Raw genomic sequence first — 70,920 nt, forward strand, 5'->3', positions numbered from 1 at the left:
CACAGTGCCACGCAGGTGCTTGTAACTCCTTCGCAATAATACTCCATACAGGCGTCATGTCGGGCAAGGAATCGTGTTAACATATGTAATATAGCGTGGCAGAAGAGTACAATAACAGCCAGTCATCACACAATGCTAAAGCGCAAAGAGTGTGTTGCTTGTTGCTTCCCACCAGTGTTGCATGGAGGCGAAAATGTTTGAGGCCCGTGTACTTAGCTTTAGGTGCACGTTAAAGAACCCCAGGTGGTCGAAATTTCCGGAGCCCTCCACTACGGCGTCTCTCATATTCATATCGTGGTTTTGGGACGTTAAACCCCAGATATTATTATTATCCCACCAGTGTTGCGGAGCATGCCACTCCAGAATTGGAATGACTCCGGAATCATTCCATATTTTCGCGACCCTGGAAAGGAATGGGGACAACGCTTAGAGGAATGGAATGGAAATGCAATTACGTCTTTTTCCGAAAATAGAGCACGTTTTCGTCTGCGTGCTGTTTTTCGAACTTCAAACATTAGTAAGTCACAGCCTCGAATTTAACAATGAAGCTGTATTTTTAAAATGGCTTGGCTGATTACAAGCACGGCACTACATACCGAGGCTTAAGTTTGTGTACAAAAAAATGCATTATCCCAGCAGATACTGAAGGGTGAAACAAATTGCCCATGCGCATTGGTTCCCATTGATACCCCCACACGAAAGTGGCGAATACTCTATGCACAGTCTGATCTTTATCTCTCGAGCAGTTTAGTACCTGACACACGTAAGTAACCTTTGTGACTAGGAATATATCGTATACCTGCGCACAGGCGAACGCAGAAACTTCTCCTCACCCCATCCATGCTTGCGAGGCGCGCTTGACAAGCGGGAGTGCTGACGAGCAGTGCGGCCCAGTGTTCCGTATTCGATGCAAAGGCACCAGGTGCCTGAGCGGTGCACTGTTCCAACTAATACCAGCAGATCTAGAGGATTTTGTTCCCCATTAACCAAATCTTAGTTTTCTCCATATTCACAATGGTGTAATAGTTGCGCAAGAAAGACGAAAACAAGAAAGTGAACACCACAAGCGCCCCTTACCCACAACTGAAAGCTTCATTGCTTGTGAAAGCTTTATTGCTTGTGGCTTGTGGTGTTCACTTGTCTTCGTCTTTTAGATGCGAAGCATCTCTTGCTCGGGTCTGTGTCCTGCGGCGTCGGCGTCCGCACTCACACTACGCATGCGCAGCTCTCCTCCTTCCCTCTCTCCAACAGCTGCGCGTTACTCTCTCCACTTCTCTCCTACCACCTGCTTGCGCTTCTCCTGCGTTCTCGCTTCTGTTCTCGCGGCGCATGCGCTACTCTTCTCCTCTAGTCTCCTCTCCTTCAAGTGTGAATATAAAGCAGGTAGAGCGCTGCGCGCGTTCAGTTCAGCGCTGCTTCGGTTCACTCCGCTTGACTCCGTTGATGCTTTCGATGACGTGTGATGGTCCGATGAAGTGTGATGCGGGCTCGACATGCCGAAATTATCTCCTGCGCAACGCCGCGATGAGCGCCAGCGCATGCGCGTACCCTCCCCCTCTCTCTCCTCTCCTACGTTGCCCCCCTCTCGCGCGCCTGTCGACCGCGTTCCCCGCTCGCCCTGTGAGAATTAACGGTCAGGCTAGAGGGAAGACACGACGCGCGTAGCGTTCCTCTTCGCGGTCCACGACGCGAGGTCGGTAGCATGCCCGAGGCCTGTAGCATGCCCAACGAACGTCAACGGAACGCGATCGTGCAAGTGCTCCGGCTTCGCATTGCCTCATGGTCCCCTTTAGCGGGATATGGTGTAATTTTTTTGCGCAACTATTACACCATTATGAATCAGTACCAACTAGCTCGCCTTTCCGTTTTGCTTCACTCCATATTCACGACCGCTCCAGACGCGTGGCAAAACTGCTTAGTCTTCTTGAATACTACATTTGTCAGCATAAAAATGCGCTATGTCGTCATTTCAGCAGTAACACATGTAAGCTGAAACAATATTAAAACATCACCATTCGTTGAAATATGCTGACCATGCAAATACTATAGGTAGCGGGAGAACTGCCCCTATGGGAATTAGTAGGGCGGTTGTACTGCACGAGATACGTCACCAAGCTACTATCCCTCGACATTGGTAACGTGTTTTGCGTACTTTTGCACTTCTTAATGCATCTGATGACATTAGCTTTATGGGGCGTTCATTCTTAACTCCATAAAACTATCAAGATGCCGCTCCTACGTTGAGGAATTACAGGACTGGAATTGAACTGCCCGGCCATTCCCGGAGTGGGAATGTGCTAAGTTTTCTCATTCCGAGGAATTGAAAGTAATGGAATTGTGGCAAGTTGTAATTCCCCGGAATGGAATTGCAATGGAATGCAGGCGCCCATTCCGCAACACTGCTTCCTACCCACTGCAAAGTGTTCAGCCATAATTCTTCATCATCAGCCACAGCACAAAGTGCACATAATGCCTTACAGATGTGTAGCCGGTACCACGATTTTCCGAAGAATAACGGAAAATGTCATAGTGGGAAATTCGCTACTTCAGGAAAACTACGATTTATGGCGTAGTGGATACCTTGCATGTGTACTTGTATTACTTGCCCCAAGGGACTCTACAACATGCTCTACAAAGTCCTCTCTTCCAGCTTTCGCTGTGACTGTGCTGCGTGTTCCGCGCAGGATTGGCGATCATTTTATCAGAACTGCTGTCTCGCACATCAGAGAGTACACTCAATGACGTGCTGCTTCTGAGGTCGCGCTCACTCCCCTGACACAAAGCATTGAGCCCACTAAAAAAATTCGCATTCGTCTTTTGAGAAAAGAAATACTATGACTTTGAAATTAATACTGGTTTGTGTTAGTTGGTAGGAATCCGTGGTACAGTTTGTGGAGATAGGTTTGCGAGACGCTTACCCTACGAGGCGACCGGCAAGGGACGCGACGTTCTCCACTGCCGCAGCGAACAAAGACGCTACGGCCGGGTTCGTCGACTCTCCAGCACGGCGCAGAAAAGGCACTCGAGGCAGGATGTCAACAAACAACACGGATTTATTCACCCAAGATGCAGCACAGTACGACAGTCACGGGCTTGCAGGCCGTAAGGGGAACTCCGCAAGACCGATCGGGTACGCTTGCCAGCGGCGCTACGACTATCACACAAAGGGCAGCGGTCGAGCACACGAACGAGAAGCCGCCTGCTAGAGCAGCGCGTCAACCTCTCGTGCGGGCCTGAGAGCATCTGCTGCGGGCAAGCCAGCGCCAGACAGAAGCGAGCTCAAGGGGGAAGGGGGTTGTCACTGGTGGCCAATGAGGACAGGCGCAGCGCAGTTACGTAGGCTAGCGGGGTGGCGTGAGCATGTCGAGACATGTGCGGACGCATGCCCGCGCGCCGGGAAGCCGACACATGGCTCGCACCAGACAAAAAGGCAAAGAGGCGGCGGTTCCCGGCGCTCGAGCCGCGCGGGGCCAACACACGCGCTAGCTGGGGAACGAGGTGCCAAAGGGGAGGGTGCGCTCGATTTCCACATTCCCCCCTCCTAAAGACCGAGGCCAAGTGGCAAGGTCAGCTTAGCCGCAAGGGGGCTGGCCAACATGGCAAAGTCACCAAGGGGGGTGTCGTCTTCCCAAAGGTACAAGTCCATAAGTCGGCCAAGGTCACACAAAATGTTCCACCACAAGTTCCACCACTAGGGAGAGCCCACTGCCGGGAAGAAGGTCCGCAGCCCAGGAGGAAGGGGAAAGGCTGCGCAAAGGGCCAGCCCGCTTGAAGTTCACCGGACTGGAGAGGTTGGTAGCCGGGAACGTACGAGGCATGGCTGCCAGTTGCGTGCGGCAGCCAACCGCCGAAAGTCGCTGGGACGGGGACCACACAGGAACAGCAGGCAGCCAGGAACGGAAGCCAGAGCGACCATGGTCGGGCCTGGGCCGAAGCTTGAGTGGGCGGACCAGCCGCCGAGGCGGCTGCCGAAGCTGCCAGGTGGGTAAGGCAGGGTGGAGGTGGCTGCAGGGCAGAGGGCAGGAACGAGACCACAGCAGGAAGGACCAGGGAACAGCAGGCCAGCTGGTCAGGAACAGCCTGGTGGCACGGTTGAGCCAAGCGCAGGGGAACGACCGGGCGATGCCGGAGTGGACAGGAGTGCCCCCGGCATAGCCGGCTTGCCAAAAAGGGGTGCCTACCTAACAGTGCTGCCCAACAAAAGGGGGCGCTTGCCAGGATATGGCTTGGACAACACGTCAGAGGGTATTTTCGGCCAAGAGGGCCTTCTAGCACTTCCTGACGTGTGCCGCCGCACTTTAGCGGTTATTCTCCATTCACTGTCATGGCATGGAATAAAGTCCAGCTACCTGTCAGTGGGAGAAATGTTGCTTAGGTGCGTTTCCGCAGGTTGTACCGATGGCGTGGCTTGGAGCCAGCCTTCTCACGGTTTTCCTGCGGTTCGGTGACCGCCTCCCCCTCTCCCAAGTTGCTGCTGCGGGCAACGAAAGGGTTTGGGGGCGGCTGCATGAGCCCGGGGGTTTGCCCGCACGAGACTTCACGCATTGCCACACGTGGAGTGAAGAGCGTCACGTTTAATGCCTGGCCAGGTAGCAGAGCGGCACAACTTTTGGAAAGTCTTACGGCCCCTCGCATGTCTGGCCAACCGCGAGTCGTGGAAATAGCCGAGGGTGGCTTTCCTTAGACTGCGGGGTACCCCCACCTTGAAAGACTCCTGGGGAGCTTCCGGTGGGATGAGAAGCGCAGGAGAACTCCGCCGGCGACAAACAGATGCAAATCCAACGTGCCCGCAGCAATACCAGACTGCGTAAACGGCACACGGCGCCGACAGCAATACCAGACTGTCAATACGCGCCCGCTCCTTGGGAGCACGGCTCTTGGAGCCCAAAACGGATCGCACTGCTGTGCCTTTGGTAGCTCTTCCATGCTTAAGAGGATACCGGCTGAAGTGACGTGCTCACCCGAGGCGATCGACTCGAAAGTCATTTCACCGTCGGGGTTCGCGCCTTTCGACTCATTGGAGCCAGGGGCACCGGAGTCTACTCGGTGCAATTGCTCTCGGGAGTGGCGGACACAAGTGTCACACACCGAAACGGGGGCACGCGACAAGGCGTGAGCCACGACGTTTAAACTCCCTTTCCGGTAGCGCACAACAAAGTTGTATCGCTGCAAAGTCAACGTCCAGCGCGCGAGGCGGCCCGAGGGCTCGCGCAAGCGCTTAAGCCAGACGAGCGCCATGGCGGGTCCGTTTCCTACACCAATGGCACTATGTTGACATAATAGTCAAGCTAGCGGCGAGCGAAATCTCGAGTGGCGTCCCGAACTTAAAGGCAGCGGTAGCCACTACGAGGGTTTTAAATGGTTGTAGGGCGCCGAAAGGGACGACCCCGAAGCCACCGCTTGGGAAGTCATTCACGATACCCATGCGCGCGAGAAAGACGCGACGGAGAATCACGGGCAGCGAAAGACCAGGGAGATGCACAAAGCGCTTGCGGCGCGCGCGATTCTCCCAGCGCACAACCAACCGCGAAGCGCCGCACGACACAGCGGTGCTGCTCGCGAGATTAAAGGCAATATTTTGCCTGGAGCTGTGCCGCAGTTGTGTGCAGCGGCTCCGAGGCAGGCGCCGCCGTTGGAGGGTCGCGCGCCTGTTCTCCGCCGTGCACGCCAGACCCAAAGGGGCCAATAAACGGCACATAGAAGAGAAGGGTTTCCGCACCGACAGATGCACGATGCCTCACGCGACGGGCAAACGAATCGACGACGGAGCGCGGTTACTCACATTTGCCGAAAACGTCGCCCAAGCGCGCATGAGGAAAATGATCGTCGGAAGACGCGGCGACGGTGTCGCCTATGCGAGCTGGCTCGCGGACGACACTGTCAACCCTTTACGCTCGTGACAACGATGGGCCAGCGAGCGTGTGAATGCCAGCACCATGTGTCCTAGGTAGGGGCGCTCTGGTGCGGCGGTTTGGTCACTCAGCTGTGCTGCTAACAAAGGCCAGCGAGCGGAGACGACGCATTGGAGGGGCCCGAAAGCACGTGCTCCGCGTGTGTCTCGAACAGCTGAGAAAACCCGAAACTGGCTAGGCTAGGACTATAATCCACATTCGAGCGGTTATCACCAAAGGTCCGTAACGGTTTTTGCGTGCGCTCTTATGTTATGCAGAACCCAAACAAACGTGTCGCATTCAAACAAAACCTTCACGTATTCTTAAGAACCTGAGCTCCGAAGATTCACTGCAGCCTCTTTTCTTCCCTTGTCTTAGTAACTTGAATTGGAAAATTGTTACCTGAAGCTAGAATTAACTGAAAGAAAAAAGACATATTGAGCCCTTCTTCGCGGCCGGCACTTAATTGCGCTGCTGGAAAATGAGTTGTCGAAGATTACCAGTTTAACGAGATTTATTTAAACGCTTCAAGAGAGCTTCGCTCCGCGCGGATAGTGACAGGTGCTTGGATCTGCGCAATTCTCTTCGCTCATATTTTTCGTCTTCACTTTAGCTCTTTGTTTACAAAGCTTAGGGGAAGCAGGTCGCTATATTCCTTGCCTTATGTAAGGCAAATACCGAAGCCGTATTTCCTACTGATTCATTTCATTCAAGAGTTCTGACCCATTCATGACTGGTGCGCAACACAAACACACAATGTCTGTTTATTTCTTGTCCTTGTTTGTGTTGCGGAGCAGTCCAGAATCTGTAGCAAAAGGTTCCTGACCTCCGTCATTGGCACAACGAATCTCGGCCTCATTCCCTGCTGTTATTGCTGTGATCGGCCTCGTGGTGCGATGATGAGGACAGTAAGAGAAACAGAACACTACAAAATATGCCAAGAGATGTATCTCATCGCATGTCTTGACAGTGATCACTGCAGGAGTGCGGATTCACATGTTGACCAGACAAATCCCACCTCAAGAACTTACGACGCGCCCAAACGACTGCGTTCGGTTGTAGCGTCGCCGTCATCGCTGCGCATCATTTATCATGTTCCATGACCGAATAGCTCGCGCAGCTGCATTTGCGATTTTCACGAGCATCATCAAGACACGCGCTCTGCATTTTTATCTGTTTCCGAGTCAAAGGACTCTGTGGGTACTATTTAATTTCATAAATGTTTCTCTCTCTCAGCCAGACTTGCAAATCTCCGTTTCCTTTCATTTAAACGGAGGTAAAGGGAGTACGCGTCTCCTGCTGCCAACATGCATGACGTCCGGGCTCGAAGCATCGTCGACTGCTTTCAAACTGAGCCACGGTGGGCGTGGTCGAAGAGCTCTCCGTGGCCAACTGGCAGTCGAACTGTGCTCTCCGGTATCAGCAGCGCGTCGTCGTCTGAAGACTGACGCTGATGCTTTCACAGCCACTGCCGCCGCATTCGGATGTCCGCAACCCACGGGCGCTCAGCGGAACACGTCTCCTTCTGCTGCGCCCTTATGTAATGGCGGCGTGTCATCTTCGTCTAGCAACCTTCTTGAGACTCCGTGTACAATGGCTCCTACGCCATGTTCTCCTAGTTCCTACGAAGGAGCTGAAACCATCCGATGCGGCCCACGGATTATGAAGACTAGCTGGACTCCGTGTCTGACGGCGGTGCAAGCTGCAGCACGTTCGTCATCGTGCAAGCATCCAGGAGCAGTGGTCCCTATGTGTCCAGCGCCGAGGCGAATGAACGGGGTCGAGGAGGGGCAGCGTCAGATGGGTCATTCAACTTTACCATGGTCCAGGGCGGCGTGTCCATCCACCAGCTGCCTCAGCCCAGCATGTCCACGTGAGACCGGTCCTCAAGAACGGCCCGACACCGAAGGCAAGACAGTCGATGTCTTGCCACGCCTGCCGTCACTGCATGCAGCCTCCACCGCCCAGCCAACTGGGATCACTCCACCATGTCCAGCTGAGAACCGAGCCGCACTGAGCCGCACGTAAAGCATAAAGTGTAACTCCAAGCAATTGTGTTTTATACATATATCTATGTATTTTATTATTTTATGCGAAGAGCTGTATACTAAAAATATTGTACTTAATATGTTTTGTGCCCTCTATGACTTGTATGAAGTCCAGTTTGTTTTGAGTTCTCTTCCTCTGTTGTGTTTTTGTTAATTTTAATTTTAGCTTCCTCCCATCATTGTGTTGTACGCCTCTTTTCAGTGAACATTGGTCATGAAATATTTTCTCTTGCGTGCTTTCTACTTTCTGTAACGCTGTTGGGTTTTTGTTCTAAGCATTTGCTGAACCATGCCTCATTTCAACCCCGTAACTCCCCCCCCCCATTTATGTAATACCCTGTTTAGAGTCCTTAAGGGTTAATGAATGATGATGATGATTCTGATTGAAACAAAGGCACTTTGGTCGTTTCTATCTATCTATCTATCTATCTATCTATCTATCTATCTATCTATCTATCTATCTATCTATCTATCTATCTATCTATCTATCTATCTATCTATCTATCTATCTATCTATCTATCTATCTATCTATCTATCTATCTATCTATCTATCTAGCTAGCTAGCTAGCTAGCTAGCCGCCCACGTCTGGGAGCTTTCGTGGTCGTCTCCATACCCCGGCATATACCAAAATTAGCATATATGAGGATATATGAGTGCATGACGAGCACTGTTAACTGTTTATGAAACATGACAAAAATTCGGCAGATCCCACACGTTGTGGGAATCGGTTTCGTGCGAAGCAGTCAGCGAGTACTTCTATGCTGCATTTTATGGCTTTGAGCAAAGCGTTACGAGGTGGATCGACGTGTTTTTGTAAGTGTAGTAGCTGTGTACACATCGTGGGCTTACCAGGTACGTCGACAACACGAGCGTTTAAAGGGTAACTTATGGTACGATGTAACGTCAGCCTTCACGTTAGAGTAGATACGTCAGTATTATCGAAATTAAGTGCACTTTATGGTGCAATCATGGGAATATCGTACGTAACTTTCGTTAACGTATTCCTTCGGGGTCGAGCAATGCTTCAACATAGCCTGCTGAATCACAGGAATACAAATGTAATGTTTATTAGACTGCTGTAAAAGCGGAGCCAACACTGGAACCACAGACGTTAATCTGATATGACGCCTGTATCGTAGGAGTATGTACATATGTAGTAGTGTCGATTGTTTTCACGTAAAATTATATTGCCAGCACCACAACCACAATTGACTTTGCACCGACATTACGCCTGCAAAGGCTGTTTTTCCAAACCAGTTGATAGACCTGGCGTGGCTCTGTGGTAGAAAACCTGATTGCCACGTAGAAAGCTTGGGTTAGATTTCTGCTGGGATCCTAATTTTTATTCTTTCCAATCGTCGAGTCAACGCTGCCGATGCCGGTTTTCCTTAACGCTGTCGCATTTAAATTACCAATGTCTGTTCTCGCCGTTCCTGATAGATATAAACTGTCAATCACCTGTGGCGCATACCCCTACACCGCGGCCCGTGGTATACGGGTATGTGCCACACGTGTCGGGAGGCAAGGGTTTGACGACGTACGCGACAGGATTTTCCCGTTATTTATGTCATGACCCGGCAGTCATATTCGTCAAGATCATGAGAGCGCCCAGATGTAGGCGGCTAGATAGATAGATAGATAGATAGATAGATAGATAGATAGATAGATAGATAGATAGATAGATAGATAGATAGATAGATAGATAGATAGATAGATAGATAGATAGATAGATAGATAGATAGATAGATAGATAGATAGATAGATAGATAGATAGATAGATAGATAGATAGATAGATAGATAGATAGACGCTCAAAGTGCCAAATGTTCGCTAAGAACTTTCGCATTTAAAACGTGACATGCCTGTCGCGTACGTCGTGAAACTTTCTCTATCAGTTATGTGTGGCGCATACCCGCATGACGCGCGGCCTGTGTAATGCGGGTATGCGCCACGCACGATTCGCAGTCTATATCAATCGAGGAACGGTGAGAATAGCCCCATTCAGCGGCGGTGGCTACGTTTGTGTACGCAACTTGTTTATGCTAGTTGTGCCAACTTGTGGTCAAAAGAGAGCAACATTGTAAATTGCTCATCAGACGAATTGAACCTTCTGCATAGTGAATATGTCTTGACTTAACCTCAGTGCGCTGTGTATGACTGTAGCCGATCACTTTGGTGAAGGCACTAACGATGCTCGACGGGTCGTTCGACGTGCAGTGTTCCAGAACCAACGTCAAAAGTGTTGCTTTTCTTTTCTCAAAATGAATGCATTCAATTAATTGTGCACACATTGGGAGCCTATGATTTCATTTTTTATGTCAAAAGAGAACATGGCTGACTGCATAATAATGAGTACCTAATTACATGCTAATTACAATTAATTACTGAAACTCGCACAAAAAAACGCATTACTTTATTTTTTTCATGAAATGTAATATTAAGTGCCTTGGAACTATGGCGTGTGAATTTGACGCATTCGTAGACAGTGCATATAATTCGCGCCTGAAGGGGATAGACGTTAGAGATATTAACACGATGGCGTGAAGGAGCTCTTGTAGAAGCAAATCTGGCGCCGGTGTCGGCGCGTTGACGGTGAGCGAAAAATGAGATGGCCGCAACGAATAAAAATCCCGGCTAATGAGGGAATGGAACCGAGAATGCTGCGTGGATGTGAAGTATTCTACCACAGAACAGTGCCAGTGCTTGAGTCTGCTTCACAAAAATACCTTGTAAAGATATCAGAGCAATACTTGTTGCTGGATGACAGTTGGCAGATGCTTACTGGAATACAGAAACCCGCTTAACCACCATAGCAATTAAAAGGGTGGTGCCATCAAATTTCGAGGCTATAACAAGCCTGTTGTGGGTTTCCTCTGTATGCAAAGACACTCCACACGAAGGGTCGGACACAGCAAACGTTTAGAATATATTTTAATTCACTTCCAAAGTGTTCCTAAATGCCCATTCTCCCGATCGAAACCCATCGCTAGCGCGCCAACTCTGACGTAGCTGTATAGGAGGGGCAACGAAAGTTGTAGTGACGTCACACCATATCTGCTGAAGCGATGTGAGCGACCTACGGACCTCCGCCAGCTCCGCAACGTACGTACAGGCTGTAGTGAACTAGAATATATTCTAGTTCACTATAGTACCGGCACAGCATCGGTTGCTACATCACTCGCCGAGTTTCGATCGCTTCCTGGCTAAGTGCGTCACAGCCTTGTGTGATCACGTGACCAAGCCTCCTACACTTCTACGTCACTACACTCCTACGTCAAAAGGCGATATTAAATTATTTAGCGAGAATACATGAATCTTGGTGCGTGCATCATGCTTCCTGGAGCTACAGGAAACGCTTACAGCAAAAAACGCGCAAGCAACGAACATGGTAGCACCACCAATTTAAGGACACGAAGCAGAACAGAAAAGGGCATCTTTTCTGTCCCGTTTCTCATGCTTCGTATGATAGTTACGCGCGTCTCTTTTTATTCAGTGCAGGAATGTTGAGACACCGTCAATGTGGTTGCAGTGTTTGTTATCCGCTCTTATAGCAATGTAGCGTACAGGGTGCCCGCGCTTACTCTAGCTAGAGTTTAAAAGTTTGCCGACATCCTTTATGACGACGCGACCAAACGCATGTTGCTGGCTGTTGCATGGAGAGAGTCGCACTATTTTGTGCGTGCTTAATTGCTGAACAATGTAGGAATAATTAACTTTTAAATCAACCCAGCTGGGCGAAAAAATCTAATTATAAAGTTGTAGATTGGTTTGCAAAACGTCTGATTAGAATGGCTCTACCTTCCTATCTATTAAGTATTGGTGTTTTTCTGCGTCGTGTAGATGCCTGCGAAATACAAATATATGTATATGCAGTAGATGTGCTTCGCGTAATGCCGTTCCTCTTTTTTTAAATCGTGCTGCGTGATAGCTGGGACACCCTGTATGTATGTATATATATATATATATATATATATATATATATATATATATATATATATATATATATATATATATATGTATATATATATATATATATATATATATATATATATATATATATATATATATATATATATATAGACACACACACACAGGGTGTCCCAACTATCACGCAGCACGATTTTAAAAAAGAGAAACGGCGTTACGCGAAGCACACCTACTGCATGTTGTTCCTTGTACACTGCAGTAGCCACTGCTGCCATTTATTCCGTTAATGAGGTTTAATTACTTAACCATAATTCTATTTGTAACTCGACAACTACTCACCTAATTGTCAAAATGCCGATGAGGCGTATCTAGGCATGCTCAAATGGCATCTAACTGCGCTATTTTCAGCAACGCATTAATTACGTGCTCATTTTTTCCAGCTGATAAAGCCAGCGAAATATGAAAACACGTGACTACGCTCCCACCCGCAAAGGAAACCAGCGCCCTCAAATAAGCTTACTGCAAACAACCGATTTGCCTGTTGTCTGTGGCCAGAGACAGCGTTCCGCATTTTGGCAAGGGTACAGGCCGGGAGCCAACAATATGCGTCGCAGTTTCGCTAGAATTCATTCTGTTTGATAGTACGCCACTATCATTATCCATATCTCACGACCGACTGTACTCATTGATAACGCGGCAGGAGCGCTGTTCTGATTACGGCCTGACTCTGTAAAACAAAGCGATGCGTTTCTTCGGCCAGGGAGTGTTAAATAGGGCAATCCAAATATTTTTTCTTCCTGCATATTTTTTCCTTGATATTGGCTACCTCATAGCGAGCTTGTTTGGGGGTGTTGGTTCCCGATGCGCGCCAGAGTATCGCATCTGTTTTCCGCGCGCCGCCGGCGACGCGATTGGCTTACTCGCATCACGTGACCTCTCGCCGCCATATCCCTTCCAAGCGCTTTGGGTGCAGGCGCGTTGAATGCAGAGCGCGGCCAGACATTTAGCAGTACCACGGTCCCTAGAAGTACTTCGTCGCTTTTTCAAACGCGTCTTGCAGATGCCAGAGAGTAACTCACCAGTAACCGAACGTTGCTGGTGAGCTACTCCGGGAATTTCGTATACTTTTGCATTCCGTGTGGGAAATATTAACGTCAAAGAGCGTCGTTGTACGTGGCTGCATAGTTGGCCGCGGAATGAATTCGCCCACCTCGAAGAACGCTCCTTTCTGCAGTGAACTACACAAACTTTGCTGGAAAAGCTCTCATGCAACAGGATACTTCACCTTTTCGGTTCGCTATGTTCAGCGCTATTGAAAACTACATACATACCTTTCTGTTTGCTCGGCTGTTTGTATCTCGATCTGTTGAATAGATTGTGCATGCATTTCGAGTTATAAACGTGTCACGCACGAGAGCGAAATCGAAGACTTATTAAAATAATAACTGTTTACTGTATACCTTGAAGGCAATTATCGCATGATCATTTGCCACTGCGCAAAACTGAAGTGTGGAACTCTGTTGATAAACTTGGTATAAGGCAATGTTATTAAGCGTATTTTATTTTTTTTCAAAAAAGAATGTTGCTAATGCTGCATTGCGCCTAGCGTACCCTTACAATACTGTTTAGTGGGTGAGAAATGGTCACAGCAAAAAAAAAAAAAAAAATTGGCTTATCCTCTCACGCATTGAGGGAATCGATTTCATGCGAGCCCTAGATCTATATACATACTGTGTTGCAGTAGCATGCGCGTTAAAGCTTTTCGGGATGTGCCATTTCTGATCAAAATAACATAAAGCACTGTACCGAGGAAGTTTTAACAAGAGTGCATTACGAAAAAAAAAAGTTGAAATTAAAAGCAGTGCAGAAACCGAACCCCAGCCGTTTACGCGCTGGAAACGCCAAAAACAAAAAAAAGAAAGAAAAAACTTTGTCGGAACACAGCAAAATATTTGCAAATGAACTGCAACGTTGGGAATATTAAGGAGACAAAAAATACAAAATGGAACAACTGAGTAGTGACGTCAATCATTTTTGATGGCCTATTTTCTACGTATCTATTCGGAAATGACAACGTATTCGCAAAATAAGATGCACCTTACCAACCGCACGCCGATTCACCCATGCGTTCGGCTGCTGGCGTTCCGAACCGAGACAAATACTTCACGCACAAATTACACTTACCGTACACACACCACTTCTATTACAGATAACACCCAGCTGAACAGCAAGCATGGTGCGCAAGTAAGGTATGCGTCAGCGATCAGTCGAAGGACGCAATGCTGAATGTTCTCGATGTTCGATAATGTTCTCGAATCCGCTATGAAGTGAACCTGAATACCGACTGCAAAGCTAGCGCATACAGTCAACATTCACCAAGTATCGAAGTAAATGGCATCTCGCACGGTCATTACGCTAATGCAACTATGTCTACAGCTCAGGACGTTGCGAACACACCCGGTCGTGAAACGAAAAGAGACCGATGAAGCCACGAAGAGAGTTCGCGAGCACATGGCAACATTCGCCGCACGTTTCAATAACTACACCGCTTACCGCGCAGTCAATTCAGACTGTCGATGACTCGAATCACTTCTGATATCCTTTTGAAGAAACACACACACACACATATTGCAGTTATGCCGAGCGTAACACGGCATCGAGGCGAAAAGATCGGTCACTTCTCAACACACGCTACCAACGCACCGGACGCTCCGGAAGGGATATGGCTGCCGCCGCTCAATGTTGCCCGCGTGCAGCCTACCTTTGCGGTACTCTGAAATTTTCCAGTGACTCTAATGCGCGCAGCTATCTAGTCACGCGTCACTGTTCATATTTCGCGGGCTTTCTTGATCAACCGGAAAAAATGAGCCCGCAATTAGCACGTTGCTGAAAATAGCGCAGTTCGATGCCATTTGAACATGCCTACATACACCTCATTGACATTTTGACAATTAGGTGAGTACTCGTCGAGTTATAAATATAATTATGACTAATTAATTAAACCGCATTAACGAAAAAAAATAGCAGTGGCTACTCCAGTTTACTAGGAAGAATATGCAGTAGGTTCGCTTCGCGTAACGCCGTTCCTCTTTTTTTAAATCGTGCTGCGCGATAGCTGGGACACCCTGTAAAATGTATATATATGGTCCATATACAAGACCATCGCCTTAACCACTCGGCCACGACTGTTTTTCTTTATTTATTGCCACCTTTGCACATAACGGAAATTTACAAGCACTTCGTAACCAGTCTAAAAACACCAGCCTGGCTGCGACTGGTTTTATTTAAAAACGTTTCATCGCAGCCAACTCGTTTATTAACGACACCCATTCGTGTTGTTCTTCCCTAGAATTGTGCACATCTCTCATGTCTACAATGCTTTCTGTGAAATATTCATGCGCAGATCGGGAATCTTTACCTACATGGCGCACAGCCATTCTTGTTCGCCACACGCTGTGAAGCACAAGCAACATAAGGATGTCATAAGGCACACCATCTTGATTTTCCGCAGCCAAAAATTTGATACCGTATGGCGTGATTGACAAGTCCTTTTTCAAGGTGCGCTGCAAAATGTTCCACAGAAACACAGCGTCCCAACAGTCAAGAAAAATGTGGTTGATAGTCTCGGGTTTTTTGCAGATAAGGCAATCTATCGACCACCGGGACGAAGAAACCCTTCTCTTGTAGCCACGGTTTTGTCGACAATGTTTCGCTGTGCAGCTGGAAGAAGAATGTCCTTGCGCTTGCACGTACGGTGAAAGAAAAGAAGAAAAACGCAGTCGGCAGGATTCGAACCTACGCGAGAAGAAACCAATGATTTTCAAGACCATCGCCTTAACCACTCGGCCACGACTGCTTTTTTTAACACGAAAGTGTTTTATGCCGGGGTCCACCAAGATTTCAGTGACGTATTTCCGTCACGGAAATGACGTCGAAAAAATATACACGATCAGATGACAAAGAAAAAAGGTACCGTCAACGGGCATCGAACCCACGACCGCTCGGTCCGCAACAACAGATGCCGGGCACGCTATCCACTGCGCCACGGTCACAGACTGTGGATGCTTTACGAACGCGCCTTTTATATTTACCACCCTCCCGGTCGGCTGGGTGGTGTTGACCTCTGGGAATGGTAAGGTAAAGTAATTCATCATTACTGTGGCCTCCGCGACTAGCACCTGCAACGCGTTACGCGTCCGCTCCTTTCGGCGCGTTTTCAATAGAAGTTGAATTTTGTCAATGCCTCAACACACCGCGAGGTGGCGACCTTTGCCCAAGCGTTGTAAAAGCGTCCGCCTCCCTCATAGCATCACGCTAATCCAAACCAAAAATAGCTCTGCGACGCGTGCCTGCCTCACCTGGCTGTAACACCCACTGGTAACACCGCGTTCCATGCTCACGCGCTCGCCCAGCGCTCGCCCCGAGAAAAATCGGGGCCGGGCTACCGGGGCGGCACGACGCGCTTTGCGTTTCCCTCTAGTCCGGCCGTGGTGTTCAATCACATTTTAACATGCCGCGGGATGGTGACCAAGTTTTGTGTCCAATATGCGACGCTCTTCTGGCTATCACACCTCGTTCTCTGATTACGCTTTCACCGTTAACTACTACAGCTACCACAAGGGTTTGTTTAATCATTTAACATGGACGTTAGTCGTCGGAATGGAGATGTACCACCAATCATCAAAGTGGGCGCATACACATTAAACGGTGCCATTAGCTGCCAGACATCAAATACATTGTGCAGTGTACACTAAGCATTCAGTTGCTTCTGTAAGGGCACGCTTTACTTTCGTGTTATTCCGATTCCTATGACGGAGGGATCAACCGTGGTTTTTTTCTTTGTTGCTTTTTACAACCACAACCAAAATGATCACATACAGAATATATACATTTTATAAAAACACTAGCTTACGAGGGTGGTCTGAAAAGTTCTCGGCCTGATGTAGAAAAAAGCGTTTTGGACCTTCAAAATTATTTTTATTTTTCAACATTGTCTCCTCTCAACTCTACACACTTGGTCCATCGATATTCCAGAGCCAGGATTCCGTCCTTAAAATGACTTTGTGGAAGTCCTGAAAAGTACTCATCCACAGCAGCAATCGCTTCTTCATTTGATGAAAAACGTTACCCACTTAGAAAGATTTTGAGTTTTTGGAACAGGTGGTAGTCCGACGGGGCCAAGTCAGGAGAATAGGGTAGGTGCTCCAACAATTCGTACTTCAAATCATAATGTTTAGCCATTGCGAGATGTCTTTTGTGCACCGGTGCATTGTCCTGATGAAAGATGATTTTCTTCTTCTGCGAACCTGGTCTTTCCTCACGAATTTTCTGATTCAATTGAGTCAAAAGGTCAGAATACTCCCCAGCTATGGTTTTAGCCTTTTCAAGATAATCCACTAGCAGAATGCCTTTAGCGTCCCAAAAAACAGAGGCCATCACCTTTCCTGCGGAGGGAACTGACTTGGCTTTCTTTGGTGCAGAGGACCCTGCTTCAGTCCACTGCTTTGATTGTTGTTTCGATTCCGGTGTGTAATGGTGAATCCAAGTTTCATCCATTGTTGTTAATCTGCGCAAAAAGTCCGCTGGAGTTTTGTTATAACAGCTCCAAAGCACGCTGTGACATCGTCATGCGGTTGCGTTTTTGCTCAGGAGTAAGGATGCGCGGCACCCACCTTGCACATAGCTTTTTCATGTGTTGTTCGTTATGCAAAATGTGACATACACATTCTACTGAGATGCCAACAGCCTCGGCAATTTCACGCAGCTTCACTCTCCTGTCTTCCAAAACCATATCGTGCACACGGTCAATCAATTCAGGAGTTGTTGCACTTTTTGGGCGCCCTTCGCGCGGGTCATCTTCAATGCTCTCTCTCCCCCGCTTAAACTCAGCAGCCCATTTCTTGACTGTGGAGTATGAAGGTGAATCTTGCTTGTAAACTTTAACGAACCTTAGGTGAATTTCATTCGGAGATAATCCTTCCTTTACAGAGAACTTTATCACTGCACGGTACTCAAGCTTCTCCATGCCTTCCGGTGCTTCACACTACACCCACTGTGATCGACTGTCAAAGCCAAACTGCTAATCGGCACTAGATGACGTTTCATCTGAGACTTGCAGAGACTTGTATGAACGTGCACATGAGTGCTATAACTTCTCGCTCGCGTGATTCTTATTGAGGCCGAGAATTTTTCAGACCACCCTCGTAGCTTAGCCAGCGCGTATGCTTTAAAAAGGCTTCACAGAAGCCAATTGATCAAGTACAGGTAGCCACTCTGGAGGTTCAGGCTGTGCATTGAACAAGTCTCGTGTGTACAACATACTCTCAACAAAATAGTCCCTTGCTGAGTGAGCCTCTATATGAGCATGTCGGATATCCATTCTTGTCTTCCATACGCTATGCATGCAAAGCAACATTAGCATGTCACTCGGCACTTCCCCTGTACCTGCACATGGAAGAAAGCGAATACCGAAAGCGCTAATAGGTAATTCTTTTTTTAGTGTCCGTTGTAGCACATCCCACAAGAATACAGCATCGTGGCAATCGAGGAAAATATGCTCTATCGTTTCTGGTTTCCCGCATATTAAACAGTTCACTGACCAGGATACAAAGAGCCCTTTACTTTGTAACCATGGCCAGGGGCGTAGGCAGAAATTTCTTTCGGGGGGGGGGCACCTCCTTGATCTGTAGTGGGGACGAGCAGGCAGATGTGGTCGAGTGTCATTTTCTGCTCTGTATGCTATGGCAAAAAAAAAAATTTCGGGGGGGGGGGGGGGGGGGCACGGGCCCGGGTGTGCCCTAACGTGGCTACGCCCCTGACCATGGCAATACAGGGAGAGTGCCGGTATGCACCTGAAAAAAGAAAGTTTTCACTGAGGGTCCTTACCGGCATTCTTTTAACACGCTTTAACACATCTCACTCAGGACCCAGCCTGTACGGAGCTCGATATAATGGTACTGGCAAAAACACATCCCGAAGATCACGATACAGTTTCTTTTTGGTGACATCAGACAAGTATTCATAAGAAAATCTTTCCTTGAGCAGGCGTGTAGACGAAACAACCTCACGCAAATAAGGACTCAGCGGTCCAGCTTCAAAAGAAAAGGACGACACAACAAAATCGGGTAGGGGATTCTGCAATCGCGCTTGGATCACAGTTCTAAAAAAAATATCAGTTTGATCCCGAACAAAAACGAATCTGCTCACCAGCTGTTTAAGGAACAGATGCAATAGCCCTAGGCCACCATTTTTCACCTTATGAAATAAATTGCACCGGCTCGTGCGCTCCCACTGCGATCCCCATATAAAGGTCGCGAATACTCGGTGCATTTTCTGAACCGAAGTTCGGGTCATGGTTAACACTTGCAAAACATAAAAAACTTTGGCAATCAAAAATATATTGCGAACAGACGCTCTTGCAAACATCGAGAAATTGCGGCCACCCTACTTGTCGGTACAATTTTTGATGCGTTTGTTTTCCTCGGACCAGTACTCCGTAGCATTCCGGTAATGATCTAAAGGAACGCCAAGGTACTTTCCCGGCGTGATTTTCCAATTCATATTACAATAAACCTCAGGTGTGCTCTGCCAATTACCATGCCAAAAGCCAAGGCACTTTGGCCAACTGATTGCACTACCGGTCGTTGCGCAGAAATCTGTAGCTATTCTTACAACTTCTTGCACACTTTCTTTGTCAGTGCAGAACACGGCAATATCGTCAGCATAGGCTAATATTCTGGTTTCACTACTCAAAAACGAATACCCTCTTACACTAGGGGTTGCAAGCATACGTAAGCAAAATGGCTCCAAGTATAGCGCGAAAAGGAGAGGCGACAGAGCACATCCTTGTTTCACGCTCGAGCACACTGGAATAGAAGCAGTAAATTCTTTATTGATTACTAACATAGCCGTACACTCATGGTACACCATTTTAACACCTTCGGTAATAACAGATCCAACATTCACATGCTCCAGCAATAAAAACAAAACTTCATGTACAACTTTGTCAAACGCTTTATGCAGATCTAGCTGAATCATGGCCACGCGGTCATGCATTGCGTCACAGCATTCCAGGATACTTCTGGCTATGTGTATGTTCGTGAAGATGGTTCTGCCTTTAATACCACATGTCTGATGTGGGCCGACTAGGGACGTGATAACACTTTGGAGCCGTGTAGCTAACACCTTCATGTATATTTTATAGTCGGTGTTGGTCAGACTAATGGGCCGATAGGACTCTACTGAAATTAACTTTGCAGGATCATCAGTTTTGGGTATCAATACTACGTGAGCAGTCCTAAATGAGTGAGGTGCCTGTTTCTTCTCATAGCATTCTGTGATAACTCGATGTAATGCTACTGCCACTTCTGTCTTAAAATGTTTGTATATGGCAGCACCCAGGCCGTCCGGCCCCGGTGACTTGCCGTTACTTAGACCGTCTATAGCTGCTTCAATTTCCGCCACCGTAATTTCTGCTTCTATTAACTCCCTCTCAGAGTCTTCCAATCTTGGCATAAGGGCCAGAAAGTCCTCTTTGAAGCGCTTGGGGTCGTTAATTTTATTGCTGAGAAGTTCCGTGTAAAACTCAAACGCAAGATTTATCTCTTCACGGTCACGGGTAGTGTGATTGCGATACCGTATTTCAGTTATCTTTTTGTTTGCTGCATGTTTCTTTTCTTCACTGAGCACTGGCTTAGTGGGCGTTTCGCCCATCCACAATCGTTCAGTGCGTGCTCTTATCATTGCTCCGCGGTACTTATCTTCGTCGATGAAATCGAGCTTTGCTTTCACCTCCTTTATTTCTTTTTTGAACTTTCCCGGCGCTTTGTTTTCTACGCTTAACATGTAGTCCAGCTCACTCTGTAACTGCTTCTCTTGTTGCCTTTCCTTGCGACGTAATACACAGGCTCTTTCGATGGCAACCATCTTTACGTCACACTTAAACTGCTCCCACACCGACATGAAGTTGTTGGTTTCTAAACGAAGGGCATTTGTAAGACATTCTTTGGTTTTCGTGACAAATACTTCATCTTGCAGTAGCTTTTCATTAAATTTCCGTAGAAACCAATTAAACGTCGCAGCCTTTCGTTTTTCGCCAATATTAACCGTGACCATACAATGATCGCATACGCTGCATACGCGCAAACGCATACACTGTACCTAGGGCGAAAAACTTGAACCATTTGCTCCGTTTGTTCTTCACTTTCCATTTTAGTTTCTTGTACAGCCAAAAGGTCTACGTCCTTTTCCAAAAGAATGCGACTAATCTGGCATTGCCTGCTATGTGAACACAGTCCCCTTGCATTCAACGTCGCAACGCGCATGCTAGTTTTAAAGTTAGTCGCCATTTCATGATGGTTGCTTGGCCGGGTGTCCTACTCACGTCGCAGCAGTGGGTACTTGTGCTCCTCTGGAACGTCTCCTCCGCTAAGGCGGAGGCGGCGTTGAGGTCTCACCACGGTCAGGCGGCAGGTTTGGCCTTGGTTTCAAGCAGTGCTGGGCAGTATCGAAGATACATGTATCTTAGATACTATCTTAGATACTCTATGGGTATCTTGTATCTGTATCGCGATACGTCTCGAAAAACGAGTATCTGTATCTGTATTTCCGATACATTCGATAATGTATCGTGTATCTTAAGATACAAGATACTTCTATCGCAACACAACCGTGCGAAACAATAATCGCTGGCCAAGCTCCGCTTCTCAAGCTGGTGCTGGTGCCACTAAGACATCTTAATAAGTCTAAGGGCAGTGACGATATTTTATTTTTACGCCAGAGTCATCCGGTGAGGACAGAATATGAGAAAGACAAGCGCGCGGACGTGTACGCCGAGCCCACGTACCTTTTGTTTTTCTCGATTGTTTTTTTTTTCTTTTTGGTTACGCCGATGCCGCGACACTTTCTCTTAGTCACTGTCCTGCGCCGCGTACTCCACAGCGTGCGGCGCCTATATGTTGAGCTGTAGCACTACAGTGTCGTTAATGAATATTCCCCTGTGTCTCGATTCATAACGAAATGTGATGCGTGTGAGAATGGGGTTGCTTTGCGTTTCGTGGATTTTACATATCAGCGATTTGAAGAATCTCGTGGATGTAAGTTTGACTGCATGCAATGAATTAACTTATATGCAAATAAGATTCTAACAACTTTGGCACCACCGATACTGATACTAGATCTAATAGAGCAAGCGTTTACCTAACAGAAAATATCTTGGCGTACCGTATTTTTCAATTCCTGTTACATTTATTCAAAGAATTTATGAAATCATAAGTTGATTATTAGCACAGGTGCTTTCTTAGCTGTCATTTTGCATCCCATGCATTACCTAGGTCTCTGTACTGTTTGTCGGTCTGCTCACTGAAGTATGTCTTTTGTAACGCGCTACCGAAATAAGATCTCTGCTTTATTCTTCTTACTGTCTGCTTTATTTGTACTACTGCTTACACATTTTCACGTTGCCAAGGCGATTTTGAAAACAAATATATAGTTATATGGGCGTGCCTTGAGTATACAGTACAAAACATTCTGCTTACCGCTTAGGAAAATAGCGAAATTGAGTTTGCATTATAACAATGGAAAGTATTAGCAGCCATCTTAAAAATGTTAGGAAGGGTATTCAAGAAACCTTGTTTTACTGAGTGCTCCGTTTTACTCGTGAGCGTCCCAACGAGCCGTTTCAGGCAATTTTCCATAGGCACTGAATTTTCTATTGTCTCAACAGGTAAGTTGACGATACTTCATGCTCATAGCTAATAAAGGCGCCGTCTGTATTGTGTTTCTGCACTCATTCAATGTTATGGGGGCGCTTGGCGGCTGTGAGCGCGTAGAAGACGACGACGATCGCGTGTGCGCTCGTGTCACGCGGCAGCCGCTGGCAGCGGGCAGTTGCGGTCGAGGCTTGGACCAGTAAATATGTGTCTCTTCGGGTCTCGGCCTCATCTCTTAAGGGTTCAGGGCTAGATGCAGCCGCAAAACCCTACAATCTGAATGGTTGATACAGAACCACCTCTCTATTTTACTTATATTTGTTTTCCTGTTTTAGGCCTTCTTAAATATTTTTTGTATCACTAATCGCCACGTAATGGGAGCTATAAGCGGCAATAGCGCGAATAGCGGCAGTGTCCCACGACGCTTTGTGCAACTATACAAAGACTTCTGAGACGTTTCTGTGTTGCACATGTTCTCTCGTTGAAGAAAAATTGCTAAAAATTGCACGTTAGTCAGTATATCAACAAAGAATCCTTTACACCAGCGGATAAGTAGAATATGAAAATTCATTGCAGTTTTACGTCATCTACGCATACACCAGGGGTCTCAAACTCAGCTTATAGCCAGCGGGCCGCAGTCGCGAAATTTAGTTCCAAAGGGCCGGGACAGTGAAGATGGTGAGATCGGGGTTCTGTGAGAGCTTGAACAAAATGATGTCGCCATTTGAAAGGCGGTCTTTCCCATATCTCGTAGGTCGTTTCTGAAGGGTATTTGGAGTCAAGATTCGAGAAACATCGACACCGATGTACGCAACAAGTGAAATCTGGACGTGGATTCTGAAATATAGAGTTTTTGTTCCACGGTTATGTTTCAGCACATGGTGACCACCGTTCCTAACGAAAGGAATGCTTAAAACCAGTCATGTTTGTGTAGCTCACGAACATACTTATTAAGAAAATGAAAACAAATGGCACGAAGACGGTCATGTGTGCGGGCCGGGCCGCTAGCAAAAGGTCTCAAACCCTTAGAATACTCCATGCCCCCCCCCCCCCTCAAAAATAAAATGTTGCTACCAGCGTTATTGCTGATGTACACCTGTCCGGATATACGGTATTGCGCAAACTGTCTTTTACGGACAAGGTAAAAGTCCACACCGGTATTTGCGCCGTCGTGCAAAGGCCCGTTATTGAATTTATTGTGATTATATGGCAACCCGCTAATTGGTCGGCAAGCTGAGCAGCGACTCCCACCAATTGCAAAAATGGCAAGCAAGAACCACTGTCAGTGAAGTGTATAAAGAGTTGTCCTGTGAAGAAGCTAAAACAAACCGCAATAAGTTGTTTTGGAGAAGGAAACTAATGTACTTTGAGCAAGAAGGGCAGAACTTTTGAGATACTAACAGACATTTCATTCAAATGAAACAAAATAGTTCAGAGTTAAGAAATTTTCAAGCAGACATTTTCATGCATATAGACGTTTGCTGCTACATTATATGGATCTATAATAACAAATTTGATAATGTATCGAAGTATCTTAAGATACAATTCCCGAGTATCGTATCGGATACAATTATTGCGGCAGTATCTTGTATCTGTATCTCCAATACTTCTTGCCTGAGTATCTTGTATCGTATCGCGATACAATTTTAAAGTATCTTTGCCCAGCCCTGGTTTCAAGGTAGGCCGCCGACCAGTCGCTGTCTTTTTTGGAGGTTCTCCGGTGCCTGACGTGCCCACGTTTCCAGTGCTGTCAGGTGCTTCACGAGCCCGCTTTGAAGCGATGCCTCCTGCCGCGGTCATCTCGACGTCCGTTGCTCCCGGGCTGACCTCTCGCGCAGCTGCCGATGACTTGCTCGCGGCTTTCGCCTCGTCGTCTCCTGCTTTATTCTCTGCCTTCGTTCCTGGCGCAACACGGGGCTTATCGCCTTCACTGGTCCCTTCCTGTGCGGCTCCTGAACAAAGTTCAAGGGGCGTTACAGGCGTTTCCACATTGTCGTCTTCCCTGCTCGCCTCTTCGGCGTCCGCGGCGTCCATCAAGTGCTCAGACACTTCGTCCGTTCGGCTTGGCCCTGTAATGCTGGCGTATGACCGCACGCAGTGAGAGTCATCGTGGCCATAGCGACGACAAACCCCACAACGCGGCACGCGGCAGTCCCGTCGAATGTGCCCGATGCCACGGCATCGGAGGCAGAGCGGTGCTCTGCCAGGAATGACGACGAGCGCCATGTCTTCCGCAACACGCAGTTGGTGTGGCAGGTCGTCCACAGTAACGCCCACATGCAGTTTCATTGTAACCGAGCGGGTGGTTGAACCTTTGTCACTGCAACCCTGGACCTTCCACTTGTCTCTGCTTATTTCGGTTACTTTTCCGAAAGGCGACAAGGCAACTCGCACATCTTCGTCCGGCACGCCATGAAGCAGCCAGTATAGCTTTAGCCGCACACCACGGTCACGGGGGTCAATCACCATACAGCGGGTCCTTGACGTCGAATGACTCCGCCGCCAATATCTTCTTTTTGCCTTCATCATCCTTGAACGTGCTCCACTCGATACGATCTCAGACATGCTCCACTCGATACGGTCTGGCTTTTAAATTGCCATGCAAAAACGCCGTGTGCAAAACAGAATCACCTGAAGGCAAATGAGGCAGAACAACCTGGAAATCTTCGCCTGGCTTTTCGGTACACGTGATACCGCGGCCCACACGAGCCGCTGAAACCACCCCTACACGGGAACACATCATAGCACGTCCGTTCACTGTCGTGCCCGGAAGTGGAATCGTCGGCCACGACTGCGGCGACGACCGCATCTCCCGCTATGCTGTCAACTTAGTGTATTATGTCGAGAAGAGAAAGAGGAAAAGAAAAACGCAGTCGGCAGGATTCGAACCTACGCGGGAAGAACCCAATGGTTTTCAAGACCATCGCCTTAACCACTCGGCCACGACTGCGACGACGACCCCGTCTCCCGCTTTGCTGTCAACTTAGTATAATATGTCGAGAAGAGAAAGAGGAAAAGAAAAACGCAGTCGGCAGGAGTCGAACCTACGCGGGAAGAACTCAGTGGTTTTCAAGACCATCGCCTTAACCATTCGGCCACGACTGCTTTTTTTTCTTTATTGCCACCTTTGCACATTACAGAAATTTACAAGCACTTCGTAACCAGTCTAAAACACCAGCCTGGCCGCGACTGGTTGCAAAGCGCTTCATTGCAGTCAACTGATCTAATAACGACACCCATTCGGGTTGTTCGTCCCTAGAATTGTACACATCTCTCATGTATACAATGCTTTCTGTGAAATATTCATGTGCAGATCGGCCATCTTTATCTACATGGCGCACAGCCATTCTTGTTCGACACACGCTGTGAAGCACAAGCAACATAAATATGTCATAAGGCACACCATCTTGATTTTAATAATAACAATAATATCTGGGGTTTAACGTCCCAAAACCACGATATGATTATGAGAGACGCCGTAGTGGAGGGCTCCGGAAATTTCGACCACCTGGGGTTCTTTAACGTGCACCTAAATCTAAGTACACGGGCCTCAGACATTTTCGCCTCCATCGAAAATGCAGCCGCCGCGGCCGGGATTCGATCCCGCGACCTCCGGGTCAGCAGTCGAGCGCCATAACCACTAGACCACCGTGGCGGGGCCATCTTGATTTTCCGTAGCCAAAAATCTAATACCGTATGGCGTGATTGGCAAGTCCTTTTTTCAAGGTGCGCTGCAAAATGTCCCACAGAAACACAGCGTCCCAACAGTCAAGAAAAATGTGGTTGATAGTCTCGGGTTTTCTGCGGATAAGGCACTCTATCGACCACGGGACGAAGAAACCCTTCTCTTGATGATGAGATAAGGGCCATTGAAAGATCGAGCACACTCGATCTTTCAATGGCCCTCATCTTTGTTATTTCCTTAAATCGCTCCCAGGCTTCGATTGCACTTACTTGGGGCTCAGCTAACATTTTGTTAATGCTGTCTTGTACACCTTCTACAAACAATTCGTCTTTTAAAATTTTATCATTTAATTTCCATACGTCCCAGTTAAAGCTCGTCTTCTTTTGTTTATGCCCTATAGGGAACATCACTAAGCTATGGTCACTGAAGGAAACACTTTTTACTTCATAATTAGAACATATTCAGATTAAGTCTATTGACACATAGCCTCTGTCAAGCCTTGCATGGCTTTCGTGGTGAAAGTGTGTATAGTGCTCCCCTGCAGATAGTACGACACCTACATCTTCAAGATTACAATCTTGTACAATTGTGCTGAGTAGCATTGCACTTTGATGTTTTACAGTTGTTTTTTTTTACTCTGTCTTGAGGGTTACAAACACAATTAAAATCTCCAAGCATAATGACAGTCCTGTCGCATCTAACAAAAGATTTCAGACTCTCGAAAAAAACTCTACGTTCACCCTCTTTGTTGGGCGCGTACACACAGACAACACGCCAGTTTTTCTTATTATATGTAAAATCACATACTATAAATCTCCCAGTACTAGACACAATTACAGTTTCTTCTACTATACCAAGAGAATTTCTAAGTAGTAGTGCACAACCAGCAGACATTCCAACAGCATGAGACACACACACATTGTACCTCGCTCTAAATGGAGAGACCATGCGGTCGGTCTGATCTTGACTTTCTACTTTCGTTTCCTGAATGGCAACAACATTGAGATCATGCTCAAGCATCAATCGACTTAATTGATACTGCCGTCGTCTAGCAGCAAGGCCCCTAACGTTGAGAGTAGCAACTCTTAATTGTGTCTCGACGTTAATAGCCATTAGGTCATAACTGGCCATCCCGGGCGCATGATCCTCACCTCTGGTACTCTTTCATCACCATCAGGTCCACGGTTCCATGTAGCCTCACAGGCCCCCGCTCTTTTGGTCGTCAAAGTAAAGCGCCGCGTATCATTCCCGCAGCACTTAAGGCACACGTCATTAATGTGCTCCATTTGTTGAGGTACGATGCCGGGTCAATAACTTGTATCTATTGGTCCAAACCCCCGCCTTACGGGGGCTGTTGATTTGAAGGCGACCCCGTCCCCGTTGAAGGCATCTGCTGCTGTTGTAACTGCTGCTGCTGATGATGACATGTCTGTCTCTGCTGAAGAGTCTGCTGCTTCGGCAGTGGTTGGCCCCGCCACGGTGGTCTAGTGGTTATGGCACTCGACTGCTGACCCGAAGGTCGCGGGATCAAATCCCGGCCGCGGCGGCTGCATTTTCGGTGGAGGTGAAAATGTTTGAGGCCCGTGTACTTAGATTTAGGTGCACGTTGAAGAACCCCAGGTGGTCGAAATTTCCGGAGCCCTCCACTACGGCGTCTCTCATAATCATATGGTGGTTTTGGGACGTTAAACCCCAGATATTATTATTATTATCGGCAGTGGTTGCTGTTGCTGTGTCTGTACTTGATGAACTGTCTGCTGTTGCTGAGCCTGTTCTTGCTGCTGTTGGAGTTGGGTCGGCGGCTGGGTCTCGGCTATACGACGTTCACTTAGGACGTTAGGTGCCGGTCTTCGGCACACACTAATCGCCTTAGCCGGCGGTTCCTCGGAAGCTTTCATTACATTCACCTTCTTCCCTTCCGCCTCCTCCCTTGGCCTCTTGTTGGTGCTAGACGTGTCCATGTTTTCTGGCATTTCTTCCTTCGTTTCAGGCGTCGTTGCACCTTCAGTACTCCTCGTAGGTTGGGCTTCATTCGCAAGTCCTTTGTCTTTGCTACCAGTTGAAGCAGCACTCAGGGGACGTGAAGAAAGGGACGTTAACCTGGGTGTTGATTCCTCCCGACGTCCTCCAGTGAGCTCTTCTGCCTCGACCTCGTCCATGTGGTGCTCAGATAGTTCTTCGCTCCCCACGGGCCCGGCTACACTTGCGTATGTCCTCGAACACCCGCTCTCGTCATGCCCAAAACGCCGACACACTGCGCAACGCGGGGCCCGGCACTCCCTCCTAATATGGCCTGTGCCTCGGCAACGCAGGTATAGCGGTGCTCTTCCCGCTACGACAACGAGCGTGAGGTCTCCTGCAATCCGTAACTGATGTGGGAGGTCGTCTACCGTGAGGCCCGGTTTTAGTTTGAGGCTCACCGCACGCGTCGATGAACCTTTGTCCGTGCAGCCATACACGCGCCAGCGTTCTCGCACAATTTCATTAACCTTGCCATAAGGTGCCAACGCTGCTCGCACGTCGTCATCAGGAACGTTATACAGTAGCCAATGAATCTTTAGTCTCGTATCCTGGTGGGTTGGGTCTATAGCGATACAGCGCTGGTTCTTCACCGCCATGTCACCAGCAGCAAGCATTTTCTTCTTGACCTCAGCGTTCTTGAATGTGATGGCCCAAACATGATTCATTTGGTACGCCCCCAAGGCAGCCACCTCGGGGAGCAAAGCCAAACGAATAAGTGCGTCCCTGAAATCCTCGGCGCGGTACGGCCGCGCCCTGATATCGGCGTGCAAAAAAACAGTATGCAGGTACATCACCTGATGGCAGCCGGGGCAAAATAATCTGATATTCCTGTGACGATTCGTCCATGTTCCTGGTACCGCGGCCCTGCTGGGCCGCTGATGCCGCTCCGATATCGTCGGAGGTCATTCCGCCCACGTCCGTACACTACGGTGACCGGAAGTAGAATACTCGGCCACGACTGCGACGACGACCCCATCTCCCGCTTTGCTGTCAACTTAGTATAATATGTCGAGAAGAGAAAGAGGAAAAGAAAAACGCAGTCGGCAGGATTCGAACCTACGCGGGAAGAACCCAATGGTTTTCAAGACCATCGCCTTTACCACTCGGACACGACTGCGACGACGACCCCATCTCCCGCTTTGCTGTCAACTTAGTATAATATGTCGAGAAGAAAAAGAGGAAAAGAAAAACGCAGTCGGCAGGATTCGAAACTACGCGGGAAGAAACCAATGGTTTTCAAGACCATCGCCTTAACCACTCGGCCACGACTGCGACGACGACCCCATCTCCCGCTTTGCTGTCAACTTAGTATAATATGTCGAGAAGAGAAAGAGGAAAAGAAAAACGCAGTCGGGAGGATTCGAACCTACGCGGGAAGAACCCAATGGTTTTCAGGACCATCGCCTTAACCACTCGGCCACGACTGCGACGACGACCCCATCTCCCGCTTTGCTGTCAACTTAGTATAATATGTCGAGAAGAGAAAGAGGAAAAGAAAAACGCAGTCGGCAGGATTCGAACCTACGCGGGAGGAACCCAATGGTTTTCAAGACCATCGCCTTAACCACTCGGCCACGACTGCGACGACGACCCCCATCTCCCACTTTGCTGTCAACTTAGTATATTATGTCGAGAAGAGAAAGAGGAAAAGAAAAACGCAGTCGGCAGGATTCGAACCTACGCGGGAAGAACTCAATGGTTTTCAAGACCATCGCCTTAACCACTCGGCCACGACTGTGGCGACGACGACGACGTCTCCCGTTTTGCTGTCAATTTTGTCGATTATGTCGAGAAGAGAAAGAGGAAAAAGTCACAGTTTCGCCGCAAGGGCGAAGCAATGAATGCGATAGCAAGAAACTAATGCTATACGAAGTGAGGCTCGCCAGTGGATACTCTCAGTTTGAACAGCACTCCCGTTGCAAAGGCGGCCGAAGCAGCGAAGGAAACTAGCGTGCTTCAATTGTGGAGCTGTGACACTTGATAGTTCGCGCTCATCTTCTGTTTGTTTGTTTAGCGGCGTCCCTTGAGCTCGAGTGACTTTCGTACGCTCCGTAACATGAGCGCTGACCTCACGGTGAAAGCTTGAAACATCCCTCTTCCCCTCACCACGAGAAAACCGCTCGAGCAGACAGCGGAAGTGCAAGGTTCTCCCTGCGCAAATATAAGAAGCGAGCGAGCTCGCCGACGCGCTCCTCGCGCCATATCGCTGGTAATGAAGAAACGCTTATAAGCGCCTGCCGTCTCTGAGTCCTGCCATCGTTAAAGGGTGTGTATATAACGCTCGCCGTTAGCTGCCTGAAGGATCTGCGCTTTCCGGCGTAGTGGTTAGCGCCACGCGCTGCGGAATGATAGGTCGCTGGTTCGATTCCGCGCTTCGGAAGCATTTTTCTGAATTCTTTTTCTTTGGGACTTTGATATATATATACATACTTATACATATACGGTGCATGACGGCGGCGGCGGCGGCAAAATTCAGCTGAGACTGTCCATATAATTGCTACCACAATAAAAGAAAAACGCAGTCGGCAGGATTCGAACCTACGCGGGAAGAACCCAATGGTTTTCAAGACCAGCGCCTTAACCACTCGGCCACGACTGCTTTTTTTTCTTTATTGCCCGTCTTTGGCCCACATAAACAATATACATATTTACAGATATTTACACAACACAATCAAAAACATCGTTAAAAACGACCGCTCAAATGTTGTGGCCGCACATGCGTTAAAATGTTTCCATCGTCGATAATAATTCGACGCGTGGCAACCACTCTGGAGTAAATTCCTGTAACTTTTGTTCCTCAACAAAATCCCTTATGCATTCTTTGAAGTACTGGGTAGGCGATCATGCATCTACATCAACGTGACTGACTGCCATTCTGGATTTCCAGATGCTATATGAAGAGCCATGAGCATTATCAGGTCGAATGGGGCACCGTCGTCACTTTGTATTGGCAAATAGCGGATCCCATGTGCATCAAGGGGAAAATCTTTTTTGATTGTGCGCTGGAGCGCACATCCCAAAGAAAGACAGCATCCCAACAGTCCAGGAATACATGCTCAATTGTCTCCTCCTTTCTGCATATAATGCAATGCGTGCCCCAAGGCATATAAAACCCCTTTTCAGCCATCCATGATTTGACAGTCAGCGTACCGGTGTGTAATTTAAAAAAGAAATTCTTAACACCTGGCGGTATTAGCATCGTCTTTACGCGCTTTAGTACGGTGTGCCCATGGCCTACATTGTAAAGGGACCGATATAAAGGCACTGGTAGAAACACATCACATAGGTCCTTGTACAGTTTTTTACGCTTGACTTCACTCAAGTACTCAAGTGAAAACCGCGCTGACAGAAACCTACAGGAAAGCACAACTTCGCGAAGAAAACCTTAAACACCACCGGGCACACTGCCGGTTGAGACAACCATGTTAGGCAAGTGTTGCCCCAGGCGAAGTTGAACTCGGCCACGACTGCGGCGACGACCCCATCTCCCGCTTTGCTGTCAACTTTGTCGATTATGTAGAGAATAGAAAGAGGAAAAGAAAAACGCAGTCGGCACCTTTTTGTACGGTGTCAGTGCTACACGCACGTCTTCATCCAGCACTTTGAACTAAAGCCAGTCATCTAAAGCTAACATTTATCATGTAAAGCTGCCATTTGAAACAACGCATTCCCCATATCTCACATATGGATCACTTCTGAAGGGAATTGGCGTCAGGATTGGAGAAACATAATGATACTGATCTCCCGGAATGACCCAAATCTGTACGCCGATTGTGAAATATAGAGATTTTGTTCCGCGGTTATGCTTCAACACACATTGACCGGATGGGGTGCCTCACGAAAAAAATATGCTTGAGACCAGACCCGCGACTCTGTAGCTTACCCGAACAACGCGTTATTAATCGCAATATGCGAGTAAATAATGGGAGTATCATTTAGCAGTGTCACAAACATTTTATCCCTTGTGAAGCCGCGGGCCGCTATCAAAACGGCCGCGGACTACGTGTTTGAGAACCCTGACTTAGTGCCTTCAACACATCTCGCATATAAATCACCACTTCCAGGAAGTAACTATTTGCAGGATGTACCTTCAAATGCGCTTGTCTGACGTCCGTTATTGTCCCACAGACAATATGCATGCACGTGAGCATAGACATTGTCACACGGCCTTTCATATTTTACCGCACATGGCAAATAGCGAATCCCAAAGGGGCTCAAAGGGGAGTGTTTTTTCAACATTCGTTGACGCACATCTGAGAGGCATATCGCGTCATGATAGTCTAAAAACATGTGATCGGTGGTTTCCGGCTTTCTAAAAATAGGACAGTTAACCGACTATATGCTACAAAGAGACTTTTGCTCTGTAGTCATGGCTTGGTAGGGAGGTTGCCAGTGTACAGTTCCAAAAAGAAAGGTTTCATTGACGCTCTCACTGGCGTTCGTTTTACCCGCTTGAGCATATCACGTTCAGGGCCTAAGCAGGGTTTAAAGTCAGGGGGTTCCAGGGGTGGGGGGGGCCTCCATTTTTTACGTAGGGGCTCGCTGCCTTCTCGGTAGGTCGACTGTAGCACTGCGACACCCATTTGACAAGAGCTGGAGTTAATTTTTTTTTCGCTGTTTCTAAAGGTACGTCGGACGTACCCGAATTTCAAAAGCTAAAGGTACGTCCGACGTACGCGGAACCGAGAGTCTAGAAATACGTCGGACGTACCCGAATCCCAAAAGCTAAAGGTACGTCGGACGTAGCGGAATCCCAAAAGCTGAAGGTACGTCGGCTGTACCCGCAACCGGGAGTCTAAAGATACGTCGGCCGTCGCGCTTTATCGCTACCTTGCACTTATACTTCAGTTCGAGCTGTCCATCCGTCGATGTCCAGATCGCACAACTGACCTCATGGAGCCACGGAAGCGCGGATCTGGGAGTCTAAAGATACGTCGGACGTCACACGTTCTCGCCAGCTAGATATTCCACCAACTCACGCTTGGTTTATACATAGCTACTATAGCACTTTATTAAGAAAGAAAAAAAGTTTCTACAGTCTCGGGTTTGTTGGTTGCAACGTTGTACAAATCAATCCATTCCAATTCAGTTCTTGTAGCCCTCACTATCATGGTGCTACACCCGCTACACCCGTCTCGTCAGTCACCGTCACGCAGTGTTCCCGTTCCGCAGCACGTGTGGCGTCTGTCAGAAAAATGAAAGTTGGGCAAGTTTCCAACGTTCAGTGAACTGGAAGCTGCTGTGAAAGAATACAGCGATGAGAAGTTCGTGCAGTTTTATAAACGCGACTGTCGGACTGTCACAGCGGCAAAAAACCAAAGTGAAGCGTTTCCTGAACGAACGGCTTGGGGGGGGGGGGGGGGGGGGAATGTACCAGGTGCATTACTGCTGTATCTAGGGGGCAAGTCTTTCAAGAGCCGCAGCAAGGGGGAAAGGGATACCAGGTAAGGCCAGCGCTGGTCGTTGTTTTCTTTGTATTTATTTCTGTGCTGCCGACCCACCGTGGTCAACAACGTGGTTGCATTGTTACATCATGAAATTAGACGCGATTGTTTATTGAGAGACCTTGAACACGTGGCATCCGATCACTTTCAGCACCTTTCAAGCTGGCTGTCCGGCTTTCGTGAAGTGCAGGGCCTCTGACGATGGAAACTTCCTGGAGGTTATTGAAATGAATGACGACCACAACCATGAGATATCTAAGGTATGGAGTTAAGAATCCATGTGTGCGACAGTCTTAATGGACTGTCATTCATCCCTCACCTTGTGCCGTTAGATTAAGCAAACACTACTTTTGCTGTTACTTGTTCGACTCTGTCACTGAAGCTCAGTTCTGCTTTTTCACAGAAACAAATCTACATTTCGAGGTTCGGCATGGTAGCATGCACCACTAAAATAAAAATTTGACAAAATGCTTGACGTGCTTACATGATGGCCCCAATTTTCATTGAGCCGGTGTCAATCAATTTCCGTTCTACCACTCCATCTGTGCAACCCTGATGCTGATTCACAGTTACAAGGATGATAAAGCGAGATTGAACTGAACTTGATTGTTCTGAGAATCTAGATGCCATATATGCAGACTGTTGTCTGCACTTGCTTCCTTCGCTCTGTGAGCTTGTCATTATATAATGCAGTTAACCTCGAATTACATATGTAGTTACGTTTTACAATGAATGAAAACCTTATCTTATTGCAGTTACTCTACAGCCACCTGCCACGAACCAGAGCATTGAGGGAACCAGGGGCCAAGGAAGAAGCCACAGAGCTCTTGGCTTTCCATGCCAACAAGAAGTTGGTTAAGAAAAGGATAGAGGAAAAGACAGGGAAACTTGTCCTGCTCAAAGACTTGAGCAATACCGCCTCTTCCCTCAGACCACAGACAAGGAATGACCTCATGAAGATGGCAGCTCTTCTGCACAATGAGCATGGTAAGCACCTGTCATTTCAGCACAAGTTTTTAAAGGGACTGTCTAGTGTGCTTTATTGTTAGTCTGTTTTGTGTCGCAATAGAAAGCATACCATCTGAAGTGTAAGGCAGGCCACAATGCTAAAAAATGATCGGTTTATTGCCATGCTGTCATGTCTGGAATTCAGTCTACTTAACCACGAGACTTCTGAATCTCCCCATATCCCATCTGTTTGCGACACAACCAGCCATATGCATTGATGTATCACTGTACCACCCGATCATGGGTCCCATTGTAACATGGACTGCCTGCAGAAATCTAATATTGTGTGAACTTCTAGAGAGAGTTTTCCAGGGATAAATAATTTAAGCATGACCTCACCATGCACTGATGTCTTACTGTGTGAAATGTAAGGTAACAGTGCAAACAAACAACCAAGGGGTTGTTTGTTTGTGCTGTTACTTTACATTTCACAATAAACCAACTTGCTCAGAAAAAAAAAGTATTTTTCCTTTACTACGCGAGATGTGCACTGTCCTGTGGACGTAGCTCTCCTTGTTGTATATAAAACACACTGCTGGATTTAGGACATGAAATTTATTTCTACAGGTGCAGACTACCACATCCTTGCTGATGGAGAGAATTTCCAAGGGATCCTGCTGTCCAATGAGTCCATGCGATCAAACATGGATGCCTACCCAGAATTCCTAGGAATCGACGCCACCTACAAGCTCCTTGAAATTCGGACACCAGTGTATGTGATGCACGTTGAAGACTCCAATGGAGATACAGAGACTGTATGTGTGGCTATTCTTGTGAATGAGTCTGCACCCAGTATCAAATGGATGTTGGAGAAGTTTAAGGAATTGCACCCATCTTGGACAAAAATAAAGTGCGTCATGGCGGACAAAGACCTCTTGGAGCGCGACCTTCTCAAGGAAAGCTTCCCAGAGTCAAAGGTTCTCATCTGTGTGTTCCACACTTTAAAGACTTTTCGACGCGAAATTGCCTGCAACAAGATGAACATCACTGCAGAGGAAAGGGACGAAGCGCTGGCGCTGCTCCAAAAGATGGTCTTGTCTCGATCTAGTGAAAAATTTGAGGGGCTGCAAGAGGAATTTGACACAAACGTTTGCAAAGAGATCCGCTCCTACTATGACAAAAACTGGCGTCCCATCAAGGATGAGTGGTATACCGGACCCAAGTTTATGTCGGAAAACTTCAATAACACCACTAACAACAGAATTGAAAGCCTAAATGCAAAACTGAAAAGCGTTATAAAGAAACAGCTCCCTGGAAGAGTTTGTGTGCTCACTTTTCACGGTACTGAATGCTTTGAGCGATGAACGCGACCACAGGGCACTGACGAGCATATCCAAAAGACCCTGCAAACCACCTTCCAGCCCTGAAGAAGCCATGTACCAAGAATCATTGACTCCCTACGCCTTCAAGCTTGTAAGGGAGGAGATTACCCTGTCAGCCAAGCGGATGGCAAGTGACCATGAAGGAGATGTGTTCACATTCGAGGCATCGTCTGGTAACACGTCAACAACAAAAACGAACTGCAATTGTTCCTTTTGGAACGCTATGCGGCTGCCATGCCGGCATGTGTTTGCAGTTAGGCGGATTCTGAATATTAGCCTCTTTGACAACACACTTTTTCTAAAAAGGTGGTCCGAGGAATACTATTACTCGCATCAGAGAGCCTTCCTTTGTCAAGAGAGCTGTGCACCTGAACACTCCATTTCAGAGCAGGCTACAAGACCTAGGAGGCCGATGTCGCAGCATGAAAAATAACGGGAGGTATTTCCTACATGCAAGTACATTGCCCAACTTGCTGCAGAAGAGACAGTTGAGAGGTACCAGGGCCGTCTAAGAGTTTTGTTGGCACTTTCTGAGGCATGGGAGCAAGGACGAGAAATTGAAATTGTGGAGGTGTTGCGGTCAAGAGGCCACATCCCCTTCCTCACCGGAGCAAGTTAGACAACCCGCAGAAGAGGAGAATGCAGAGCCACACAAAACTGCGTCAGGTGAAGATCGCGAGATGTTTGAAACAGCAGATCAGCAGCAGTCAGATGATCAACAAGATCTGCCTCAAGCCTCATCAGGTCATGCTGGCACAGAGCCACTTGAAACTAAAATTATGTCTGAGAAAGTACAGGGTGCCCATAATGCAGCTGCATGCGGGACTCGCGATAAAATGGAAAAGGGACAGCTACTCCAGAATATCTTGCCCTCTGCAAACAGCACTGAGCCTTCAGACAACATCCTCGAACGCCTTGGAAAGCTCAAAGTGCCCAGCAAGGTGAAGCCGCGAGGTCGACCCAAAGGAGCGGAGAAGACCGTCATTGGGCTTCCACGACGGCGACAGGGGCCCCAGAAATCGGCAGCAAAACTGCAACCATTTCGTCACCTGCCTCCCAAGGAAAAGGAACTCCGGATCCTACGTTGCATAGTTTCTCAGGGCCTGCAAAGGGAGGTTCAGCAGAGAAAAATGCTTCTTGGTGAGTTATAAGATACGATGGTCTAACTTCATTTACCCTTAGATTTCCTATTTTGTTGCAAGCTCAATCACTCACTGTTAAAGATGTAGTACGGAGGTATCTGATATCACCTATATGGCTGCTACTCCAGCTACATTCTGTAAGAATATTGAGTGTTCATTTCACAAAAAAATTGAGCCCCAGAAATGTAGGGTTTTACAGTGATGTGGAGATGTACAGAAAGTTCTTGGTCCTCTGAGTTCCCTTTATCCATATTCATAGCATTGTGGTGTACCTAAGAACAATCGGATCGCAGGTTCAGAACACTTATTCAGTACTTTTTACAGGCGAGGACTAGGTGGAAACCATCCCATCGAGGATTCCCGAGACAATCCTCGACGAGGACGTTGATCTTAGATGCGTGCAGCAGTACTTTACTGAAGACGGCTGGGCAGCTGTTCTGGCAAGGGTAAAGGTGAAGAAGCAAACCATGAAGTGGAAATGCAACTAATGTCGGGAATTGTTAAAAGAGGACCCATCTGTGATTTGCGACTTATGTTTGTGTTGGTTTCACCAAGTCTGTGTTTCCTTGACCAGCCGAAATAGGAACAGTTCCTGGTTTTGTGCGAAGTGCATAGCAGCGGGCCCAAATGTGAGAGTTGCTCTGTGAGCGCAACATAATAAACTTTTCTTGTTCTTATAACGAGTTTGTCATAAAAATGCACACGACAAGCTGCATGGCTGTGCGCACTACGGGGCGAGTTTCCGAAACCAGGCAGTGTTTTGCAGATGCTGTGTTGACAGCGACCTCCCAACCAGCCTCTAAAAGCAACTGCCTTGAAAAACTGAGCTCCAGAAGGAAGGGGCATTGCTTCAAGTGCCGTGTGCCGTAACCAATCTCGTACAACTGCTCTCCGGCTTCGAAAAATAATGCGTTGATAACTGCATGAAATCGCGTGGGACGCTCTTGCTCATCAGATGCACTTTTTCGAGTGGTACTGGAATCACTGGAATTTAACGCGATGGCGTAAGCGAAAAATCCCATTGGATGCAAAAAATAAATAAAACCCAGCCACTCTGCGTGGCAATCAAGTATTCTCCCACAGAGCTTACCCATTACGAAGGGCTCAGCTATAGTTACCGCAAGCCACATCAAATAGTGCGCAGCAGATAAACTCGGGTGCAGCTACGCTGGTCGGGCACCTAGCAACTGCACCATAGAGGGCCGTTCGCTCTCTCCGCAACGGTCACCGCGAGCGACCAACATGTTGGAAATTTTTCGCTCTGTTCGCGGCGGCGGAGCGATTTTTCGGTCAGGACCCGTCGAAATAGCGCCGGGCCGGCCGAGCCGTTAAAATAGCGCCGACGTGTAAATAAATTTAGATTGGCCAAGTGTTTTCCGATTTTCCACAATCGTGTTATGCAGGCACGAAACGACGAAACCTGCAGCTTCATTTAACGTGGGCTGAAGTCCACGGCAGGCGACCGCGACGCCCTTCGTCACACAAAGTTTTCCGTGGGTCATTGGCTCAAAGTTTTCATTGCTCAAAGTTTTTCATTGTCGGCAGTGGTCGGCCGGCTCGCTCCGTGTCGGTCTTTTACGTCAACAGACTCATACAAAGGCTCGTTGCGATCGGTAGCCGCGACCCGCCCGTCGACGAGTGCGACAACATCGCGACGGCCGACGTACCTTTATACTCCCGGTTCCGACGTAGTACCTTCAGCTTTTGGGATTCAGCGACGTCCGACGTGGTTCCGCGTACGTCCGACGTACCTCTAGCTTTTGGGATTCGGGTACGTCCGACGTATTTCTAGACTCCCGGTTCCGTGTACGTCCGACGTACCTTTAGACACAGCGATTTTTTTTTTTTTTTTTGGGGGGGGGGGGGGTCAGTAGAGTCTTGTGCGGAGCTATTATACCTCTCCAATTTTCCAAATAATGATTTAATCGCAATCATTCGGTTGATGGGGCGTCAGTAAAAAAAAAGGAAAAAAAGGTATCGTCGTACCGCTGAATGCCATTCCCCAAGACACGGCACTACATGGGTCACCCGCTTCTTGACACGCCGCACTGTTTCAAGAAGCACCTGTGCATGAAGCTACCTGGTCGTGAATTAGTGCACCTTGGTCTCTTTAGGTTATAAGTCAATTTTCACTCGTTTAGTTGTGGATTACGAGTCTGGTATAATGCCAAATACGCACGTATTTTGCTTACTTTTTGGGGGCAAGTAGGTGTGAACATAATATATAGCATTGTCATGCCTGGGGTTCATAGTGCAGTCAGTCAACTAATGTTCTGCGTTGCAGCTAGACTTACTTGCTTTCAGCTCACATATCCTTAATCCTTTACATCCCGAGTTGAAAAGTCATTTCCGAATGGTTCATCTTCTTAGTGCTCGATTGGATCGGCCCGAAGTACAATCTGAATAATATATCTATTTGTCATCTCGGCAGGAGAGACATCCGCGCGAGGCAGCGCGGATCAGTCTGTCGGAACCAAAAACGAAAAAAACGATATTGTTGACCGGAACGAAAACATAACCGAAACGTTATCTATTATTTCGTTCCGGAGTGAAACCGGAATTGTTTCAATCGTTTTTCGGTTCACGAGAAAACTTCGCAATACGGAACAACTGAGCTCATGCAATGTGAGCATATCTCAGGGTACAGTATTAGCGCGTACCTCAGGCAGGAATTCCAAAGCAAAGGTATGTTGAAATTGTGCGAAAAACGAGAACTGTAGCAACCAGAGATGTTTACATTAGGGACTTTTAGCTTGTACGTATACTTTTTAACGTTACCGTGTTACCGGAATACCGGATTGCGCCTACCGTGTTACCGGAACGCATCTTTTAGAAACGTTTTAGCTCGCCATACGTAAACTTTAACGTACGTACGTAAACGTATACCTTCACGTTTGCGCAAACCACCAAATGGTGATGATAACTGCATTTAAATTACATTTAATTTAGATAATACGGAATTACGCTGCGGCAAAATCATGAGAGGTTTATAGCGTGTGCAGTATCCCCGTATACGCAAAGGGGTGTAGCAGTTAAAGTCCCTGAAACTTCGTAAAGTAGCGACACTTTCCTCCTCCGCTCGCGTTCCTCCTCGTTCTCCTCTCCTTCGCACTCTCTTTTCGAGCATGGCGCCACCTACCTTGCTTCTGCGTAGCAGACGACGCTTCGCAAAGCGAGCGCGCGCTTGCCAGGCGGCGCGCTTTAGGCATTCGCACTAGCCGTCTAGCTCTTGGTACGCTTTTTTGTTTAATTACATGTTCTTTAGGAGATGTTAGGACACGTTTGTAAAGGACACCTGTGATGTTGAACGTTAATGTCCCGCTCTACATGAAGCCTTCCGAAACCTATACACGTCGTCCTCGCGAGGCGAATTCGCCGCGCATGCCAATGACGCACTGAGGCTGCCAGTACGCACTAGAGGTAGCCGTTCTTTATTCCGGACTTGCTCAGAAATAGAGGCTCGAACATGTCCTCGGAGAAATGGTCCTAGAAAGATTCATTTCAGTTATACTACCCAGTATGCATTGCTGCTCATAATAGTATTTATCTTAACAGCACTTAAGAATGAACGAACAGCGAATGCAAGATAGCGCCCCGGCAAGATTTGCCATGTAAAAAAGATATGTGCAGAGAGCAATGACTGTCAGTGCAAGCAGCAGCTCGGAGCTTCATTGAAAGAAGAATGCGCCAGAAGGCGTACCTCATTTCCAGTCGATGCATTTAGACAGCGTTGCTTGTTTCGTTAAGAGATTAGACTCACCAACCATAGTGCACAAGTGCGCCTCGTAGACGTACTTGACATACGAACTGTACTCGCTGCTCAATGAACGAGCAAGCGATCGAATAAACTAGCCTGCCACCGTAAACGTTTCCTTCGCGAGAGCTCCACTCGCTGATAATAATATCATCTGGGGTTTTAAGTCCCAATACCACGATATTATTATGAGAGACGCCGTAGTGCAGGGCTCTGGAAATTTTGACCATCTGACGTTCTTTAACGAGCATTGACATCGCATGGCACACTGGCCTCAAGCTATTCGCCTCCATCGAAATGTGACCGCCGCGGTCGGTCGCGACCTTCGGGTCAGCAGCCCAGCACTATAACCTCTGCGCCACCGCGGCTGAAAGCTACTCGCGGATATAAACCTCCACACGAAATGGCATGTAAACCTTCGCGCTAAATAACACGTATACGTGAGGTTCCTAAACGATGAACGCACCCTGCGACTCGGATGGGCACGCACGCTTTGCCTGCCTACCTTCTATCGCAAGTCCACCGGCGGATCTGTCGACGTAAAAGAGCCAGAGAAAGGTATTTGCTCCGGGAAAAAAAAAAACCGAGCACGCAACAAAACAAACCGAGAGTGCCACTCCTAATTTAAGCTTTCGCACTGCAGCTTTGTTTCTTCAAAAGAACTGCGCCGAATCTCTGAAGTTTCGTAATCCCATTTTCAATCGTCAGTCGACGTGCCTCCGTAATCGACGTGCCATGCTAGGCGCACAAACTAATCCCGCGAACTCAAACCAGTAGGCGCATCACGTCAAGCAGAAAACGTAACCACATATTCTTGAAAAAAAAAAAACACTTAGTACAGATCCGCAGAAGCAGTAATAAAACGTGTGAGGAATAGCGGCGTACTGCACGAATAACTGAGACCTGTCTACGGCGTTATAGCACGCAGCTATTTGCGCGAACCTCGACGAGTACTTATAGTGAGAGGATAGCAACTTACATCGCACAGTCGCGTCGAAAACGTCGGCCGAAAGTTACTTCCTTCGCAACTCGTTGCGCTTCCCGGACGGTATCATGAACAGCTTTTTGCCTTCACTTGATTTGTTTCTGCATCCGAAAGCGCAGCAGAAGCCCATGGCAACCAACCGTGGCGTCGGTCTTGTGTGCAAGGTATATCAGAGCACAACGCACGCGGAATGGAAAGTGCGTATCACGGTGTAAGAAAAATAATTTAGGTGTGGACACTCTCCGCCCGCCGCGAAGGAGAGCGCGTCCAGATAATGTTCGCCTTTAATAATTGCGCCGGCCGCAGTTTCGTGGGGGGCGCTGCGACATGGGGGCTTAAGAAACCTATTGCGACGAGGCGAACGCGCGTTTTTCTTCATTTTTTTTCACCTCATTGCATTTTTTTTAACCGTGCACGCTAGCAACTAGAGCAAGGAACGCAAACCGCGTTTCTCGCGACCGTGCTCGCGACCGAAAAATGCGACGTGCGGCGAACGCCGGAATTGGCTGCACGGCGTTAGAAAAAAAAAGGGGATGCCGAAAAGAAAGTACATAATTGTTCTTATTGTTTAGACCGCTGCTGCTGTAATTTACGCACAGCGGAGGAGGATAGAGCAACTGAACGGCGAGTTTTCATACGGTCACGGTGTAAACGGCGCACCCGACGCACATAGCGTCCCTAACAGCGTTGCGTACGTAAAAGCGCGGCATCTTGCTTAGAGCGCCTGAGCAGTCTTTCTGCTCGCTGACTTTTCACGTGCGCAACGCCGTTACGGACGCTACGCACGCAGCTCGTCTTCTATAGTACATGCGCCGGCCGCCGTTGCGTGGGAGGCGCTGCGACATGGGGGCCGAGAGGAGGAAAGAGGCGAACATTATGTGGACGCGCCGTGGGCGGAGTGTCCACACCTAAATTATTTTTCTTACACCGTGGTGCGTATCCATAAAACACGTGCGCTGAAAAACAGCGAGCCCGCGCTGCCCGCGCTTCGCGAGCAAAGATGGCAGTTGCGGGCGACTGTAAACAAGCGAACGCTCCCAGCGGTCCCACGTGACGGCAGTTGGCCAATGCCGACGCGGCGTCAAGCTCGGAGAGGACAGAGGAGGGACAAAAGAGAGGAGGCGCGCTTTCATGCACGTATGTCGCTACTTTACGAAGTTTCAGGGACTTTAGTAGCAGTACTGGGTTACCAGACGATGGTATCGACATCTTGTGAAGCATTCGTCCAGTCGTCAGGTTTCTTGTCTCTTAACGCTTATTGCATTTTCTCCGCTTCGTCAATCGGTAGGACTTGTTCTGAATGTACTTGTTTTGGGGAGGTATAGTCGTCGAAGCTCGACGATGCCCATATAGATGAGCAGACAAATGAAATACACCATATCTGCGTCCGTGACCATTTCCCAAGATCCATCATGTTTGACATAAGACTGTTGCTACAGGATTTGCAACCACGCACACTCATCTTTGTTAACACAAATCCTGTTTATTACTTTCGCTGTGAAAAAGATGCCCAAAATGCCGATTTTCCTTGTGACACATATCGCTTCCCTGCGCAACACTACCTGGAGGACACGGCCGGGTGCCCTTCTAGAGCTGAACATTACTCTCCACTGGCTGAAGATGAAGTCACCAAATGTTCACCATATACTGTTGATACACTACAAATAGAAGATATAATAGTGCCAACATCCTCACGACATTTCAATCGGAGTAAAACATCAATGTGCCAGAAAGCGTGACGCACTGATCAACACCTGACTACGATCCGGGCTCGTTCTATGGCTTTTTTTTTATCATCCGAACTATATCACATCATCCTCACAGTCACTTCTGCTAGGAACAGCAGAAAAATTGCTGGCAGACGCAATAGAATTGTCCAAGGAACAACATTTCCGAGAGGGTCTCGCTTCTGTGTCGTGTGCCATTTTCGCGAAAGAACCAAGCGAACTGCTATCTTTGAGTCGCTGTTAAAAATCACCGCCGCTCGGGAAAAAAAAACAACCAACTACGCAGGAAACGAAATATTAGCGCTTACAGAATGTGCTAGATGGTGCAATTAGTTGCTAGGAGCGCCCGTATTTTTAAATTCTCGCTCGGCGCGTTCATGTCACCGGTGACCCACGTTCTATAGGCGCGGCCACGAAAGAGTTAAACAGAGGAGGCGCTGGTTAAACCAACCACTCGTTGCACATATCACATGTTTTCATGCCTGCTGTGATTCTACGATTCTGCCTCGCAATATTACACGTGTTAATAACACTCCTCGCACTACACAACATTCATATGGTGTTTTTTTTTTCCTGAACTGATTTGGAGCACGTGCGCGGCTCTGTGGTAGAACGCCTGCTCGCCAAGCAGAAGTCCTAGGTTTGATTCCCACTCGAACCGAAAATTTTTATTATTTCTTTATTTGCATCTATCTAAAATTTTCGCTCATAGACAACAGTGACTTTTCGCCAACGACAACCAACGATGCCGACGCCAGGATTTCTTCGAAACGAGGTCTTTAACGCTGTCACGTTAAAAACAATGACGGTGCGCAACTTTCTAGCGCTGTCGTCACAGTAGTGCCAAACCAACTAGCCAAAAAGTCTGTACTCCTCGATTTCTCATTGTTTATACCTCAAGATCAGTCATTTCATAATTAATCGTTTATTGTGGGTATATACGTGTTACATACCTTATGTTAACAACACTAACGAACGTCCCAGAATGGAGAGTAAACTGCGAACATTTACGATGTTGCTGTTTATGAGGTTTAAAGTCCCAAGGCGACACAGGCTATGAGAGGCGCCGTGGCAGAGGGCTCCGGATAATTTTGACCAGCTGGGGTTCCTGAACACGCACTAAAATCGCGTAGTACACGAGTCTCCATCGAAATGCGACCGCCGCGGCAGGGATCAGATACTGCATCTTTCGGGTCAGCATGTCGAGTGCCGTAACCACAAAGCCACCAAGGGGGCTGCACACATTTAAGTCCTGCTTGTTTTTGGTAGCGCAGATCGGTTGCAGGATTGCTGTCTCTCGTCGTCGTTGCTGTGATGGTTGCCGTGCATACGAAGTACGACTGGAATTGTTGCAACAAGTGCACCTTTTTGCCATGGTGTCACTGCAGAAGCAAACTTTTCTTGCTAATATCTTGATAGGTTCGCACGTAAGGAAAGACTATAAACTTGAAAAAATACGCTATCTCTCTTTATTGCCTAAGCGATATCCAAGGAGGTTAAAATTTTAAGCCTCCTTGGCGATATCTACAGGGTGAAGGCACTGGCGAAAACCCATTGCTATTTAGCAAAATCAGTCGACCGATGATGCACAAAAGTATAAATAACGAAGCGAAAACGTTAGCCAAATGGTCATAACCAATCACCTATAGAATATAATATAGGGCTCCAATCCACGACGCGAAGGTGGTTGGCCAGCGAAGCTGTGTTGTCACGTGATATTAGCTAATCTAACGTAGCCTTGAACGATTGAGCAATGCAGTACATGAAATGACTGACGAAAATTGCATGCATTGTACCGTTGCATTCCCGCCGCTCTTCGGTAGGGCTAACTATGCATGGCCTTCGCATAGCGCTGTCGCAACCCAAATTGAATCAATCGTTAGCCGGGTTTTTCTCCGCGCGGCAAACGCATGCGACCCACGCGGAGCGCGCATGCGTTTCCCAGGAGTATTGCCTTTGCTGTTCCCGCCGTTGCTCGCCGTACACGCTGCTCTTTGGCAGTCCTAACCGTGCATGGCCTAGCCATGGAATAGCGCGCAAGTGGGCGCGCAGCGAGATAGTGCCACATCATCGCTCATTTCCATGGTGAAGGACGTGTCCGCTCATGTATCGCCGGTGTTGGCCGTCATATCGTCGCATCTTGCTGCGCTTTCTGTCGACGGACGCGAAAATTTTCCGGGTTCCTTGCCATGGACGGCTTCACGAAACAAAGAATACCTAGTTCGAAGCAGCCAACTCTCGCTCACGTTATCAACGATCCTGCTCTACGTTTTTCAAAAAACCGCGCAGGAGCGGACAATGGACAAAGAATGGAACAAAGGCAGCGCTTGTCTTTGTTCCAGTCTTTGTCCGCTGTCTGCTGTTTTAGATGCGAAGCAGCTCTTTGACTAGCCTGTGTAACGCTGTCCCTCCGTGCGTCCGTACGAACGCGCCGCAACGCGCTCCCCTCGACGCAGGTGTTGGAGCGGTGCCAAGTAGGTCACGCCAACGTTACTAACGTTGGGTCACGCCGCAGCTAGGCGTTGACGTCACGCTCCCCTCGCAGTGCGCGCTGACGTCACTCTCTCCCTCGCCTGCCGCGCGCTCGCCGCAGCGCCCGCAGCTGCCGCCTCGTCTGTTCGCCCGCAACACCTGCCGCTACCGGAACGCTAGCGGAACGTTCGGCGGCGGGAGGAGTCGCCGTTTACGCTCGGAGCCGGCATGCGCTACGCGCGTTTAACGTCGACCTGGAAGAACGATCCGGAACCTCTCGAAGACGCTCCTGCTCTGAGTGCGTGGCCGTGCGCGTCGGCGACGTCGTGATCCTCGCGCTGTACCTCGCTCCCAACCTGCCGAAGGACCATGTTCAGCGCTGTCTGGGGGAGATGTTGACTGATTGCGGCGAGGCGTGTCGACGCGGGCCTCTTATAGTCGCGGGAGACTTCAAAGTTGACATCAACGGAGGAGGAGGAGAATGGCTCGTCGATTACATGCGTGATGTGCACTCGCTAAAGTGCGTGTCGGCGGAACGGAAACTACCCACCACGACAAGGGGAACGTGCATCGATCTGGTCTTTGCCAACTTCGACGTCGAATGTCTGCAGGAGCCTCTCAGCGTGCACTTCACCGATCACAAGGCCGTGGTAGTCAAGGCGAAACGCGCGCCAGCTCCGGTCCAGGTCCCGTATCCACTCTGAAGAAACGACAAGACCTACGCCAGCCATCGCTTCAAACGAATCTTCCAGCGCTCACCGCAGCAGCCGCGTTAGCGCCGTTCAACCCGTGACGCCACCCGTGCGCAACGCTGCTGCTTCGCATCCCATCAGGGTTCCCTTTGGGAAGATGGTGTTAATTTTTTATTTTGAAGATGTATTACAACCATAGCCCAATCTAAAACCTTGCTGCTTGATCTACGGGCGCTCACAACGCTCGGATATCATTGAGATGCGAAGCGGCATGTGCGACCGGGTTCGTTACGCTCAATTCCGCCGACCACGTTGAATTAATATAAATTTAGGGGTTGTATCTATGAAAACAACTATCTGATTACAGTGTTCACTATAATAGATGAGTATTAATGAACGTTGACTGCCTAAGGCTATTAACAGCGGAGCTGTTAAAGCCGGGCGAGCGTTAAGGTGTGATCCGTCGACTGGAAAAACCAGTTGGCGGGTATGCGCCAGAGGAATTGGGCAAGCCCCACTACAGCCTGGGTACAAGCATTTATGGGAACCATATGTATGCGTTGCTGGTTGGTGTGAAAGGAAAACGAGGGTTAGGAGGAGTGATGTGAGGAGGAGAGAAAGGAGAAGTGAAAGAGGGTGAAGCATAGCACAGCCATGTATAGTATATAGTACAGCAGGGGGTGGGAAAGGGAAGTGAGGGTGAAGAGGAGTGATGTGAGGGGAAGGAGGAGAGAAAGGATGGGGAGAGGGAGAAGCATAGCATAGCCTTGTATAGTGTATACTATAGCAAGGGGGTGGGAAAAGGAAGTGATAGAGAGGAGAATGGAAAGGAGGGAGAGAGGGTAAAACAGCACATCCTCGTATAGTACAGTATAGCAAAGGGAAAGGAAAGTAAGGGTGAGCAGGAGTGATATGAGGGTTAGAAGAAGAGAAAAAAGAAGGGGAAAGCTCCGCTGTCTCCTCAGTCTTCGCACCACTTCGCGTAGCTGCCCCAATTTTTAAATGCGAAGCATTTCTTAGCGAACCTCTGGCACTTTGAGCGTTTCTATCTATCTATCTATCTATCTATCTATCTATCTATCTATCTATCTATCTATCTATCTATCTATCTATCTATCTATCTATCTATCTATCTATCTATCTATCTATCTATCTATCTATCTATCTATCTATCTATCTATCTATCTAGCCGCCTACGTGAGGATGCTCTCCTGGTCGTCTCCATAACTTGGTGTAGACCAAAATTTGCACGGGAGGGTAAGAGGATTTGACGAATACGATTGCCGGGTCATGACATGAATAACGTTAAAATCCTGTCGCGTACGTCGTCAAACCCTTGCCACTAGACACGTGTGGCACATACCCGTTTACCATGGGCCGCGGTGTACGGGTATGCGCCACAGGTGATTGACAGTTTATATCTACCCAGGAACGGCGAGAACAGACATTGATTACTTAAGTGCTAAAGCGTTAAGGAAAACCAACATCGGCAGCGTTGACTCAACGAATAAAAAGAATGAAAATTAGGATCCCAGCAGGAATCAAACCCAAGCATTCTGCGTGGCTATCAGGTATTCTACCACTGAGCCACGCCAGGTCTATAAACTGGTTTGAAAAAACAGCCTACGCAGGCGTAATAGTGGTGCAACGTCAATTGTGGTTGTGGTGCTGGCTATCTAATTTTACAAGAAAGCAATAAACGCTACATGATACTCCTACGATATGTACTCCTACGATACAGGCGTCATGTCAGATTAACGTCTGTAGTTCCAGTGTCGGCTCCGCTTTTATAGCAGTCTAAAAAACATTACGTTTGTATTTCAATGTTCAGCAAGCTATATTGAAACATTGCTCGACCCCGGAGGAGTACATTAACTAAAGTTACATATGATATCCACATCACCGCACCGTAAAGTGCGCTTCGTCCACCAGAACGGCGCAGTGTCCTCTTCATTTCTTACGAGGCTGGGCGAAGGCCTCATGCTGACCGAGGATGATGCCAGATTGATTGACAGCCGCTTTGTAGATTAGGCTACGTAGGCCACACACACCCAGGTAGTCTACGAATACGACAAACACCATCCACTGATGTTGGTCTACGTAGCACTATCCAGGCCTACCAGCCTCGACGGCCTATACCTCACCAATGCGATGGGTGGCTTCAGGTTCCGACATGTCGCCGGCTCTGTCGACAGACAATTTGTCGACGAAATGACCGAGGCATCCACGAATTCCAACAGCTCTACTGTACCACATACTTCACTGCACATGGACCCCTCGTCACCGCGATCACGACCTGATCCGATAACAAGTCATGACTAGCTGCTGGTGCTCACTGATCACGGGTATGACGACCTTGTTCTAGAACTGTCAAGAACTTCTTGCACACATGTACACGGGTTCGTGAAACGTGCGTGCGTTCTCGAGACACGTATAAGCACTACGTATCAGCTTACCGCTACTGGTGTTGGTAATACCCACGTTGCATACGTAACGGTAAACAACTGGTTATATAACACATATGCGGCTCTGCAACATATATATGTGTGCGTATAAAATTTATACAAATCTTTAGCGCCATTTTGTAACGTGTCGCTCAGTAAAAAAAGTTATGCCACAGTCCCCTACCCGCCGCATGCTTCGCATAACATCGACTCCCACGGTACGTTGGATCTGCCGAATTTTTTCTAATGGAGCTCTGCAGCACTTTTTTTAGCACAGTCACACAACGTTGCCCATCTGTAGTCAAAGTTTCTGTGAACATGGGAGCCGAATATTATCGCACAGAACGCTGCCGGAAATTCGTATTTCGTGTCGAAAGCAGCCGAACATAACTTGCCCTCTCCTTTGCAATGTCGCCGCCATTCACGCAGCAGGTGGACCCGACAGGTATTGGCTGATTTCAATTCTGGCGCGCCGGTGGACAATCTCGAAGGTCATGCGTCGGGTAAGTACCGCTGTCGCTCTGAGGTGCCGCAATATGCCTGAATGCTTTCCTCCTCACACCGAGCTGCACAGAGGGAGGACATTCAGGTACCGCAGATTCGCTCGCTGGATTTCAAGCAAGACGGACGTGCCTGCCGCGATGTCCTGGAGTACCTCTCGCTGATCGGCGCCCCGTGACGGTCGCCTCGCCCGCTATGCCGTGCGCCGCTCATCGACGGTGCCTCCGCCGCTTCGCTGATGTTGTGCACCGTGCCTCTGGCTGTGTTTCGTGGTCCCGTCCTTGAACTCCCGTGACCGTTTCCCCCCATCTTTCCTGTCCTCTTCTCTCTTCGTTGGATGGATGTCCCCATATCACTTCTCTCTCTATTTTTTCCTACTTTTCTTTTATTCCCTCCTTACCCCCTCCCCTACAAGGCACTGCGCCGTGTCGCCTATAGGCAGACAGAAATTAGGTGCCTTTTTCCTTTTCCTCAATAACCACTGAAGGTGCCGCACATGGCTAAACAAGTGGCAGCCAACATGGTCATAGAAAAAAAAAATGGATGGAAATTTCTCAAGGACATGACGCATGACAACACGCCCAACGCGCTCGTGGCGACAAAAGCCCCGTGATCATTTATCAAGGGACTTTGGTGGTGACGCGAGAAGAGAAAGCTCCCGTTACGTGCCTGTGATGAGCAAGTGCGCGTTGAAAAAGCGCGCCACTCAAGGAAAAGAAAATGAAGGCGACGAAGATGAAGATGGCGCGCACCTGCAGAACATGTGCCAGTCTCCCCAGGGCAAACAAACAATGTCAGCGTGATCATGCTCAACCAATGAGCCCCCTCCATGGGGTTTTGGAAGAAGCATGGGGAACGGCGGAACGAGTGAGACGTGACTGGGAGACGATGGCGTTCAGAGCGTGGGAGTAGCGGCGGCCAGGCGAGTTCCTGGCGCAAAATCGCTACAGGCTCCCACCTAGAGGTACATACGCCTCATCAAGATTCTCCCAGGAGCCTGGCGTTGGCAGAACGTTGCAAACACATACAACCCAGATGAACCGAGCGTCTGCAGCACCGTGATCAATCTTCGGCTGGCGAACGCAGAAAGGACGTCCAGCCGTTGCTGTCCGTTGATAGAAATAAAGTCGAATTACGACATTCTTGCCAGTTTATACGACAAAATCGACCCCAAGGTCGCAGGATGGAATCCCGGCCGCGCCAGGCGGGATTCCATTCCAGTGTATAAAGTTAAAGTACGACTTTCTTGCCAGTTTATACGATAAAATCGACCCGAAGGTCGCGGGATGGAATCCCGGCCGCATTTCGGTGGATGCGAAATGCTAGAGGCCCGCGTACGTAGATTTAGGTGCACGTTAAAGAACCCCACGTGGTCGCAATTTCCGAAGCCCCTCATAACGGCGTCCCTCGTAATCATATTGTGATTCTGGGACGCGAAACCTCTACATTTATATATAATACGATAGAGTCAAATAGCACTGGTTGGTCGTGAATGTAGTGCAATCGATTAACGCAATCTTCAAGTCCTGACAGTATGGCACGACAAGAATCCTTTCTCCGGCGATCTTTTATTTCACTGGTGGTGACTCGGGGACACGGGTCCCTCGAGACACGCGTTTTGGCAGGCCTCTATGGAGTCGAACTGGTTGCTTCCGGCAAGGCAGAGCCGGCCAAACAGAGTCGCACTCGAGGCGTTCAGGCACCTAGCTTCGCCTTGCGCCTGCATATCCGCAAAGAACGGGTACCGCAGCAGTGCCAGGCTCCACTCTCCCGACGGCGGAACTTCACACTGAGCAGAGGTGGACGTGCTGTTATGCTTCACACAATGGCGCGAGCACTGATCGAAAGTCTCGTAGACTCCGCACTCGCCAGATGGACAGTGTCCGTTGTAGAAGGTCCATCTTGTGCACGAAGTTCCGTTGAAGTACCAAAGCGCATCCACGAAGTCTTGCCTGCATCAGCAAAAGTTCCGACAGTACGCGATTAGCATAGTATGCCCACGGTTAAACAAACTTAACCCATAGAAGCTACAAGGACCAAGCCCTCCGTAGAAAGCTCTTTTAACATCGAAGCTTTTTAAGCTGGCGGTAACTTGTGCTCCGTCGTAAAAAACAAAAGCTATCATCATCATGAACCGGCACGCGCTCTTTCTTGCTCTTTACAGTGAAGCTGTTTAAGCTGTATCAGTAACTTGCGCTCCATCGTGCAAAACTCCTCAGGTGGGTATGCGGCACAGGTATTGGGCAAGCCCCACTACCGTGCACAGCAGCTACGGGTGTCAAACGAAAACGAACACGTGAAAAGGAGAGAGATAAAGAAAGAGAGAAAAAGAGAGAGACAGAGATAGAAAACAGAGAGAAAGAAGGAAAGAGAAAACAGATTAAGGCAGCTTCGCACTGGGGGTGCCAAGCCTGAAGGAAGTGCGGAGCCTTCTTTGCTTTTCTTCGGTTTTCTCTTCCTTTCCTCCTCTCTTTCTTTATTTTTCTCTTTTTCGGTTTCTTTCTGTCTCTTTTCCCTCTTTCTATTTATTTCTTCCTCTCTCATTATGTATTTCTTTCTCTGTCTTGCTCTATTTTTCGTCCTATTTCTTCCCCTTCTTTCTCTATTTCTAATTCTCTCTTTCTATTTCTCGCTTTCTTCCTCTTTTTTTCTATTTTTATGCGTGGTTTTGCCTGTGTTACGCCAAGCGACGACAGCATACGACAGCCCGGGTCCCTTAAAGTGCTCCGCAGTTATGATCATCAAGGCGCTCGAAGAACAAGAGGAAGGGGACTTCTCCTTGGCGCGAGCGAGCGCTCAATATGCTCCAGATGGCTATGCTATCCGTGCTTTTGCCTACGTTACGCCAAGCTGCTACCGCATACGATGACAGCATACGACAGCATACGACAAGCCGGGCCCCTAACCCTTTCTGACGCCACCTATGAAGAAATGTCTGTGAATGCGTCAAATTGACACGTTGTCATTTCAAGCCACTTGATAGTATATTGTAACAAAAATAATGTCGTAATACATTAAATTATGTGTGTTATGGTAATCATTCCTAATTAATATGTAATTAAATATCTATTCTGAAGCCATTCATGATCTGTTTCTGCATAAATAGGATGGAACCTCAAGCTAGAAATATAGTACAAATTCGTTTTCGATTATGCCCATGCTGAGTAAAGAAAAATTATACTTTTGATGTGGGTCACAGGAAGCGACACGTCAAATGACTCATTGAATATGGTAGTGCCTTCAGCAAAGGGGTCATATTCAACGATATGCTACAAAATGAAATTAAATGAAGGCAAATTTACTACACAGGCGGTTCAATTCATCCAAAGATTAATGCATCTTGCTCTTTCTTAGCCCCGAGTCGATACAAATAGCAAGAACCAGTGGTGTACACAACTGTGCACATAGCGTCTCAAAGGGATAAAGTGCTCCGCACTTAAAATAAAGAGATATAAAGGGAATAAAGACATAAAAAGATAAAAAAGACCGAAAAACATAGAGAGAGAAAGAAAGGGAAGAAAGAGAAATAAATAGATAGAATGAGAAAGGAACAGATACAAAAAAAAAGAGATACAAGAAACAGAGAAACAGAAAGAACTCTTAACAGCGATAACTCGTAACACCCTACGCTCCTAAAGGGTGTTTTGGGTAAAACATTAGAGGAGTGGCGACAGAAAATTTGTGAACCTCTTTTTTTTTTTTTTTTCGTTCTTGATCAGTGGCTACTGTCTCCTTAATAACGGCAACGAAACTCATTTGCCTCAGCGCGAGACGAATGTTTAATTATATATGCTCGTATGTTACGACTGGAGGCAGTTTCGATTTCGAAGAGCACTCGAGGGTACCGTAACGTAGTCGGCCTACTCGTAAACAAATACTCTTCAAAATTGAATAGCGCGAAATCGACCGAAGGAACACAGATGCACCTGTCCTGCAGATGCACCTGTCCTGTGCACCTGTGTTCCTTCGTGGGGGCGATTTCGCGGTATCCAGTTTTGAACATTATGAACCCCCAACTAGCCCAGCAACGTATTCTAGTAAGTTAACAAATACTATCAGGTGACCGCAAGAGCCAGTGACGTCACTGGCCAGCTTCTGCCATGTTGTCAGTGTTGTCAGCGCTGCTGTTTCGTCGGCTGTGGTGAGCGCTGCGAGTGTTTATTTCCTCGATCGTCAAACTACGTTGCTTATCTAATGCGGCGATGGACGAAGGAGCTTGGAGGAGACTAAAAATCAGTCAGGCTCGATTCACTTCGCGAATCTCGCCGGTGGCTGCGATTTAGTTCTAGTCGTCGTCCAACTGATACGACGTTTTACGTGAGGCTTGAAGAAGCCGCAGCATTAGGCGCGCTTAAGCATTTTCGCTGCTATCATTTCTAAAGTAGCAGGTTGAGAAGTGACGAAGGAAGCATTGGAATCACAAGGTTGGCGCTCTGTAGCAGTGCGTATGTGTATTGTGTAACATGCAAGTGGCGTGATGTACGCTTTACTGGCTCATATTTAGATCGGGCAACGCTGCATTCTGAAGACATATCCCACGTACGCACGTCGGAGCACCGGAGTAGTTATCTATCCACTACGCAGTACGGTCCCGCCGGTAGACAGCTTTTGGTTTGTAGACTTCCTAACGTTTGCGGATACCCACCGGTTGCCGGAGCCGGAGCTGTTGACGGCTGTAGAGTCTAGTACACTATTGGCCTCGAGATCTTGGAGTGGCGCCCTCTCGCGTATGACGTCAGAGCGGGGACTCCGCTCTCAACCGCGCTGCAGCAGCCGTTGCTCCCGTATGCGGATCGTCTGCTTCAGGCGGGAACTTTGTCGAACGAACAGCCTCGCGACGGTCAACTAACGCCTACAACGAATGTTTTCGAGTGTAATATTGAACTTGTTTTAGTTGCGGCCCAATCGACAGGGCCATGAAATCCCCCGGATGGCCGACGAGTGCGCCGATGCCACCGACCGCATTGCTGGTACGAAAGTGAAACTATGTGTGAGTGTTCTCGCTCGTTATCTTGTTTCCGCCGTACGATACTCATTAGTTTGGGTGTTTCTTTCGATATTTCAGTAAGCGTGCCGTTCTCCAGCATCTACAAGTATGTAGATAAAGCTTGTGAAAGGTTGCGGTGCCTCATCGAGGGCGACGCGGTACGACGCGGGCCACGCTGTTGAATGCGCGGTCGAGGCCGTCAACGGAGATCGCATCACCGTCGCAGCTCTCGTCCTGCAAACAAGTGCGCAAGTGTCGCCTTGTTGCACACCCCCCTGCCGATGGCCATGATCGTAGTTTGTCCCGTAATGTCCGTTCAGTGAGAACGATATTACGTCGTAGTTAATATTAATACCGCACAGGGCCGTCGCATGGGTATTAGAATATAACAAATAGTTAATCGCTGATTATACCACGCACAGGGCCACAGAGATTAACGTGGCAAAGGCAAGCTGAGTTTATGATAAGCAGTCCGCTAGGCCAGACCCGTAGCCAGGAATTTTTTTCGGGGGGGGGGGGGGCACTTGCTGAAAACATTGACTATTTGAGAAAAATACCTATTTTTATTATTTAATTTTGGTAAAAACACCTACTTCGCCAAAATTTCGGGGGGGGGGTAGCCCCCCCCCCCTGGCTACGGGCCTGCGCTATGCGCGTGCTTGCCTTCATAAATAAAATACGTATGTACACCATCCAAATGCAGCCGTAGTCTCAGATATCCCGCGCCGCTCAGCTGAGCTCACGGGGCGCGCTTACGTGCGAGGCGATTCGGAGGCCCCGTCGTCGGCTCCTTGTCAGGGGCCTTCGCGGCAGGTTGTGGGACGGCACTGCACCTGGTGTAAGTCGCCTATTCTTATAGCCTGCGCCATAGGCGTGCGCAGGGTTCCCCATTAGGGGGGTCAAAGGTTCGTCGCAGCACCCCCCCCCCCTCTTAGATGACTAGCAGGGTCAATGTACGGGGCAGATTTTGCGCCCCCCTCTTAGGTGATTAGCGGGGCCGGCCGCCCCCCCCCCCCCCTGTGCGCACCCCTATGGCCTGCGCGCAATAAACGGCTTAAGTATTGGCGAGGCGCTTAAACACGGTCACAAGCTTACCAAAGAGTGGCGCGTACGGTGGGTAGCAGAAGTCACTGTCCGCGAAGTGCTTGCTGCACACGGTTGATGAAGGCGTGGGGCGCATTCCCATTCTGAGCTTGGCGATCCACTCCTTCTTCAGCTTCGGGTCTTTAGGGTAGTTATGAAAGCTAACGCCTTTTTGACGAGCGGACGAAGTACACTGAGGCACAGAGCAGTATACTTCACCATTGCGCAGCGCTCGCCGCGGAGACAAGCAGCCGCAGTTCTAAGAAACAAAGAGCTGTAGTTCTAAGTGAACGTTAAAAGCAGTCCCACGGTTGTTCGAATAGCGTCAGTAGTCACCATACGCAAGATAACCAATTGAACTGCTTTTTTGTTTAGATTTACCGCAACGGTGGTTTCAACAAGGTGCTGGGCCTTTAGCAGACGAAAGCGCGCGAATCTCCGCTCTGACGTCATACAGGCGCCGTTCGCAGCGCCGCCATCGGTCGCACACCATGCCAATAACGGCTGTGGCAGTAGCAGCAGCAGCAGCAGCAACCGCAGACAGGTAGCGACACATTGTTGCGTTTTGTCCAACTACAATAATTTTTTTTTCTGTTTTCTCAGTCGCGTCGCTGTTCTTGTCGAAAGAGAAAACATTGCGAATACTGTGAGTTGATTATTATGTCACTATCAATGATTTACACTGTGTCAGTAGGCGGGTAAGTCGGTGCAGTCATTTTGTTTGTAGGTCTCTGGTTAGGCTCTGCCACAGAGTTTCCTACAATACTTACTAGAGGGAACTCTGGCGATAGTGTCCACGGGAGCTGCAACGCATGGCGCTTCAGCCAGCATGGGAATGATGGGTAGTACTATAGTGCCTAGAATACACTATAGTAGTACCTGAGGGTAGTACACGGATTTGTGTAAACTTCGTTCTTTCGGCACCGTTTGGCTTCGTGTCGCCTGCATCCGCTTTGTCGCGAAACGAAGTTCAGCAAAAGTCAGCAGTTCCACTTCACAACTTTAACTTTTTTAGGCTCACCAATTAAAATACGGTCACGAAGTTCACAACTGTCTACTCTTTCATCCGAAACTAATGTCAAAACACAGCAATAAACAAAGCCACAAGTGCGTACAAAGCCGTAAGCACGAAGATTATGCACATCCGTGTACTACGGTCCCTACAATATGTGTGCTACCCATCATTCCCATGGTGGCTTAATGATCGCAGCGCCAGAGCCCCCTCTAGTAAATAATTTTAGGAAGCTCTATGGGCTATGCATCATCAAGTGTCGCTACCAGCGTTGGTCATCTTGTACACGCCTCCGGTAACCCGGCCAGAACTCGTGACGCACGTTGCTTACAAATCGCTTCAAAGGGTGCAAAGTGGCTTACGGTGCAGTTACGCGCATTGCGAAGAATCAAGCCAGACGTAAATATCACGCCATGACGATCGTATAACAAATTAAAATTCCAAAGAACGTTTTCACGCCTTTTTTTTTCTTTCTTTTTTCTTTAACACAATCCTTCCCGTCGACTACAGAGGCGATTTCACATTTTAGCCTACAGCGTCACACGTCTCGCCGGTAGCGCACGAATGGCCAGCGGAAATTCGAACATGAGATATTCAGTGAAACTCAGTCGCCTGAAGCTACTATTGGGGTGCTTTGCTGAAAAAAAACATTGCAGGTGAAGACCTGTAAAACTACATAGAGTGCACCAGGCCCATAGCCCCCCCCCCCCCACCCCGAAAAAAATTCCTGGCTACGGGCCTGGAGTGTACTATTATACTGAATATGGTGTAACTGCAGGCCGTCGTTTATAGTGTGTGCTGATTTCAATGACGCATCATTTAAAACTCGTCCAACATTGTGCTTTGCTAGTATAATTTAATACATTCAACTATATAACACCACACGAATTGCGGCTCTGATATATTATGGCAAGAATAATGAAGCCTGCAGACGTTGCTCGGGGCAACGGAGTCATAGCAGGGTTGCCGTTGGGTAGACTTGAAAAGGAGCCACAACTCAAGCTAAAAGTAGCCATACCCCTTAATCTTATTGCCAAATTTGTAGCCAAATGGTGGAAAAGCGGTATTGAAAACAGCTTTTTATTGTTGAACAATGAATAATATCAATTTGCATCAGCAATAAATTAGAAATAAGAGCACAGTTTTTTCCTCCTCTTGCTTGGTCATCAAGCCATAAGCAAATTGTAAATAAATGAACAAATTATAAGTTCCGTGCGCCCATAGTCGTGCGCAGAGTTCTCCAATAGGGGAGGGCCAAGAGCTCCCCAGCGCCTTCCCCACCTCCTCTCGTTGGTCGAGTAGGAAAGAGAACGAGCTCCGCCATGTATGCAAAAATGAAAATGAAGCGATGACGAGCTCCTCATAACGGCCTGCAATTGGTCCCCGGCTTTCCGGGGCTACAAAGGTGGGAAGTAACCAGTTCCCAGAATGCATCCTCGGTCGCTATTCTCGTCAAAGAGCATGCGTAGCCATAACCCTGTGCATTAAAAATGGCGTGAAAGGTTGGACTGAGTAAAGGTATGGAGCATAATTAGCGCCCCCCTTCACATGATTAGGGGGAAGGGCGGTTGGCCCCCTCGTGCGCACGCTTATGCGTGCGCCTTGCTCGCCGCACTCCGTCGCCAGGGTAGGGTGGCTAGCCAGGGTATTCCCGCGGCTACACAGAGGGACCTCCTTTTCCCTGCACAGCACCACACCCAGGTTTTCAAGGCGGTTCTTCGCTTCCTTGAGGAGACTGGACTGGACAACTGGCTATAGTAGCCGCCCGCCGCGTCCTCGGTCATGGACAGCATTCCTCCTCTCCTTCTCCTCCCTCTTCTCATCTTTATCTCCCTTTCCCCCTTTCCCCTACAGGCGCTGAGCCGTGCTCCCAATGAGGGTTGCAGAAGTTGCGCCTTTTCCTTTCCTCAACCTCTCCTCCTCTTCCTGCATATAGTCAATGTAGAATAGATAGAGTAATTGCAAATGACAGAATAAGGTTGCAACATTCCAGCCAACCAGTCCGTAGGAACATTAATCGTCGAACATTAAGGTCGTGCTAGAAACCACGGACCGTAAAATGATTCGTAGTTACCATAATGCCAGTCCAGCTTCAAGTAGTGATATCTGGTTGAAGACTACCAGTCCAGCTTTATTTTGTTGCGGATCTTTGCTCCTATGCTTTCCGTAGCCTATTTGTCTGTTGGTTGCATTGATTGTGGCTAACAAAGAAATGATCCCCTCGAACAATTTCCCTTCTTTCCTATTCCATGTCTTTGTTACACCTACTTTGCCAGTGGTTCTCTTGGGATACAAGAAGCTGAAGTAGGAAAAGTTGCGCGCTTCTATTTAAGACTTCGTTCACTCACTTGGAACATGGCATGAACAGTGCGTTCTGAAAGCACAACTCGGCGACGCGGTCAGGCTGCAGACAGTTTGCTCGGCACCGTTCCCAGCTGCTGAACCGATTGGCGCCGCGGTTGCAGAGCTGCACGCCTCGTCTCGTGTTAGGAACGCACGCCATCTGATCTGGATCATAGTGGAACACGTTCGCCGTCGGTTTCGTGCAGTGCGTGTAGTAATACCGGTTGCAGCTGTCCGGCCTCACCTGCGAGGTAAAATAAAGACTTTTAGCTTGTACGTATACTTTTTAACATTGCCGTGTTACCGGAATAGCGTTTACCGTGTTACCTGAACGCATGTTTTAGAAAAGTTTTAGTTCCCCATACGTAAACGTTTACGTACGTACGTAAACGTACACATTTACGTTTGCGCAAACCACTAAATGATGATGGCAACTGCAGTCAAAATATATTTAATGTATATTATATTCAATTACCACTGCGGCAAAATCGTATGAGAGGTTTTTAGCGCGTGCAGTATCCCGGTATACGCAAAGGGGAGTAGGAATACCGGGTTACCCAGGGTTACCGGACGATGGTGTCGACATCTTGTGACGCTTCGCACAACCACAGCCATGGACACGTTTGTTTTCGCCTAGTGTTTTTTGAGGAAAAGAATGATCAAGAAGGCAACTCATTCGTAATCATGGCGCTGAAGACATATACACTGGAAGTAGAATGCACGATGTTTGCGCCATAAGAATTTTGTGCTTGCCTGGTTCATCTTAGCCCCGCTGGATGGCGCCACCTATCCAGTCCTTTCACATTTACGGCTTGGGTATTTTATGTCACTCTAGCTTCGGTAATCCGGCTGAAACAAGGTGATCGAAATTGGCGCTCGCACTTCGGCTTTATTTATTTATTTATTTATTTATTTATTTATTTATTTATTTATTTATTTATTTGTTTATTTATTTATTTATTTATTTTTATACAGTAGCTACAGCGCCCGCGTGAGGCACTAGTGTAGGGGGGAGATAACAATTTCAAAATGCAGAAGGACGACAATTCATTAACACTGAGGTGTACATAAAAGAAATACAAATACATAATGAAGCATCCAAGGGTGACACGTAATAAACACTGACGTGTGTGGAGATACAGCAGCAAGGAAAACATATATATAATAAATACATACGCACACACACACCCACACACATATATATATATATATATATATATATATATATATATATATATATATATATATATATATATATATATATATATATATATATATATATACAGATAAATGCAGGCGGAGAGAAACAAAAAAAAAGAGAACTCGAGCTTAGATCGCTAGAAAGATCAAACAAAAGTGTAGGCAACTTTAAATTGTGCTCAGGCTACGATAAAATATGATCTTCAAGCGCAGTGGCGAATGTTTCCCTGGACGCGGCTACGATTTCTTGAGGTAGTTTGTTCCATTGCTTAATTGATCGTGGGACAAATGAATATTTAAAAAGGTTAATTCTGGAAGCGAACTCGCGCACTTTAAGTGGGTGATCAGTACGAGCAGATATATACGTAGGCTCCGATATGTAGTTTTCTTTGTGAATACCCGTTAAACCATGGAATATTTTGTGAAACAGAGATAAACGTAAGAATTTGCGCCTGTCTTCGAGAAGAGGCCATCCCAAAGTATTCCTGATTTCGAAAGATCTCTTAGAAAAGTCGTAATCACCCGCGACGAAACGGGCCGCTCTCAGCTGCACGCTTTCTAGAGCGTCGATGTTCACCTTAGTAAAAGGGTCCCAAGTGCTGCACGCATACTCCAACAAAAGTGGGCGTACATTCGACATATACAGGGTTTCTTTCAGGCTGGCCGGTGCTTGTTTAAAGTTGCGTCTCAAGAAGTTTAGTGTGTTGCTGGCCCTTGTTCTGATGTAATCTACGTGGGCATTCCAAGTAAAATTGCTGAAAAAAATTACTCCTAGGTACTTATATTCCGTTACAAGGGACAGCTGTGTTGTATTCATGACATAGCTTGCCATCAGCGGGCGTTTTTTGTTTGTGAATCTTACGAGGTTGCATTTGGACAGGTTGAGTGTCATGTTCCAAGTCGAACACCAAGACATGATTTTGTTCAGATCATTTTGTAGCAGTTCACTATCTGATTCACTTGAAATTTCACGTTAAATGCAGCAATCATCTGCGTATAACCTCACCCGGCAAGACAAATGTTCAGTAAGGTCATTAATAAATATTAGAAAAAGCAGGGGCCCTAAGACGGACCTCTGTGGCACTCCAGATAGTACAGAGACATCAGAAGAGCGGGCACCACCAAGTATCACGCGTTGGTTTCTATCTAACAGGTACGCTTCCAACCACTTCCAGAGGGTATTTGGCAATTTGAGGTAGGACAACTTCAGTAGTAATAGGGTATGAGATACGGTATCGAAAGCTTTCCGAAAGTCTAAAAAGATGCAGTCAACTTGCAAACCCGAGTTAATAAAAGCTGCAATTTTGACTCGGCGGTTGGAGTCTCCGTAAAGCGGATATCGCGAGTAGCCACGAACGAAGGTGGACTTGCAAGATAGGGCCGTAAACGTAAAGTCTATAAAATCCCTAGATTTTCCCGTTTTACCTAAGTACCGACAACTGCCTCCTCTTTTTCAAAATCTGACCTTTGTGCAAAAGGAGGGCATGTGCATTGGTTCCTGTGTGACTCCAGTGCTGTGTGAAATATGTTTAGCAAAATTCGACCGGCAACTTCAAGTCGAGCTTGTGGCACAACCTGTAGTTAAAGTATACAAATATGTTGACGACTTTCTACTAATTTTGAACATAACGGATAACTTGTCACCCACATCTGTTGCCATCAACATTCTAGATTGTTTTAAACAATGCGCAAGTTCATTATTATTCACTGATGAACAACCAGCCAATGATGCTTTGCAGTTTTTAGATGTTACCTTGGTTTTAATCGAGTTGACCATGTTTGCTCGGGATTTTCGCCACGGTCTAAGAAAGGTCGGTTACCATATGATTCATCAGACAGTAAGCTCGTAAAAAGAGCAATTGCTATTTCCTGCCTTAATTCATCGTTGAAGAAATGTTGTCTGCGTAGCATAGAGCATAGCTTCCGCAAGCAAGTGAATCGCCTGCTCAGCTCGGATAACCCTGACAGTCTGCTAGTTGCGGTGGGTGGCAGGTTGTTAAAGAAGTTAAAGGGGCCATGACACGGTCGCCCAAAGATGTGTGGTTTTCAGCGAAAACTAGAAGTAGGGGGTCTATAATGACTATACAGATTTCAAAAGTGGACTGTAAACGAATATTTCAGTGCAAAACAAGCCCTAGAAATCGCCGGCTGTAATCCCCGCCCACCGCCGGCGACCGCCATTTTGCCATGGCACGTGTGACGTTATGTGCAGCACGGAACGGAGCAGTCGTCTTTTACCAAAGTTTCAGCCTCTGCAAATTGTTCACTTTCAGTGCCAAGCTGAAGAAAACTAAAATATCTCGATATCACGTGCAGCTCACCACGGCACAATATCCTTCGCCGCAGTGAAGACGCTTGCACAACTAGCTGCTTGTTACGTCACAGCTCGCGAGTGCACCGACGTTGCCCGACTCTCGGGCCGCTTGCGTGTTTATAAAAATATTCGATTATAAATTAGGTGCTCGACCAAATGCGCTAAAATTTCGCCAGCTTATTTGTGAATGCACAAGGATTAATTTACGTAACACAGATTATGATCGAAAAGTGGGTGTCATGGCCCCTTTAATCAGGAAAAAAAGGAAAACAGAAAAGATTGTGGTCATGCCGTATGTGCATTCTGTGTCGCACAATTTGAAGATGATTGGTCGCAAGCACGGGGTCGACGTCGTGCTAACAGCCCCCTGCAAACTGGCCAAGCTGTGCTCCATGGCTTAAAATCATGGGAAGGGAAAGTTGAACAAGTAAGGTTGCACAAAAAAACATGCCATGCATTTTGTCCCCTGTACCGAGGACGTTGTGTACAGAATTCCGTTGAGCTGCGGGAAAGTGTACATCGGCCAGACGGGCCGATGTCTACATGCCAGACTCAGAGAACATGCATCGTCATTGAGGATTCTCACAGGTGGCACGCACCTGTCTCTGCACTGCAAAGATTACGCAGTTTGCGAGCACTGACGTTCGTTGTAAATCAAAACACAGACTGGCCAGGGAGATCACAAAAGCTGGACAGATTAAAGCAAACTCAACCACGTGCATCAGTGTTCCCTCGGTAGCGTTGAATGATAGGAAAATAGGCTTTCTAAATAGTTAAAGCGCGGAAAATATCAGCTTGGATAAGTAACCGTCCTGTTGGCCTTGTCTTTCTTGTGATAAGGTGGTTGCACATGGCGCGATTCCGTGCTCTCGTGTGAGAAAAATTTCCAATAAACTGCAGTTGTAAGTTGAGCGTTCGTCCTGTCAAGTTCTTTCCATATATTCCTGCTGTTTTCCGCTCATACAATCTACAATGTGTTGCACCAACTGGCCCAGCACACCACCTTATTGATATGAAATTATTTCCAATTAAAACTTGCTTCATTCTTTCGTACATAAAACTTATTACAAAAAGTTTGCGTGACCGCGAGATGGAAGCGAAACCTAGACAAATTCAACTACCAGGGTATGCATTGCTCTGCAACTGTGTTCCAGATTTGGCATCACCAAATAATGAATGTTTTTTACAATACTTGAAAACAAACACGCTTGTTTTTCCTTCGAAAGTACGCATTATCTACTTATGGAAATAACAGTACAGTATTGAGTGAGAAACACTTAACGTATCGTCTGCTGCGATGCCAAGTGCGTCTGTCCAAGTGGTCTGCCTCCAACGCATCTCTCGTTTTGCTGTGAAGTCAAGTTAGAGGAGAGTGACGGTGCGTCTATTTAGCTTCGCCGTCGTTTTGCAACCGATTTGAACGAGGTTTGGCAAGACACGCTCATAAAAAAAACGTAAACTCTACGCAATTTCCTGCACCGGCATGGGATGCTACATTTATGCGCAGTGGTGAGTGCACAACGCCTTATTAAAACTGTCAAATACAACCTGTAAAGCTGCAACGTCGCAGCAAATCAAGAGATCTAGCGGTCTTCAGCCTCTTTGAACAACAAAGGCGCTGCTTGAGTGCTTTGAAACGCACCCCACTACCCACGCCTCGCGAAGAACGAAACTGAAACTGCAGGGAAAAAAATCCGTAGACAGTTCGCTAGCTAACGCTATCTAATCTGAAGCCTGTACCAAGGGAGTGACATGTCCATAGAGCCAATGGGGACGAAGTTTAGACACGATGGTAGCGCCGTCTGGATTCTAACGGTAGTTGCAAAAACAATTAAAAATGTTATCTTTCTCTCAGCAGAAAAAGCTTTTATCATCTTTCACATGCAATTTAGTTTTAAGAACTACGAATATTGTTTGTAGATTTTTTAGCTGTGTATAAAATGAAATACGTTTCAAACGCACAAGGGCGCTTTGATATGGCGGCGGTCGTTCCGCATAGCAGACGATGCCGTCGTCGTCTGCTTCTGCGTCGCCGCTGTCCCCCGCTCGCTCCGGCAGCCCCTTCTCCGCCCTCCCTGAATTTCTCTCGTTTCCATAACGTACACTGTGGTCAATTACTCATTAGGTACTCACAAGTATCTTACATATTTACTTTAGTAGGGTAGTGCTGCCGCATACAGGTCGAGCGAAATGACAACGCAGATCACACAAACTTGCTGCAATAAATTATTTTATTGCGACTGCATCGATGTTTACACAAAACAAACGACACGTAAGTAGCGTTTTAGCATGTATACCAGTGAATAACATGCATGCATAAGCATTTATATGCAAAGAAGGTACGTACTACGCATAGCCCCACCACAGATGTCCGGAGCACAGAAGCTGCCCAGCGTTGGATGATAAATACACCGAACTGCACGAAGCCTTCGCTGGTATAAGAAAGGTATACCGCTAAAGTCTCTGCACTTCTGCTGCTCAAGATGTCGCACCACTTCATTCACAGTATTCAGCAAACTGTCTATAACTGATATGAATATATCCGCGTCCCTTGCACGGCCACCAGTGCTACCAGTGCGGCGTGACTGTTTGTTTTCTGGTTTGCGCTGCCACCAAAAGTGCGTCACTTTCAAATCTTTTTAGCCTTCGCGCTATACACGCTTCTGGCAGCCTAAAATTAAATGAGAAGCGGTTTTTCATGCATATTGATCTGAAGTCTTACAAATAAAATCGGCGAAAAAAAGGCTTAGATGGCGTTTCGATTACCGCTGCCGGCGGTGCGCTGTCGTCGTTTCGATGGGGGCGACACCTGTAGGCCCGGACGCGAAGCTCCCATCATGCCACCGGCTTGCCTGTACTTCCCATCATTCCCATGGTGGTTGAACGATCGCAGCGCCAGTTTCCTCTCTAGGTTATTGTATGAAACTCTATGCCCGAAACACTCGTAGTCGGTGCTCGTTATTGTCATGATGCATTACTCGTGGCCTCCGAGATTGGCTCCGGCAATGCGCCGTTGCTTGAGTTGCTGATGCAGTTTCATTCGCGCGGGGAGAGCGTAATCAGAGAGAGCGCATGACAGCCAAAAGAGCGTCGGTTCGTGATTCTTCGCTTCTTTCAAAGTGTAAGTTACAAACACTACACCGTGGCTTTTTTACTGAGCTTGGGCTAAGGTCACCATCCCACGGAATGTTAAAAGAGTTAACAGAAAGATCACACCACGGTCGGTCTAGAAACGCGACGGGAAACGCGACAAGCGTCTTGTCTCATCTCTAGTCTCGAAGCGATTTCTCACTGTTCGAGCGGGGAACGCGGTGTGACAGCCAGGCCAGCGTCACAGAGCTATTTTTTTTTATATGGATGAATGCTATGAGCGAGGCTTGGGCTAAAGCCGCCACTTCGCGGTGTAAGGAGTTGACAAAGTTATACTTCTTTTGGAAACGTGCTGAATGGGATGGCCCTAGCAACGAATCGCGTCATGCATTACTTCACTCTACCACTCCCAGACAGCGACACCACCCCGCGAACCAAGAGCACTGTAAGAGAAAGTGTGAGAGATAAAGGGCGCCTTTGTGAAGCCTCCTGCATGTGTGACCGTGACGCAGTGTTTAGAGTGCCCATCACCTATCGTCGCGGAGAGAGGTCTTGGGTTCGACTCCCAATTACAGAACTTCTAATTTTTTTCTTTGCATCTGATTGTTTGCATTTTGCTGAGGTATTTCCGTGACGGAAATACGTCATGAAAGTCTTGGTGGACCCCGGCATAAAACACTTTCGTGTTAAAAAAGAGAAACGCGAGATCCAAAGAGCTCTTTCAAGTCCCTCCGCCAGCTTCCTGTAATGTCACGAGATTTGAACATTATTTGGAACTGGATCATAGTTTGTCGATAGACTGCATTCTATATTAGCGAAGAGAATGCAAGAGAGATAGAGAGACTAGCGTAAAGAAAGAGTAAACTTAGTCAGCTTCCAGACTTTTTAGCAAAATGGCACAATCGCGCTAAAAAGCATTTTAATCTTTCACATCGTACTAATTCATAACGAAGCAGCGGTTCAGACACAAAATTCAAAACGGCAAGGGCTTTTACACTGACAACAAACGTTTAATTAGAGCGCTCGGCAAAAAGCTAACGTCTGCGAGCACTAATGCAGCGCTTCCTTTTTAGTGTACCTTAACATAAATCTGAGCAATAATAGCTTAAGGAGCACTGACACAAAAAAATTGCATCTTGTTTTTTACGGTTGCAATAAGTAGCTAAGGACCCATTTATCACGGTTGGTAAGCTCGTTTGCTCGAGCGACGGTTAATTATTTGGAGATTGGTTTATAGCGCCCAGTCGCAGTTTCGGATTCAAAGAGCGTCGACGGAGGTGGGACCCAGAGTGATTTTCGTGTAAACATAGCTGGGTACGTGAGCACACAAAACCGTGTGCACATGAGCACCGCTTTGACAACTCTTTTCAACGAAGGCTTCCTCCGAGACGTTGTAAATATGCGTGACCCCCCCCCCCCCCCCCAATGCACTGCCGAGGCAAGGACATCAGCCTTTGTACTCCCGTGCAAGGCTACCTCTCCTTTCAGTTGAAAAGGATGGATGGATGGGTGCTATGAGCGTCCCTTTATAACGGGGCGGTGACAAGTGTGCCACCAGGCTCGACAAATGAAAAATGTTTTCCTTTTTTTTTTCATGTTGGCCTAATGCCTCTACTTCCATCAAAGCTATCTTACTACAGAAAAAAAAAACGTAAATTCACAGCCCAGTTCTCTGCCCTTTACGGCAGAATGTCCTTATTTTTTCCACTACTTATTTTTGTCCTTTCTAATTTTCTGCCACCAATACTCTAACCGTCTCTTACTTATTTCTATCGCGGGCGTGTTCAGCTATCCATTGTTGTCCCTAAAACCCAAGGCTTCATGTAGGCTCGTGCCCAAACGTACTCCTGGGTGGATATCTCCACATTCTGCTCCACAGTCTGCTATGAGGGAGCGCCAGCACGGATCGTGGCAGCCAACACAAACTCGTGACGCAGGCGGCGGTTGGTTGTTTACACAAAAACCAAAGGTGCGTTTCGCGTGGAGTGGCGCGACGCACACTTTTAACTTGATTTTAAATGTGTTCTGCGTTATGTTATCCGTTGATATTTCGTAGGGGCGTGTGTCCACATAAATCTATCCCACAAGTTATCTCGTGTTCAAAATTTTGTGTCAGTACTCCTTTAAGCGACCAGAAAATGCAGCTTATGGCCGCGTTTTCTCCTCCGTTTCCCCTAGCACGCTCTAATGAGAACATGTTAGTCTTTGCAACGAAAACTACGGCCTACAACTACGCGCTGCAGCAAACCACGCGCACTTACGCTCCCTTCGACCGCCATTGAGCCGACCTCAGTGGCGAGTGGCGCGGCGTCAATCTTGGCAGCGACCGTCGTGTCTACCGAGTTCTCCGGTTTCGCTCCCGAGACGGTTTCGCTCCCGAGACCCGAGACGTTCACGCCCAGGTCGACGGGAGCGTGCTGTCGGTCGGGAATGACCACCACTGCGTTCGCATTGACCAGCTCGGGCGGATCGTAGCTGGGCATCGGCGACCGCCTTCCCGGGTGCCGCAGCTCCTCGTTTAACCGAAGCGGGGTCGTGCGTTTTCCTCCAGGCGCATCGACCACCACTAGGGCCGCGGCGACGCACAAGCCGGCAAAGAGGAGGCCGATGATGCAGTACTGCATGGGGCTTACGGTGCCGTCCTGAAGCGGTACAGTGTAGGCGTCGGTCATGAGAAGCGGCTGCCGGTCTCGATTCGACTCCAAGGCCGCTGCCGCTGCGAGCGCTACCCGGTTGGCGGGGGCCCGTCGTGTGGTCGCTCGCGGAACGTAGTATTCGGGCGGGGTGGACGGGGAACCGACCGTCACGTTCCGATACTGGTCGATGTAACTGGCCGGCAACATGTGGCGTCCAGACGGCACGCTCATGGCAAGACGGCCGGTGCGTACGATCTCAATCGGGTTCGACGGTGTCGGTCGGCTGTCGCCGGCGGCCGATGGAGACGGCGTCGCGCTCGTTTGAGGCACTCCGGCGGGGCTGGCTTCGTTATCGGAATCGGTATCCATAGCTGGTGAGCCTGCGGACCGCTTCGTCGCGAGAATTGTTGGCCGTTGCCACTCTCGGCCAAAATGGCGCAATTCTGAATGACGGATGGCGTTCACATGCGCGTGATTACGAGGAGGCAATTAAACGAAAAAGAAGTTCTTTTTAAAGAAAATATAACTGATATAAAAGAAAATAACAAATTGATGGGCACGGCAGACATTACAGCGAAGGCGAAAGACAGATGCAGGAATAAAGGGGGACGTGTTGGTGAAGACATATTGAAGAAATACGGTAGTGCAAGGGCGCAACTACATATAGGAGACAAGTAAGTAGACGTCCTCGGCGCTGTGCTGTCGAAAAGCAACCAGTTTGCCTTATTCTTACGATGAAAAAAAAAAAAATCCCGTGAAGAAGTAGCGTAACATATTATCGAAAATGTGTTATTTTTCAATATCTATAGTAATTGACAAAGAATTTGGACGAAAACGAAGTGGCATGTTTTGGCTGCCGCCACGGTAAGACAACACTTTCGTGGGTTTCGATAAATTTCTACCATGGAGCGAAAGAATAAAGATCTCCAGTGGAAAAGCAATATGAAGGAGTCCTCACTCGAAGATGCCTTGAGCTCTTCGTTCTTCTACAGTCCTCAGTACCAGGCGGCGCTGATCATCGAGGCTGGTCAGTGCTCTCTCCCAAAGCTTGTGCAAAGACTTTATGACGATCACAATGCGGCCGCCGTGGACGGGAACCGCAACACACGTCGTTACCATGGCGGGTGTTAAATGGACACTGAAGAGAACAACGATTTTCGGGCGTTGTGTGGTGTCCGTTCTCACGGTGTAAAATCCCCTAAAACAATTGACTAATATCAGTCATAATTTTGACAGCACAATATAAATCTCCGACAAGCACAAACCCTTTGGACTATTCGGCAACTACAACGTAGTCTTTATGGACCTTAGGACCTAGCTTCGCCCACTCTTCATCATTCACTTCGTGGAGATGCGTTCCATTTATTTTTTCTCTCAGATTAGTAAATTACTCGTTCACAATGGCAAAATCACCACGCTTGCCGCGAGAAGGCGCTAGGTGGTGAGAAAATGGGCAAAAAGAAAATTCGAGTGACGACGCCACCTTGAACTTAATGAGAGCAGTATTTTGGGCTAGTTGGTGATCCATGACATCAAAGAAATTGCGCGACGAAAACACGGACAAGTACAAACACAGCGCAGTGTTTGTACTTCTCTTCTTCTGTCCGTGTTTTCGTCGCGCAATTTCTTTGATGCCACCTTGAAATTCCGGCACCAGACGCCGTGACGTCATAGATTTTGACGGCGTGTACTATATGACCTGCGTAGCTCCAAATCGCTAAAAATAAAGTACATTGACCTCTGAGGGGGCCATAGACATAACATACGAAATTTCAGGAAATTCCGTTGGGCCAATGTCGTCAAAATAAGACAAGCACACTTTGAAATCCGTGGCGTCACGCACGGAGATTTCGGCGCGAAAATTAAAAATGATACTTTCAGCTTGATTTTCTCCTCTATTCATAAACCTATGATGGTAAAATTACGACATTGGAGTTCTTAGAGTAGAGTTTATCAATCTAAACCAATTCATTGTTTCACTTTAGTGGTCCTTTAGGTTATATGGCCATGCATTTGAATGTGGCACTTCGCAGCGTTTGCAAGGAGACACAGGTCCTTTGAACTGTTGGATTACACTTACTCGATGGGACTGGCCAAGTATCGGGTTATTATATATATATATATATATATATATATATATATATATATATATATATATATATATATATATATATATATATATATATATATATATATATAGGCGAGGCAACCAGTTCTGTGTTTATATAATTTCATGTCCGTGCTTTTATGAAAGGGCTGAGACGGAGCGTATACGAACGACTTTGCTCTCCTTGCCAGCAGCTTTAGACGCCCATTCTTCGTTTTCAAGCGCAAAACTCTGGCTTAGAATGCGTGAGAGATGCATGCATGGCAGTGTAGCCAACCAGGTTATGGGAAATACCCTACGTCGCGGTAAAAATTACGCTACTTTACTCTACAGAGCTGTCTTTATTACCCTACATTTTACCCTGCGCCTGATAA

At 47.7% G+C, this 70,920-nt stretch overlaps 2 protein-coding genes, 1 long non-coding RNA gene, 9 other non-coding genes and 1 pseudogene across 12 annotated transcripts; 3 read left to right on the forward strand and 10 right to left on the reverse strand.

Annotated features, from left to right (window-relative positions):
* Nucleotides 1-15,641: 15,641 nt before the first annotated feature.
* Trnas-uga (transfer RNA serine (anticodon UGA)) lies at nt 15,642-15,723 on the reverse strand. The gene has a single exon. It is a non-coding gene; the product is annotated as a tRNA-Ser (tRNA).
* An 8,649-nt stretch (nt 15,724-24,372) lies between these two features.
* LOC125758279 (uncharacterized) lies at nt 24,373-29,218 on the reverse strand (annotated as a pseudogene).
* Trnas-uga (transfer RNA serine (anticodon UGA)) lies at nt 25,445-25,526 on the reverse strand. Its single transcript has one exon. It is a non-coding gene; the product is annotated as a tRNA-Ser (tRNA).
* Nucleotides 25,600-25,681, reverse strand: Trnas-uga (transfer RNA serine (anticodon UGA)). Its single transcript has one exon. It is a non-coding gene; the product is annotated as a tRNA-Ser (tRNA).
* Nucleotides 29,219-29,318: 100 nt separating the features above from the next.
* Nucleotides 29,319-29,400, reverse strand: Trnas-uga (transfer RNA serine (anticodon UGA)). The gene has a single exon. It is a non-coding gene; the product is annotated as a tRNA-Ser (tRNA).
* A 73-nt stretch (nt 29,401-29,473) lies between these two features.
* On the reverse strand, nt 29,474-29,555 carry Trnas-uga (transfer RNA serine (anticodon UGA)). Its single transcript has one exon. It is a non-coding gene; the product is annotated as a tRNA-Ser (tRNA).
* Nucleotides 29,556-29,628: 73 nt separating this feature from the next.
* Nucleotides 29,629-29,710, reverse strand: Trnas-uga (transfer RNA serine (anticodon UGA)). The gene has a single exon. It is a non-coding gene; the product is annotated as a tRNA-Ser (tRNA).
* Nucleotides 29,711-29,783: 73 nt separating this feature from the next.
* Nucleotides 29,784-29,865, reverse strand: Trnas-uga (transfer RNA serine (anticodon UGA)). The gene has a single exon. It is a non-coding gene; the product is annotated as a tRNA-Ser (tRNA).
* Nucleotides 29,866-29,939: 74 nt separating this feature from the next.
* Nucleotides 29,940-30,021, reverse strand: Trnas-uga (transfer RNA serine (anticodon UGA)). The gene has a single exon. It is a non-coding gene; the product is annotated as a tRNA-Ser (tRNA).
* A 779-nt stretch (nt 30,022-30,800) lies between these two features.
* On the reverse strand, nt 30,801-30,882 carry Trnas-uga (transfer RNA serine (anticodon UGA)). Its single transcript has one exon. It is a non-coding gene; the product is annotated as a tRNA-Ser (tRNA).
* Nucleotides 30,883-32,897: 2,015 nt separating this feature from the next.
* On the forward strand, nt 32,898-33,093 carry LOC125757988 (uncharacterized). Its single transcript, XR_007415626.1, has 2 exons — nt 32,898-33,014; nt 33,050-33,093. It is a non-coding gene; the product is annotated as an uncharacterized LOC125757988 (long non-coding RNA).
* A 574-nt stretch (nt 33,094-33,667) lies between these two features.
* On the forward strand, nt 33,668-36,808 carry LOC119391452 (zinc finger SWIM domain-containing protein 3-like). The gene is made up of 4 exons (XM_049414378.1): nt 33,668-33,727; nt 33,879-33,987; nt 34,483-34,714; nt 35,303-36,808. The coding sequence occupies exons 2-4, from the start codon at nt 33,955-33,957 to the stop codon at nt 36,037-36,039; spliced, it is 1,002 nt and encodes a 333-aa protein (XP_049270335.1). The 5' UTR covers nt 33,668-33,727; nt 33,879-33,954; the 3' UTR covers nt 36,040-36,808.
* An 85-nt stretch (nt 36,809-36,893) lies between these two features.
* Nucleotides 36,894-37,930, forward strand: LOC125758306 (uncharacterized). Its single transcript, XM_049415354.1, has 3 exons — nt 36,894-37,197; nt 37,281-37,336; nt 37,535-37,930. Exons 1-3 carry the CDS (start codon nt 36,894-36,896, stop codon nt 37,685-37,687), a joined length of 513 nt encoding a protein of 170 aa, XP_049271311.1. The 3' UTR covers nt 37,688-37,930.
* Nucleotides 37,931-70,920: the final 32,990 nt, after the last annotated feature.

Source organism: Rhipicephalus sanguineus, chromosome 1, assembly GCF_013339695.2.
Source record: "Rhipicephalus sanguineus isolate Rsan-2018 chromosome 1, BIME_Rsan_1.4, whole genome shotgun sequence".
NCBI lineage: Eukaryota > Metazoa > Arthropoda > Arachnida > Ixodida > Ixodidae > Rhipicephalus > Rhipicephalus sanguineus.

Excerpts from the sequence above, each read along its gene's own strand:
- LOC125758306 (XM_049415354.1), top strand. The coding sequence starts at position 36,894 with ATGGAAAAGGGACAGCTACTCCAGAATATCTTGCCCTCTGCAAACAGC. Across the intron at positions 37,198-37,280 it reads GCAGAGAAAAATGCTTCTTG|ATGTAGTACGGAGGTATCTG; the intron begins GTGAGTTATAAG and ends TCACTGTTAAAG. Across the intron at positions 37,337-37,534 it reads TGCTACTCCAGCTACATTCT|GTGGAAACCATCCCATCGAG; the intron begins GTAAGAATATTG and ends GGCGAGGACTAG.
- LOC119391452 (XM_049414378.1), top strand. The coding sequence starts at position 33,955 with ATGAATGACGACCACAACCATGAGATATCTAAG. Across the intron at positions 33,988-34,482 it reads ACAACCATGAGATATCTAAG|TTACTCTACAGCCACCTGCC; the intron begins GTATGGAGTTAA and ends ATCTTATTGCAG. Across the intron at positions 34,715-35,302 it reads TCTTCTGCACAATGAGCATG|GTGCAGACTACCACATCCTT; the intron begins GTAAGCACCTGT and ends TTATTTCTACAG.